Here is a 60948-nt window from a genome sequence, read left to right as displayed (position 1 = left end):
AATAATGTCACCGTGTTCAACTTGTTTGGTGCAAAAGTTTACTCAGCACACTCCAAAATGTCAAATTAGTTTGCCTTTTAGCCAACGCCTTGTTTTGCTCCTCTACTAAATCCCTGAAAGGCGAGAAAAAAAGAACTACATTTTCGCTTAATATTTTTTTAAATGGAAAAAAAATTGCCTCTCAGGGCTTGCGTATACGGCAGTACACCAGGCCAGACATCAAAATTGGATACTTTAAAGAAGGCATTGTGCTTGTGTCAGCTCTATAGTTATAATCTATGACACCCGTGGATCATTATGTTATAATCTGCACATTTTAAATCACAGTATTTATCTAAAAGGACTTATATAAAAGAATAGAAACAAGTTCACAGTTAGCAATCTGTGGTACCCAATAGGAGCTGACATCTCCGTAAACGTCATCACAACAAAGAGCCATGTAGCTGTCTGCACCTCTACCATCACCTCCTATTGAGCAGCCTAGTGAGCGGTGGATTTTTTTATTTGTACCAAAATGGCTACACAACGCTGCTGAATCCTACATCTATCACTAATTTAAAAAATTTAATTGGAAAACGAAGTAAGTACGTCACAGAGTTGATCAGCAAAATAGGGTCTAGAGATTAAAGATTGCTTAAACATACAAAAATCACTCCAAATACAACTTTGAGGGGGTAAATGAGAAGGAAGCAACTATAACCTGGTTAAAAACTTTGAAAAGACCTATTTTGCAGAATAGGTCTGCTTTAATTTGAAACCACAGGTGACGTAATTTCATTCAAACTTATTTTTTATTTATTTTTTTGCAATGGTCTCAAAGTTCTTTCATTGGGAAAACATTCTCTCAAACAGCAATGAATGTAAACTGAGGAGATGTGGTGTCTTTCCCATTGACACGTGAGCAACGTGATCAGTAGAAGTGATTTCTCCATTCAAATGAGATCGTTGGTCAAATGAACATACTGTACCAGCTGTGAGGAACATATAAGTGAATTTACATAACATTATTTGTGCAATGTCCTCCTGACAAAAGCAATTGCAACAATTGTTGAACACCACTCTCTCGGTGTCTTTGTGTTCAGGCTGGTCCAAGCTTCAGCCCTGCCCCCTGCTGGGTGGTTGTGGTTCCATAAAAGAGCAGGGCTAGGTGAGGAGGAGGCGTGGCTTGGAGGAGGTGTAGCTTAAAGGAGGCGTGGCTTGGAGGAGACATGACCAGGGGAGATGCGCCGATTACCCGGAACAACTCCAACTCCCTGCACAGAAGACGTCGAACAGGTCAGATACTTTGAGCATTACATTATAGGAAGGGGGCTAGAATAAAATCTGTACACGCGCTCAAATCATGGTACCTGCCTCCCTTATGAGGTTAAAAATCAGGTCCCCATGATGTAAATCCTTTATTATTAGCTCAACAACATGATTAAAGGTAAGGTATGGGTTAAAATAAATTAAGATTATGATTTAGGTTAAAGAAGACCTACTGTGCTTGTGTCTGCTATTCGTTATAATTTATGACACGTACGGATCACTATGTTATAATTTGGGCATTTTAAATCACCACATTTATCTAAAGCAACTTAATAAAAGAAACAAGTGCGCTAACTTCCGCGTTAGAAAACTGCCGTGCCCAGTGGGAGCTGACTTCACCTTAAATGTTATCACAACAAAGAGATGTGATGTTGTCGGCACCTCAAACGGATAGCTGCATATCATGCTGGTGAGTAGCATATATATATATTTTTTTTATTTGTACCAAAATAGCTATGTGATGCTGCTGAATTGTATGTGTATCATCTATTAAGAACATGAAATTGGATTAAAGTGATTAAAGATTGCTGAAGTATGCATGAATCACCATAAGTACTAGTTTGGGTGCATAAATGGTGAGGGGAAACAGCTATAACATGGTTAAAAGCACTGACAAATGAATTTTGTAGTACAGATCTGCTTTAAGGTGTGTGTATGTGTGTGTGTGTGTGTGAGAGACTCACCGTGTTTGGGGGGAGCAGGCTCAGGCTCTTCTGTAGCAGCTGCTGGGACACTCCACTGGCCTGCTTGTATCCCTGGACAATCATTTTGTTGAGATCATGAAATGCATCCAACAGCCTGAAACAGAATACAGCAGTGACACTCATGTGGCTGGAACTATCAGGCCCACCAAGAAATTGTCACCCCATGATTAATGTAATATAATAATGTACATTCTTATTTAGTTTGGAATGAGAAAATCACCCTATCCTCATCACAGAATAAACACTTGAACGCATTCATGGGCCTTCAGCTATACTGGGGCACAGGCCAGTACGACACAGAGGGCTGATGGGGTCTCATTTACAAACATACAGTAAATGTCTCTCTGATACATGAACTATAATGAGGCTACACTTTTTATATAGCTTGGTTTTACCAATCAACCCTCCGCTGCCTCTCTGCGCTCCGCTCCTGCTCTCAGCTCCAGCGCCCCTTGTCTGTGAGCTGCAGCCTCACAATCGGCTGAAGACAAAGGTCCAGACAACACTGAAGCGTAGCTCACCCGACTCTACTGTGAGAAAATCATTGGTGTCACTTTGGACAGCGGCGCCGGACAGTGGCACCGGATAGTGCCATCGGACAGTGGCTTGCTCTCCTGTATCCATCGTGGCCTTGGGGCCTGGTGGCAACTGGCTGGGACGGGGACATAAGAGTATGAAGTGAACTCTGGCATAGTCTAGTGAGCTCAATATAAGGGGCATATCGATGGTGAGTGATGTTGCATCTGACGCATCTGACTACCTCAATCTCCTGCTCCCTCTCAGGCATTGTCACCCACTGTGCCAACACTTAAAACTACTACTGTGCATAACTATGCAACTAAGAGGGGGAGAGTCAAAAATAAAGTGAGTTATTGTTTGAGATGGGATTCTAAACCATTCCTACCCTTTTTGACATCGCTCTTCATGCTGTTAATTATTAAGTGCATTCATCTGTACAGTGGCTTGCAAAAGTATCCATCCCCTTGGAACTTTTTCACATATTGTCACGTAACAACCACAAATTCAAATACATTTTCTTAACATTTTATGTGAATGAGCAACACAAAATGGCACACAAGTGTGAAGTGGAAGGAAATATTTTACAAGATTTCCAATTTTTTTTTAATAAAAAACTTAAAAGTGCAGCGTGCAAAAGTATTCAGACCCCTTTTTCTTGAATGCAACCAATTGCTTTTAGAAGTTGCCTGATGATTTTGGAAAGATTGAATGTTGACCTAATGACTAAAAAGAGTCCACCTGTGTGTAATCTTGTCTCAGTATAAATGCAGCTGTGCTGTGAAGGCCACAGAAGTTTGCTAAGAGAGTGTTGGGAAGCAAACCACAAAATAAAGTCAAAGGAGCACACCAAACAGGTCAGAGAAGAAGCTGTGGTGAAGTCTGTGTAGACCCTCAGTCATCCAGGTCTGATCCATCGCAAAACAACAAAGTTAAATCTGTCAACTGGACAGATCTTGTAGGAGTAAAGATGTTTCGCTGCTCATGCAAGCCGCTTCTTCAGTTCTGGTCAGAATGCTGGTGGCCACTTCCTTTAAATCTATCTGAAGGGAGGGGCTAACCACACTGAAACTGTAAATAGCTATTGTCTCCAGTTTCAGCTGAAACTACCCTATTCAGCAGGGTCGTTAAGGGCAACAGTAAATTGCGATTGAATGGTGTAGCTTTGTAATCTGTCTTCAAAACCCATGGCTCTCTGTAATGTATACCTGAATACCCCTGATACAGTATGTTTGGTTAGGCACTTACCCCTGCTCTGGAGAGCCTTCTTCGGGTCCCACGCGACCCCTGAGCAGCTGTGTGAGAGTGGGCACTCTGCAGTTCCGGGGATCAGCGGTGGACCAGACTGGAGGTGAGGGAAAGGCAGCCGTAAAGACACACACCTGCACACAGCACCATAAAAGAAGCATTCAGAAGGACTGCAACACTTTCATGTTGGGCATTTGATATTCTGGAGACACATAGATAAAGTGAGAGGTTGAAGAAGATTACTGGGTTGTAACTGGCCCTTGGTGTTGGACCCCTATCCTCCCCAGAGCTGAGGGGCCACCACTGCCCTTCCTTGTCTTCTCTGTGCTCTCTGCTGTTCTGTGGAAACATTGCCCAAGAGCCTGTGTCCACCTGGTCCCAGCTGTTGTCCATCCCACCCAGGCCACTGTCGCTCCACGGGGGACTGGTACATTCTGGGAAAAGACAGAAAAGTATGTAGGATCTGTGGAGTTCATACGAGAATTCAGTCATCATATGGTAATAAACCATATATTTATTCAATTACTGTGAGCACTTGCTTATCTCCATGAAGGTAGGTAAGAAATTGGACACATCTGTACTGTGCCAGTTACACACTGCCAGTTCAGTCCAGGTTATCATGCCCTACATCATCAGAAGTATGATACTCCATACAATAGACGCATATCATACTGGACTGGACTGGACAACATTATAACAATGTGTTGAGGGTTCATGTCTCCGTATGCTGGGTAAATAAACCTCTCCTGTGTTAGATCTCCAGCCTCATGTCTCTTCTCTTCTCTCAGCTACTTCAATTTATTCTACAACAGCAAGCAACACAAAAACATTTTCATCAAGACAGTCTCCTTCAGAAAAGTGACACTGTGTGCCTTTAATTGTTCCTATTTTGCACATAACCGGCACCAAAGGATTACAGTGCATGCACAGTGGAATGCAGATCAGACAGACCAGGGCCTCAGAAAAAACTATTCCTCAAGGACCAGCTCAAAACATGTGACATCATTCCAGCCATGTACAAAACAGTGCAGCTACTTCACCACCAAATACAGAAAAAACAGTTGTGACAAATCAAAAAGCATTGTCTTGAGTTTAATAGGCCTTTTACAAGAAAGACTATATCAACTTATCATTCAGTATATGAAAAATGGAACAATACTTTTTGGGGGTCAGTATTTCTTGTGAATATTGTTTCTCTGTACTGGAGGGAAATGTTTTGTTATCTTTTGTACTTTTCTGAAGATTTGAGCTGTAGAGCGTTGAATAAATGTGTATTTCATTTACTCACTGCAGCTCATGTTCATTAACAATACTGTACATATAGAATAGTGTTGTGGGAGAAATATTTTTGTTTATCATCTATATTTTTTTCCAGCAATATATCATACTTCAAATTTGTTACTGTGACTAGAATTTAGGGATGTGATTTGTTTAATTGATAATCGTGACGGGTAGTTTTAGAAGCAAAAGTAAGTCATTTCATTTCCATCTGTCAATCTCGGAAGACATAGTGACTTTTTGTCAGGCAGTTGATGTTGTGCACATACTATGGGAAAGATGATCTATTAATAGAGTTGTTACAATATTGAAGTTTCAATGATAATAAAAAACAGTCTTTCTTTAGACAATAGAATGTGATTTTCAACATTAATTCATAGTACTTTCTTATATGTGGCCTGATATCTATGTAATTTCTCAGTTGCCCAGGTAGGTTCCATAGTGGTCCTTGGGTGTATACTGGTCTATGTGGTCTTACACATGTTCTGATACTGCTCAAGATCATTCTAAAGATATTGAGGAAAGGTTCATTTCTGTTCTGTGAATGTGACTTTTTTAGTACTATTGTTTGTTTATGGTCTCCATTATTGTCTTTGCCTTTCTGTGTGGAGTTTTGCATGTTTCTCCCTGTGTCTGGATGGGTTTCCTCCGGGTACTCCGGTTTCCCCCATCAACCAAAACATGAACGCCCTTCGAGACAACTGTTGTTGTGATTTTGGGCGTTACAAAAATAAATGAATTGAATTGAATTGTAAATAATTGTGTAATCATGATATTTTTACTCATATATAGACCTATATAATTATAATCTCTGACACGCATGGATAAAACTGCAGTGCCCAATGAGAGCTGACGTCTCCATGAATGTCATCACAACAAAGAGCAGAGCAGCTCATCTGTGCATTATGCTAGTGAGCAGCAGATGTTTTTTTCATTTGTACCAAAATGATTACGCGATGCTACTAAATCCTATGCATATCACCTATTAAGAAAATAAAATGGAGAATGATGTAAGGACAGAGCAGTGGGTGTATGCCAGTGGCATTGAAAACGCGAGTTGACCGGCAATATGGCATCTTGAAAATAAGCGATTTTCAAATGTGTATAATTCACTCCAAATACAACTTTGGTTGAATAAATAGTGACAGGACATAACTTTAAATGGTTAAAAGCTCTGAAAAGTTGATTTTGCAGAATAGGTGTGCTTTACGTGGTATAGTTTACCCAACAAAACTGTTGAAAACTATAATCAAACACTACAATGCCACATTTTGTCATAATCATATTGATTCATACCCTTGAAATCTCAGAGGAAATATTTTTTCTTGGTTTAGAACAGGGGTCGGGAACCTTTTTAGCTGAGAGAGCCAAAAAAAGTCACATATTTTAAAATGTATTTCCGTGAGAGCCATGCAATATTTTTTTAACTCTGAATACAACTAAATGTGTGAATTTTTAAACAAGAGCAACAATTTTAGAGTATAAGAAGTCTCTGAATGTATTGTTAATATTTTTTAAATAACATCTGTGAGAGCCAAGTTTTGGTTTACGTTTGGTAATGCATGCAAATTCAGAGTGTTAATATTTGAATGTTAATAAATGATGTTTTATGTTAATATTTGATTTATATGTATAAGCTACACTTGTTTTATTGCATTTATGTTGATTTTGGAAAATATCTTAGGATTGTCATTGTTGAAGTTTTACGTAAATATGTTCCCGTCACTTTAAGAGCAATAGCGCGCACGAGGGAAAACAGCACGCGCATGTTAGTTGAGGCAGCGCATAAAGACGGAGCCAAATGGTTTTCCTACCGTAGTATTGTTTATTTTTGAGAATTACTTGATTTGATTACTTCTGTATTTATGTATAATTTATTCATTACTTATTGTGTTAACAAATGTCAGCTAAGATTTATCTGAGAGCCAGATGCAGTCATCAAAAGAGCCATGTCTGGCTCGCGAGCCATAGGTTCCCGACCCCTGGTTTAGAAAAATGCTGTTTGCAAACTAGCTCAATTCCAGCACCTGCTCAGTGCAATAAGCTGCAGGGACAGGGCTCTGAACTTTCATGTTAATAAAGAAGTGTACCTAAAAACCATGTGACTTTTGCCTGGGATCCAGAATACACACTTCAGCAATACAAAGATGTGACTCTGGTCACCGGTGAATATCCCTATTTTCCAATGGGCGTGATTGACAGGTGGATTAGCCAATCAAGTCAAAACTAAAGGAAAAACATTTTCACAGGGGGCTGAAAAACATCACAAGTATCTGCAGAATAATGAATGAAGCACTAAACTCTGAGTTAATCTGAGGTGAGAGAAATTAGATTATATTGTAAATGATAGATAACTAATGAGCTTCTTTGTTTTACTGAGTCACCGTAAAAAAAATAATCAGATTGGACGAACACGTTTTGCCGGGCTTGAGACACAACAGAGTTTATCTGATATCAGTGTGCATAAAAAATACGAAAAGTTTTCATTCTGGATTTGCCAGGCAAATATGTCTTTGTAAACACCTTAGACTCACCATGGCTTAAGACTGACGGGGCCTGCATGAATCCTCCAAACTCTTGGTCCTCCAGTGGATGCTCTCTCTGTGAGTCCAGGCTGGGGTGCTGCCTCTGTGAGTCCAGGCCAGAGGGCTCCCACTGTAAGTCAAGGTCGGGGTGCTCCGTGTGTAACTCTGAGTCTAGGCTGGAGCTCTCTGTCTGTGAGTCCAGACTGGGGTGCACCCTCTGTGAGTTCAGGCTGGAATGCTCCCTCTCTGAGTCCAGGCCAGGGTGCTCCCTCTGTGACTCTGGGTGTAGACTTTGGTGCTCCCTCTGTGAGTTCAGGCTGGAGTCCTCTGTCTGAGAGTCCAGACTGGGATACACCCTCTGTGAGTTCAGGCTGGGGTGCTCCCTCTCTGAGTCCAGGCTGGGGTGCTCCCTCTCTGAGTCCAGGCCAGGGTGCTCCCTCTGTGACTCTGAGAGTAGGTTTTGGTGCTCCCTCTGTGAGTCCAGGCTTGAGTGCTCTCTATCTGAGTCCAGGTTGGAGTGCTCTCTCTCTGAATCCAGGCTGGGGTGCTTCCTCTCTGAGTCCAGGCTGAGGTGCTCCCTCCCTGAGTTCCGGCCAGGGGGCTCCCTCTCTGAGTCCAGGCCAGGGAGCTCCTTCTGTGAGTCCAGGCCGGGGTGCTCCCTCTCTGAGTCCTGGCCAGGATATTTCTTCATACTAGGGGGCTCCCTCTCTGACTCCAGGTTGAAGTTCCCCCTGTGTGAGTCTAGGCTAGCATGCTCCCTCTCTGAATTTAGGCTGGGGTGCGCCCTTTGTGACTCCAGGCCGGGGTGCACCCTCTGGGTCTCTGGGCTGTAGTTTGTACTGTCCTCTCTGTGGCTGATCTGGCGCTCCCCTGGACTCTTCTGCGCGACGCTTTGGCTGGTCATAAGAGGATCAGCATCTTCGATATTTGCTGTGCAGTTGCCGCCCTCTGCTGGAGGAGAGGAGAGGACACAGCCAGGGAGGGAAGAGCCACAGAGGCAACACATGAGGTCTGTGTCCCATGTCGCTGCTCCATATAAAATGTGTGGTGCATCAGCTGAGACATGTTCTCTGCTTGTACATGAACAGCTCTGAAGATCGTCCATTAGCACTTTCATTCTAAATCCCATTTCAGGTGTGATTTTGTGACACAAAGGCTCCTGGTGCTGTGAGTCCATTTGGAACACCTCTTTGGTGGACACATCTGTGGGCTGATATCTGGTCTCCTCTCTGGTCTCCACTTTGGGCTGGTTTCTACACTCCTCTGTGGTCTTTTCTCCTTGTTCTTCTCGCTGTTCCTCTTTCAGTTCCTTTCTGGGCTGGTCTCTGGGTGGATTTTTGCTCTCCTCTCTGTGCTCCTCTTTTGTCTTCTGCCTGGTCTCCTCTCTGAGCTGAACTTCTAGCTGATCTAAGGTCTCTTCTTGTGGCTCCTTTCTGTGCTCCTCTTTAGGTTCCTCTCTGGACTGATCCTTGTTCTGATGTCTGGTCCCTTCTCTGGGTTCTTCTCTGATTTCCTCTCTGGGTTCCTCTCTGGCTGCCCTCTCTCTGGACTCTTCCTGTTGATGCTGCCTAAAGTGCACCCTCTCTCGACTTGCTGTATGGGTGGCAGGCTTCCTCCACCTTCGACCTGGAAAAAAAGAGTTTTTATAATCCCACTCCATGTTCTATCTAAAAGTGGGTGATCATTTGGATTAGGGGTGCTCAGACTTTTTCAGTATGTGAGGCACTTTTCAAATGATTGTGTCTGAAAGATCTTCCACCTAATACAAAAATGTTAAACATATATTTATTTGTAAATGTATTATGAATTCTTACATGTACAGTACATTTTGATGTACCTTGCACAACGTCATGAGATAATACTGGACAACACAATTGAACTTCTTACATGTTCATAATTACTTGAATGATGATTACTGCTCTGATGACTTGCACTGAATGGAATCAGTGAGGGATGCATAGTTCGGGCAGTAGCTTCTGACAGCCAGGAGTAAAATTGCATTTTTCGTTTGAAAGCGATAACAGCTAATCATGTTGATTACGGTTTTGTCTTTTTTTTTGTTTCTTTCTTTTTTTTGTCTTTTGTCTTTTTTTTATAGCCATAAAAATCATGTTAAACGAAGTATCAGAATTTACTGAATTTTTTCACACAACTACTTCTATTTTACACATCCATCCGTATTTTTTCTTTTACGCATCGAATAAATGACTGGGAAAATCCCCGCAGCCCCGCGCTCTCATTCGTCACCTTCGACGGACAACAGAGGCAGATTACCGTAATGATGGTAAAATATTGAGATGGCCCCATGTCTCCGCTTTGAGACGCCGTTTGAATTTACATGAGAGCACGACTGGGCACGGAGTTACGCTGCTGGAAAGTCCACAGCCCGCTCTATCTGCGACGATAGGATCCGACGCTATAGGGTTAAACTAACTCGTGTTTTTTTATGCGTGCGCAGTGCCCACGATGTGACCTAGGGTCAGGTGTAATCTGACTGTTGTCCTGTATATTAGTCATGTGACTGGATGGATGACGGGACGTGATCTACCCAAAATGCCTTCACGATCGACTGGTAGATCGCGATCGACGTAATGAACACCCCTGATTTGGATCATGGATAGAACGTTGCCACTTTTTGCCATAAAAAGACCTTACCTGAGCGCTCCCTTGCTCTGTTGGGTCCAGTGTGTGGGGACAGAGTTGGAGTCCCTCCTGTCTTGCTCCGTAGCCAGCCTCGGAGCATGCCCCCAGGGTGCTGGGGGGTTGTGTGGAGGGTGGTCTTGGCTGTGGGGTATAGACAGCTGCCCCTGTCTGTGCGGAGGAATAGGCACTGTGTCTGTGTCCTGCTGCTGCCCTCGCTGGTCTGCAAGGTGGCCACCAGAGCTCCAATACCAACCTGCCTGGCATCAAGCCCCAAGGGGAACCCCCACTCTGCACTCAGGTGCACATCTGCGGGCCGGGGGTGGCTGAGAGGGGCCTGTCCCAGGGGCCCCCCTGGTTGGTGACGGCTCCTGGAGCACAGGGCCCATGCTCGCAGCCCCCTGATGAGAGGCAGACCTGTCAGGCTCAGCTCTGGGCGACTGGAGAAGGGCAGAGGGAGGGAGCACTTGTGTGGCAGAGGCCCGGGCCCTGCAGCACTCAGGCATGGGTAGTTGTTGTTATTGTTCTGCTGGAGTATAGGACTCATTTTAGGCCTCATGGATGATGGGTATAGCTGTTCACACGGAAGACAGGTCACCACTGCAGTGAGCACCTACAAAAACAACAGCTGCGTTAGGCTCAAGTAAAGTCCATCTATTATACAAAATATTTGCCCAAGGGTGTCGAAAGGGCCACATATAGAAACATTTGAAGTGGAGGGTCACAATTCAATATGATGTTATTGAGGTTGTTGTGGCAGAAATACTTATATATGCTCATACTGCCAAGGATAATTTGGGCCAGTTCAGCGAGAAGCCTCAGGGCCAACAAAAATAGTTTGGACACCCCTGCATTTGTGTGTCATTGAAATTATATGTGTGTGATAACCTTCTATGACTATTTATTACACAGTAGTGGCTTGACATAGGCAGAAAGCTATCACATCTCATCTTTCAATGCAGAACTGGGTGACAGTAATATTTCGGGAAGAAAATTATTATTTTTTTTATTATGCAAAAATAATTCAGAAATCATGACACAATCATTTGGCATCTAGGCCGAATCTAAAGTCTATCAAGTCACTACTGATCCATGTTGTTCTTCGTAGTCCTGTTCGGGAAGCCTACCTGCTTATCTGTCTGAATAGTAGCCTAGTAGGCCTACTGTTCTACATGTTTAACTGAATTACTTGCAGCTACAACGGTCTTTGAAGCTTAGTAGGCTATAGCCATTTCCACGTGAACACCACTCAAATGAGGCCAGGATAGTCGGCGATAGATGGGCTTCTCCATCTCCTAAATGCTCCTCTGTGCGGCACGTTTGAAGCCTGGTTGCGAGAAAAGCCTACCTTTGACGCTCAAATCGCCGCTTTCTCAATCCAAGCGGCCAGGTCCTTTTCTTCGGGTGCGCTGTTGTTTTCACGAGAAGGCTCTTGTTGTCATTTTCACAGCATCCACTCACGACTTTGCCTGCTCCACTGGCTCCGCATCACTAGCACACGCCTCTGGAAGCCGTAGCCACACGCAGGGTCCTGGGCCGCTCTACGGCCTATGCGCCTCCGCCACGACGAGCGGTGTCCGTCGTCTCATCTTTCCGCAGTAGGCTCCAGGACTGTGCAGAGAGGAGGTGGGGGGGGGCTGTTCCGCCTCCTTCCTCGCCCATAGCTGAGCGTGAGCTAAAGTGTCATCCACAGTTACGTCATCGCCTCTCTGACGTTTCTCGGTATCGAGCCGGTTGTGTGGATCCTGCCCCCATTCCTTTCACCCGTGCACGGTGCACCGGGCACAGCTGCACTGACGCGTTTATCCCACACCCCTCCCTGACGTCCAGAGGACCATTCTGTACAATAGGCTATTAGGCCTATATCTAGCCGCCTAATAGGGTGTTTCCCTACCCATTTCTCTCAGTGATTCCCATTTTACCAGTGGATTTGTTGGTGACCCATCCATCTGTTACAAAACACAGCCCAGGTCTTTCAAAGAAAAATACTTTTTTTTTTCTTCATGAATGTCTAATACAACAGTATCAAGACGTATCAAGAAGCTCACTGCCTCATGTTAGGACCCTTATGTGGGAATCAGTGGCCGAATAGACTTATTTCAAGGAACCGCTTTCTGCTGGATCATAATCAAAATTCTGTAAAGGTCTATAAAATCCACTTATTCCAACTTCTACTGTTATTGACTAAAAAGGCAGTCTAGCAGGGACATAGAGTTTCTACTTCTTGTCAAGATAAATAACAAATCAGGCAATAATTTATCTTTATTACAGCCTAATATTTACCGCATACATTCATTTAGACGACACAAAACACAGCTTGCCAATACAGTGGAGATTCACATGCTACACCTTATTCCAGCCATTTCAACCCAACCCAATATGTGGAAACATTCTTCAGTCAATAAACAAAACCAATGAACACCTATGTACAAGAATACTTTCAGCAGTACTGAAGTCCGAATGCCATGTCACAGGAAACTAGAGAGTATGCATCATGATAATACCAGCAGCATATATAAGGACCACACGCTGACAGGCTCTCAGTGTGGCACTCAGCACTCTGCATAATAAATATATTTAGATTTGTTCACATATTCTATAAACATTATGTTCAATTGCAAGTCCAGATGAGGGTCCAAGTGGATTCAACCTTGTAACCTCATCAATGGGTTATGGGAGCACACAAATTAATCTGTTTTCAGGTATAAAGCCAAAGTTTTACTCAAGTAAGAGTAACATTATTCCAAATCATATTACTCAAGTAGAAGTACAAGCTAGTGGTTCCAGAAATTAATCAAGTAACAGTGTAAAAGGTATTTGGGAAAATTATTACTCAAGTAATAGTAACTTTAAGAGCAACTGTCGGGACGCAACATCTGATTTATAAACTGATTGTACAGACTAAGACGCTTATTCTTACTTGAGTAGCACTTGAATCATTTCTTGGACTACTTGAGTATTATTATTTTACTACTCTTACTTGAGTACACTATGGCTATTCTACCCACCTCTGATAACAAGTACAGGCATGAAAAACCTGCTAAAAGAAAATAAAAATAATATTACAATTTAAAACAATTAAAAAAAAATTTGATACTGAGACGCCGACACCCTTGCCCTTAGCTCTGAGCTTATCTGTGAAAAACAAAAACACAACAGCTCCTCATGTTGAGTGTGAGGTCAGGCTGGCTCAGCTGCTTCTGAAAGCAGACTGCGTTATGCTAAAAGAGTCATATGAGATGTATGTACAAAAAGTGCACTGTCTGATACCATGGTACACACCTTACACAGGAAAAATAAATAATAAAAACTCCAGCAGAATGAACACAAATAATGTATTAATCAAACTTGACCACAATAAATACATGTAACGCCTACAATCGCCATTTTTAATATTAACTACACAAAACATATGAAAATAAATATTTATAATAAAAAAAAAAAACTATAAACAGCAGCCCGTAAGGAGGCTAACAGCAGTTGCTCAGTGTCCAGCTCCCTCCGCGGGAGTTGAAGGTCCAATGGGGGGCGTGTCTGTGTGGGCTGTGTGTCTCTTCTGGCTCTGCACAGTGACCATGCCTTCATAGGGCAGCCCTGGGTGCTCCTCACGTGTATGTTCCTCACGTGTGTGCTGGGTGGAGATACTTGAGATGTGATGCTCCTCAAACACTTGCTGGGTGGAGATACTTGAGGAATGGTGCTCCTCAAACACTTGCTGGGTGGAGATACCTGAAGTGTGGAGGCAGAAAGAGCCTGAGACATCCAGCTCCCCTCCAACCTCGCCCCTGCGCTGGGCTTGAGGAGAGCCCTCCGGAGTAATCTGCAGGAAGCCTGTGGAAGCACAACAGTCAGAATGACTGAGGGCGAAAGCCAGCCCATGGCATCAGCACTTATATACCTGTGGCATAAGACTACCAGTGTAAGTAAAGCTTATGGTTTGGTTAGATTGATGTGCAACAGTCAGTATTGTTTAATGATAACTTTGATTCATTATTCTTTTAAAAAGCAGAGATGTTCTGAGGCTGTTGGACTGCAGTAAACAGGTTTGGCAAAATATTGGAGACAATAGAAACACAATAGTGAATTTGGCAAGGATTATGAATGTGACAATGAAGGCAGTCCTGAAATCATATGTGACTTGTGTGTGAGAGGAAATGATGGAGTTAAATCCCCAGTAGTAATTCAGGATTCATAGAACCTTAGTTACATTTGTCATTTAGTTGTATTTTATCCATACTGAGGTGGTGCTTCTGGTGCTAGGTGACCTATACTAACCAGACCCCCAAAAACTCCCACTTGGGCAGGAAGCGTGGTGCTGTCTCCTTTAAGTAGAGTGGAATTGGCCTTTGCCCAGTCGAATCTGGCAAGAGTATTTCTTTCATGTTTGTATGCACCATAGTGAAAAGCACTGTCTCATTGAGCCTCAGCCTGTAGAAGATGCCTTCAGAGAGCCCAGTACAACATAAAAGCCTGTCCCTCCACTGGAACAGGGGTGTTAAACACTGTACTGCCTGAGACTGTGTTGTATCCAGGTGTGGGCAATTCAGACGCATTTGCATGGACATAATGAGAGTTGTCCCAACGCCATTACTGAAAGAAGACTATCCAACACCTAAACCTTTGTTGTTGTAGCACCATGGTGGGCACTGGAGATGAGTGTGAAACAGGCAGACTTGATTTTATTTGCTTGTATTAATGTATGACAGTGTTTGTGTTGCCATTCTTCACATTATTGATTGTAATGTTTGTGGTGTGCAGTTTAGTGATGAAAGTAGAAACAACATTTCTTAAATCTCTGAAGGGAACCATATGTGAGACTTAAATTACATAAGCATGACCTATCTGTGCCCCCAGATACACATGGTACACATGTTCAAATGAAATATAACTTTTACTGATTACTATTGTATAGTTCATTACAAAAATATTGGACAAGATGGCCAAGTTGTTTATGTTATAATCTGGTGTTTTGGTTCTAAAGAAGATTATCCAATCAGAAAGCAGAATGAGCCTCACATGAGTCTCTTTGGGTTGCCAGTTTCAAGACTGAAGTCCAGTTGGTTTAGACCTAAAAGGACTCTCTCTGATCTGAACTACCTAAACTCCAGCTCCTGTACCCCATCATAAATGAGTGGTAGTGCATCCTCTGCAGCTCGATGTGGGAATTCTGGAGGTTCAGAGATTTCACATGAGGCATGGCCTGTCCATATACTGAGAATGAGAAAAAACTGTGTCTGTGTGTCTTCTGTGCAGGTTTAGACATAGGCAACCCAGGTGTAGTTTGTGATTTTTTGAAACTGCTGCAAATATGTCGGTGTGAGCTAGTCAAGTTCTAAAGTGTCTTTGCTTACCGGTAGAGTGGGGCTTCAGGGAAAACTTGGGAACCCTGAACCATGGGGAGGAATCCTTGTCTTCGGAATGGAGTTCTGTTCTCTTAGAGTCCACCTCTGACCAGGTCAGAACCCTGGCTGAGCTCTCTGTGGTGAAGTGTGAAGGGGATGCAGAGCCCTCCCTTCGCTCTCTTCTCACACCTGATGACAGTAGTTCTTTTGACAGATGCAGCGTGCCTGGCATAGACTCAAAATCAGCTCCACTGGCTTCTTTGCTCATCAGTGAGGATTGTGCTCCTAGTTTTCCACCAATATCTGAGGCCTCTTGTTTTGGAGATATCTGTCTAGATGGTGATGTTATCTCAACTTTAGGAAGTTTAATTTCAGTACTAATTGCTCCCTTTTCATTCTTAATAAAATGTTTTTCTGCACGGTGAGTTGCATGAATTGATTCCTCTATTGTTGTTACGTGGAATGACTCGGTTTTAGCTGTTGAAAGCAAACCATGGGTCATCTCCATTCCTTTTCCCTTTAACTGCTCCATTTCTGCAGAAAACTGTTGATATGACTTCCTAAAGGTTGGCTGCATTTCCATGGACCCTGGTTCGGCATTAGCTGTTTGTAAAGGCTTAGAACTAGGACTTACAGACTCATCAGGATTTACAAGGACAAAAACAGCTCTCTTCACCTTTGGAACCTTTGGACCTAAATATTCAATCTCTTGTCCATAAAACTCTAACCTTCCCTCTGGGGTAGACAAGGAGGGTAATGGGACACCAGATGTAGGTATTTTAACTGTAGTGTCTTTGAACATTTGAATATCCTCATCCTCTGGTGACATGCCGATATCAAAATCAATGTCTGGGATCCTGGGTGCCTGAACTTTTCCTGAGATAGCACCCTTGGACCTTGTTCCTACTTGGAGTGGTATTCCTGGAGCTGAGATGCTTATAACATCTTTTCCTTCCAAATTGCTGCTGTGCATTGAGATTGCAGGCTCTTTTCTATCTGCTCCTACTTTATCTTTATGTACTTTCATTTTTGGCATTCCTATGTTAAATTTAGTTCCTTTAACTTTTGCTTTAGTTTTGTCAACTTCACAAGTATTCTGACCTTTTTCTGGTGAATCTATACTTAACTTAACTTTGCCACCTAATCCAAAATCAGTTTCAGACTTGGGTGGGGATTGAGAAACCCCAAGTGAGGGGGGAAATTTCATATCAGGCAACCTTCCACTTGTTGATCCTTCTAGATGAGCACCTGCTTGTTCTGTGTTGATGTTAGGCATCTTGATTTCAGGCATTTTGAACTTTGCCCCATCAGTATGTATTTCAGGACCTTCGACCTTCCCTTTGGGCAGAGAAATATCAATATCTGGCATGTTGATATGAGGCATTTCAAATTTCCCTTTCTTTTGTCCTTCTACATGAACTGCAGGTGTCTCTATGTTGATTTCAGGGCCCTTGGCCGTCACTTTGGGAAGAGTTATGTCAACAGACGGCATTTTCAGATCGGGCATCTTTAATTTCCCTTCTTTAGAAAGATCTACGTCAATATCAGGACCATCAAGGTTTCCTTTTGGAAGTGAGATATCAACGGAAGGAAGATTTGGATGAGGGATCTTGAAACTTTCACCTTTTCCTCCAATTTCCAGCTCAGGCCCCTTTATGTTTCCTTTGGGAAGAGATATATCAACATCTGGCATGCTGATTTTTCCAGATTTTGATCGCTCAATGTCAGTTTCTGGGCTTTTAAATTTTCCTTTTGATAAAGAAATGTCAACATTTGGCATTTTTATATTTGGTACTTTGAACTTTCCACCTGCTGATACTTCTAGGTCAGCTTCAGGTCTTTCTGTTGTGATCTCTGGACCTTCAATCTTTCCTTTTGGGGGAGTTATGTCAATTTTAGGCATTTTGATACCAGGCAATTTGAACTTTCCCCCTGCAGGACCCTCTATATCTACATCTGGACCTCCAATCTTTCCTTTTGGAAGTGAAATATCAACAGAAGGCACTCCCCCTTCAATCTCAACCTCTGGGCCAACACCTTTGGCCTTAGGTAAGGATATGTCCACATCTGGCATTTTCAGATGAGGCATCTTGAACTTCTTTCCTTTAGGCCTCTCGATCTCAACTTCGGAACCTTCTATTTTTCCTTTTGGAAGCGAAATATCAGTGGAAGGAAGAGTTGCTTCAATGTCTGCTTCTAGGCCTTTCCCTTTTCCTTTTGGTAAAGATATATCAATGTTGGGCATCTTGATGTCAGGCATTTTGAACTTTGCCCCCTCAGTATCTATTTCAGGAACTTCGACCTTCCCTTTGGGCAGAGAAATGTCAATGTCAGGCATTTTGATGTGAGGCATTTCAAACTTTCCTTTCTTATGTGCTTCTACATGTACTCCGGGGGTCTCTATGTTGACTTCAGGACCCTTGGCCTTTCCTTTGGGCAGCGTTATGTCAACAGAAGGCATTTTGAAATCAGGATTTTTAAATTTCCCCCCTTTAGAAACATCTATATCGACATCAGGACCTTCAAGCTTTCCTTTTGGAAGTGAGATATCAACAGAGGGAAGCTTTGGATGAGGGATCTTGAAACTTCCACTTTTTCCTCCAATTTCCAGCTCAGGTCCTTCTATGTTTCCTTTGGGAAGAGATATATCAACATCTGGCATATTGATTTTTCCAGGTTTTGATCCTTCAACATCAATTTCTGGGCCTTTAAATTTTCCTTTTGGTAAAGAAATGTCAACATTTGGCATTTTCATATTTGGCATTTTGAACTTACCACCTGCTGATCCTTCTAGGTGAGCTTCAGGTCTTTCTGTGGTGATCTCTGGGCCTTCAATCTTTCCTTTTGGCAGAGTTATGTCAACTTTAGGCATTTTGATACCAGGCATTTTGAACTTTCCCCCTGCAGGACCCTCTATATCTACATCTGGACCTCCAATATTTCCTTTAGGGAGTGAAATGTCAACAGACGGTAGTCCCTCTTCAATCTCAACCTCTGGGCCAACACCTTTGGCCTTAGTTAAGGATATGTCCACATCTGGCATTTTCAGATGAGGCATCTTGAACTTCTTTCCTTTAGGCATCTCGATCTCAATTTCTGGACCTTCTATTTTTCCTTTTGGAAGTGAAATATCAATGGAAGGAAGAGTTGCTTCAACGTCTGCTTCTAGACCTTTCCCTTTTCCTTTTGGTAAAGATATATCAATGTTGGGCATCCTGATGTCAGGCATTTTGAACTTTGCCCCCTCAGCATCTATTTCAGGACCTTGGACCTTCCCTTTGGGCAGAGAAATGTCAATGTCAGGCATTTTGATGTGAGGCATTTCAAACTTTCCTTTCTTATGCGCTTCTACATGTACTCCAGGGGTCTCTATGTTGACTTCAGGACGCTTGGCCTTTCCTTTGGGCAGTGTTATGTCAACAGAAGGCATGTTCAAATCAGGGATTTTAAATTTCCCTCCTTTAGAAACATCTATATCAACATCAGGACCTTCAAGCTTTCCTTTTGGAAGTGAGATATCAACAGAAGGAAGATTTGGATGAGGGATCTTGAAACCTCCACCTTTTCCTCCAATTTCCAGCTCAGGCCCCTCTATGTTCCCTTTGGGAAGAGATATATCAACATCTGGCATATTGATTTTTCCAGATTTTGATCCCTCAATATCAATTTCTGGGCCTTTAAATGTTCCTTTTGGTAAAGAAATGTCAACATTTGGCATTTTTATATTTGGCATTTTGAACTTTCCACTTGCTGATACTTCTAGGTCAGCTTCAGGTCTTTCTGTTGTGATCTCTGGACCTTCAATCTTTCCTTTTGGGGGAGTTATGTCAATTTTAGGCATTTTGATACCAGGCATTTTGAACTTTCCCCCTGCAGGACCCTCTATATCTACATCTGGACCTCCAATCTTTCCTTTTGGAAGTGAAATATCAACAGAAGGCACTCCTCCTTCAATCTCAACCTCTTGGCCAACGCCTTTGGCCTTAGGTAAGGATATGTCCACATCTGGCATTTTCAGATGAGGCATCTTGAACTTCTTTCCTTTAGGCCTCTCGATCTCAACTTCAGAACCTTCTATTTTTCCTTTTGGAAGCGAAATATCAGTGGAAGGAAGAGTTGCTTCAATGTCTGCTTCTAGGCCTTTCCCTTTTCCTTTTGGTAAAGATATATCAATGTTGGGCATCTTGATGTCAGGCATTTTGAACTTTGCCCCCTTAGTATCTATTTCAGGAACTTCGACCTTCCCTTTGGGCAGAGAAATGTCAATGTCAGGCATTTTGATGTGAGGCATTTCAAACTTTCCTTTCTTATGTGCTTCTACATGTACTCCGGGGGTCTCTATGTTGACTTCAGGACCCTTGGCCTTTCCTTTGGGCAGTGTTATGTCAACAGAACGCATTTTGAAATCAGGATATTTAAATGTCCCCCCTTTAGAAACATCTATATCGACATCAGGACCTTCAAGCTTTCCTTTTGGAAGTGAGATATCAACAGAGGGAAGCTTTGGATGAGGGATCTTGAAACTTCCACTTTTTCCTACAATTTCAAGCTCAGGTCCTTCTATATTTCCTTTGGGAAGAGATATATCAACATCTGGCATATTGATATTTCCAGGTTTTGATCCTTCAACATCAATTTCTGGGCCTTTAAATTTTCTTTTTGGTAAAGAAATGTCAACATTTGGCATTTTTATATTTGGCATTTTGAACTTACCACCTGCTGATCCTTCTAGGTGAGCTTCAGGTCTTTCTGTGGTGATCTCTGGGCCTTCAATCTTTCCTTTTGGCAGAGTTATGTCAACTTTAGGCATTTTGATACCAGGCATTTTGAACTTTCCCCCTGCAGGACCCTCTATATCTACATCTGGACCTCCAATATTTCCTTTAGGGAGTGAAATGTCAACAGACGGTAGTCCCCCTTTAATCTCGACGTCAGGGCCAACACCTTTGGCCTTAGTTAAGGATATGTCCACATCTGGCATTTTCAGATGAGGCATCTTGAACTTCTTTCCTTTAGGCCCCTCGATCTCAATTTCTGGACCTTCTATTTTTCCTTTTGGAAGTGAAATATCAACAGACGGTAGTCCCGCTTCAATCTCAACCTCTGGGCCAACACCTTTGGCCTTAGGTAAGGATATGTCTACATCTGGCATTTTCAGATGAGGCATCTTGAACTTCTTTCCTTTAGGCCCCTCGATCTCAACTTCTGGACCTTCCAGTTTTCCTTTTGGAAGTGAAATATCAATGGAAGGAAGAGTTGCTTCAACATCTGCTTCTAGACCTTTCCCTTTTCCTTTTGGTAAAGATATATCAATGTTGGGCATCTTGATGTCAGGCATTTTGAACTTTGCCCCCTCAGCATCTATTTCAGGACCTTCGACCTTCCCTTTGGGCAGAGAAATGTCAATGTCAGGCATTTTGATGTGAGGCATTTCAAACTTTCCTTTCTTATGTGCTTCTACATGTACTCCAGGGGTCTCTATGTTGACTTCAGGACCCTTGGCCTTTCCTTTGGGCAGTGTTATGTCAACAGAAGGCTTGTTCAAATCAGGGATTTTAAATTTCCCTCCTTTAGAAACATCTATATCAACATCAGGACCTTCAAGCTTTCCTTTTGGAAGTGAGATATCAACAGAAGGAAGATTTGGATGAGGGATCTTGAAACCTCCACCTTTTCCTCCAATTTCCAGCTCAGGCCCCTCTATGTTCCCTTTGGGAAGAGATATATCAACATCTGGCATATTGATTTTTCCAGATTTTGATCCCTCAATATCAATTTCTGGGCCTTTAAATGTTCCTTTTGGTAAAGAAATGTCAACATTTGGCATTTTTATATTTGGCATTTTGAACTTTCCACCTGCTGATCCTTCTAGGTGAGCTTCAGGTCTTTCTGTGGTAATCTCTGGGCCTTCAATCTTTCCTTTTGGCAGAGTTATGTCAACTTTAGGTATTTTGATACCAGGCATTTTGAACTTTCCCCCTGCAGGACCCTCTGTATCTACATCTGGACCTCCAATCTTTCCTTTTGGAAGTGAAATATCAACAGACGGTAGTCCCCCTTTAATCTCAACCTCTGGTTCAACACCTTTGGCCTTAGGTAAGGATATGTCTACATCTGGCATTTTCAGATGAGGCATCTTGAACTTCTTTCCTTTAGGCCCCTCAATCTCAACTTCTGGACCTTCTATTTTTCCTTTTGGAAGTGAAATATCAATGGAAGGAAGAGTTGCTTCAATGTCTGCTTCTAGACCTTTTCCTTTTGGTACAGATATATCAATGTTGGGCATCCTGATGTCAGGCATTTTGAACTTTGCCCCCTCAGCATCTATTTCAGGACCTTCAACCTTCCCTTTGGGCAGAGAAATATCAATGTCAGGCATTTTGATGTGAGGCATTTCAAACTTTCCTTTCTTATGTGCTTCTACATGTACTCCAGGGGTCTCTATGTTGACTTCAGGACCCTTGGCCTTTCCTTTGGGCAGTGTTATGTCAACAGAAGGTATTTTGAAATCAGGGATTTTAAATTTCCCTCCTTTAGAAACATCTATATCAACATCAGGACCTTCAAGCTTTCCTTTTGGAAGTGAAATATCAACAGAAGGAAGATTTGGATGAGGGATCTTGAAACCTCCACCTTTTCCTCCAATATCCAGCTCAGGCCCCTCTATGTTTCCTTTGGGAAGAGATATATCAACATCTGGCATATTGATTTTTCCAGATTTTGATCCCTCAATATCAATTTCTGGGCCTTTAAATGTTCCTTTTGGTAAAGAAATGTCAACATTTGGCATTTTTATATTTGGCATTTTGAACTTTCCACCTGCTGATCCTTCTAGGTGAGCTTCAGGTCTTTCTGTGGTGATCTCTGGGCCTTCAATCTTTCCTTTTGGCAGAGTTATGTCAACTTTAGGCATTTTGATACCAGGCATTTTGAACTTTCCCCCTGCAGGACCCTCTATATCTACATCTGGACCTCCAATATTTCCTTTAGGGAGTGAAATGTCAACAGACGGTAGTCCCCCTTTAATCTCGACGTCAGGGCCAACACCTTTGGCCTTAGGTAAGGATATGTCTACATCTGGCATTTTCAGATGAGGCATCTTGAACTTCTTTCCTTTAGGCCCCTCAATCTCAACTTCTGGACCTTCTATTTTTCCTTTTGGAAGTGAAATATCAATGGAAGGAAGAGTTGCTTCAATGTCTGCTTCTAGACCTTTTCCTTTTGGTACAGATATATCAATGTTGGGCATCCTGATGTCAGGCATTTTGAACTTTGCCCCCTCAGCATCTATTTCAGGACCTTCAACCTTCCCTTTGGGCAGAGAAATGTCAATGTCAGGCATTTTGATGTGAGGCATTTCAAACTTTCCTTTCTTATGTGCTTCTACATGTACTCCAGGGGTCTCTATATTGACTTCAGGACCCTTGGCCTTTCCTTTGGGCAGTGTTATGTCAACAGAAGGTATTTTGAAATCAGGGATTTTAAATTTCCCTCCTTTAGAAACATCTATATCAACATCAGGACCTTCAAGCTTTCCTTTTGGAAGTGAGATATCAACAGAAGGAAGATTTGGATGAGGGATCTTGAAACCTCCACCTTTTCCTCCAATATCCAGCTCAGGCCCCTCTATGTTTCCTTTGGGAAGAGATATATCAACATCTGGCATATTGATTTTTCCAGATTTTGATCCCTCAATATCAATTTCTGGGCCTTTAAATGTTCCTTTTGGTAAAGAAATGTCAACATTTGGCATTTTTATATTTGGCATTTTGAACTTTCCACCTGCTGATCCTTCTAGGTGAGCTTCAGGTCTTTCTGTGGTGATCTCTGGGCCTTCAATCTTTCCTTTTGGCAGAGTTATGTCAACTTTAGGCATTTTGATACCAGGCATTTTGAACTTTCCCCCTGCAGGACCCTCTATATCTATATCTATATCTGGACCTTCAATCTTTCCTTTTGGAAGTGAAATATCAACAGACGGTAGTCCCCCTTTAATCTCGACGTCAGGGCCAACACCTTTGGCCTTAGGTAAGGATATGTCTACATCTGGCATTTTCAGATGAGGCATCTTGAACTTCTTTCCTTTAGGCCCCTCAATCTCAACTTCTGGACCTTCTATTTTTCCTTTTGGAAGTGAAATATCAATGGAAGGAAGAGTTGCTTCAATGTCTGCTTCTAGACCTTTTCCTTTTGGTACAGATATATCAATGTTGGGCATCCTGATGTCAGGCATTTTGAACTTTGCCCCCTCAGCATCTATTTCAGGACCTTCAACCTTCCCTTTGGGCAGAGAAATGTCAATGTCAGGCATTTTGATGTGAGGCATTTCAAACTTTCCTTTCTTATGTGCTTCTACATGTACTCCAGGGGTCTCTATATTGACTTCAGGACCCTTGGCCTTTCCTTTGGGCAGTGTTATGTCAACAGAAGGTATTTTGAAATCAGGGATTTTAAATTTCCCTCCTTTAGAAACATCTATATCAACATCAGGACCTTCAAGCTTTCCTTTTGGAAGTGAGATATCAACAGAAGGAAGATTTGGATGAGGGATCTTGAAACCTCCACCTTTTCCTCCAATATCCAGCTCAGGCCCCTCTATGTTTCCTTTGGGAAGAGATATATCAACATCTGGCATATTGATTTTTCCAGATTTTGATCCCTCAATATCAATTTCTGGGCCTTTAAATGTTCCTTTTGGTAAAGAAATGTCAACATTTGGCATTTTTATATTTGGCATTTTGAACTTTCCACCTGCTGATCCTTCTAGGTGAGCTTCAGGTCTTTCTGTGGTGATCTCTGGGCCTTCAATCTTTCCTTTTGGCAGAGTTATGTCAACTTTAGGCATTTTGATACCAGGCATTTTGAACTTTTCCCCTGCAGGACCCTCTATATCTATATCTATATCTGGACCTTCAATCTTTCCTTTTGGAAGTGAAATATCAACAGACGGTAGTCCCCCTTTAATCTCGACGTCAGGGCCAACACCTTTGGCCTTAGGTAAGGATATGTCTACATCTGGCATTTTCAGATGAGGCATCTTGAACTTCTTTCCTTTAGACCCCTCAATCTCAACTTCTGGACCTTCTATTTTTCCTTTTGGAAATGAAATATCGATGGAAGGAAGAGTTGCTTCAATGTCTGCTTCTTGACCTTTCCCTTTTGGTAAAGATATACCAATGTTGGGCATCTTAATGTCAGGAATTTTGACCTTTGCCCCCTCAGCATCTATTTCAGGATCTTCGACCTTGACTTTGGGCACAGAAATGTCAATGTCAGGCATTTTGATGTGAGGCATTTCAAACTTTCCTTTCTTATGTGCTTCTACATGTACTCCCGGGGTCTCTATGTTGACTTCAGGACCCTTGGCCTTTCCTTTGGGCAGTGTTATGTCAACAGAAGGCATTTTGAAATCAGGGATTTTAAATTGCCCCCCTTTAGAAACATCTATATCGACCTCAGGACCTTCAAGCTTTCCTTTTGGAAGTGAGATATCAACAGAAGGGAGATTTGGATAAGGGATCTTGAAACCTCCATCTTTTCCTCCAATTTCCAGCTCAGGCTCCTCTATGTTTCCTTTGGGAAGAGATATATCAACATCTGGCATATTGATTTTTCCAGATTTTGATCCCTCAATATCAATTTCTGGGCCTTTAAATGTTCCTTTTGGTAAAGAAATGTCAACATTTGGCATTTTTATATTTGGCATTTTGAACTTTCCACCTGCTGATCCTTCTAGGTGAGCTTCAGGTCTTTCTGTGGTGATCTCTGGGCCTTCAATCTTTCCTTTTGGCAGAGTTATGTCAACTTTAGGCATTTTGATACCAGGCATTTTGAACTTTCCCCCTGCAGGACCCTCTATATCTACATCTGGACCTTCAATCTTTCCTTTTGGAAGTGAAATATCAACAGACGGTAGTCCCCCTTCAATCTCAACGTCTGGGCCAACACCTTTGGCCTTAGGTAAGGATATGTCTACATCTGGCATTTTCAGATGAGGCATCTTGAACTTCTTTCCTTTAGGCCCCTCAATCTTAACTTCTGGACCTTCTATTTTTCCTTTTGGAAGTGAAATATCAATGGAAGGAAGAGTTGCTTCACTGTCTGCTTCTAGACCTTTCCCTTTTGGTAAAGATATACCAATGTTGGGCATCTTAATGTCAGGCATTTTGACCTTTGCCCCCTCAGCATCTATTTCAGGACCTTCTACCTTCCCTTTGGGCAGAGAAATGTCAATGTCAGGCATTTTGATGTGAGGCATTTCAAACTTTCCTTTCTTATGTGCTTCTACATGTACTCCCGGGGTCTCTATGTTGACTTCAGGACCCTTGGCCTTTCCTTTGGGCAGTGTTATGTCAACAGAAGGCATTTTGAAATCAGGGATTTTAAATTTCCCCCCTTTAGAAACATCTATATCGACATCAGGACCTTCTAGCTTTCCTTTTGGAAGTGAGATATCAACAGAAGGGAGATTTGGATAAGGGATCTTGAAACCTCCATCTTTTCCTCCAACTTTCAGCTCAGGCCCCTCTATGTTTCCTTTGGGAAGAGATATATTAACATCTGGCATATTGATTTTTCCAGATTTTGATCCCTCAATATCAATTTCTGGGCCTTTAAATGTTCCTTTTGGTAAAGAAATGTCAACCTTTGGCATTTTTATATTTGGCATTTTGAACTTTCCACCTGCTGATCCTTCTAGGTGAGCTTCAGGTGTTTCTGTGGTGATCTCTGGGCCTTCAATCTTTCCTTTTGGCAGAGTTAAGTCAACTTTAGGCATTTTGATACCAGGCATTTTGAACCTTCCCCCTGCAGGACCCTCTATATCTATATCTGGACCTTCAATCTTTCCTTTTGGAAGTGAAATATCAACAGATGGTAGTCCCCCTTCAATCTCAACCTCTGGGCCAACACCTTTGGCCTTAGGTAAGGGTATGTCCACATCTGGCATTTTCAGATGAGGCATCTTGAACTTCTTTCCTTTAGGCCCCTCGATCTCAACTTCTGGACCTTCTATTTTTCCTTTTGGAAGTGAAATATCAATGGAAGGAAGAGTTGCTTCAATGTCTGCTTCTAGACCTTTTCCTTTTGGTACAGATATATCAATGTTGGGCATCTTGATGTCTGGCATTTTGAACTTTGCCCCCTCAGCATCTATTTCAGAACCTTCGAGCTTCCCTTTGGGCAGAGAAATGTCAATGTCAGGCATTTTTATGTGAGGGATGTCAAACTTTCCTTTCTTATGTGCTTCTACGTGTAGTCCGGGGGTCTCTGTATTGATGTCGGGACCCTTGGCCTTTCCTTTGGGCAGTGTTATGTCAACAGAAGGCATTTTGAAATCAGGGATTTTAAATTTCCCTCCTTTAGAAACATCTATATCAACATCAGGACCTTCAAGCTTTCCTTTTGGAAGTGAGATATCAACAGAAGGAAGATTTGGATGAGGGATCTTGAAACCTCCACCTTTTCCTCCAATATCCAGTTCAGGCCCCTCTATGTTTCCTTTGGGAAGAAAAATGTCAACATCTGGCATATTGATTTTTCCAGATTTTGATCCCTCAATATCAATTTCTGGGCCTTTAAATGTTCCTTTTGGTAAAGAAATGTCAACATTTGGCATTTTTATATTTGGCATTTTGAACTTTCCACCTGCTGATCCTTCTAGGTGAGCTTCAGGTCTTTCTGTGGTGATCTCTGGGCCTTCAATCTTTCCTTTTGGCAGAGTTATGTCAAATTTAGGCATTTTGATACCAGGCATTTTGAACTTTCCCCCTGCAGAACCCTCTATATCTACATCTGGACCTTCAATCTTTCCTTTTGGAAGTGAAATATCAACAGACGGTAGTCCCGCTTCAATCTCAACGTCTGGGCCAACACCTTTGGCCTTAGGTAAGGATATGTCCACATCTGGCATTTTCAGATGAGGCATCTTGAACTTCTTTCCTTTAAGCCTCTCGATCTCAACTTCTGGACCTTTTATTTTTCCTTTTGGAAGTGAAATATCAATGGAAGGAAGAGTTGCTTCAACGTCTTTTTCTATACCTTTCCCTTTTCCTTTTGGTAAAGATATATCAATGTTGGGCATCTTGATGTCAGGCATTTTGAACTTTGCCCCCTCAGCATCTATTTCAGGACCTTCTACCTTCCCTTTGGGCAGAGAAATGTCAATGTCAGGCATTTTGATGTGAGGCATTTCAAACTTTCCTTTCTTATGTGCTTCTACATGTACTCCAGGGGTCTCTATGTTGACTTCAGGACCCTTGGCCTTTCCTTTGGGCAGTGTTATGTCAACAGAAGGCATGTTCAAATCAGGGATTTTAAATTTCTCTCCTTTAGAAACATCTATGTCAACATCAGGACCTTCAAGCTTTCCTTTTGGAAGTGAGATATCAACAGAAGGAAGATTTGGATGAGGGATCTTGAAACCTCCACCTTTTCCTCCAATTTCCAACTCAGGCCCCTCTATGTTTCCTTTGGGAAGAGATATATCAACATCTGGCATATTGATTTTTCCAGATTTTGATCCCTCAATATCAATTTCTGGGCCTTTAAATGTTCCTTTTGGTAAAGAAATGTCAACATTTGGCATTTTTATATTTGGCATTTTGAACTTTCCACCTGCTGATCCTTCTAGGTGAGCTTCAGGTCTTTCTGTGGTGATCTCTGGGCCTTCAATCTTTCCTTTTGGCAGAATTATGTCAACTTTAGGCATATTGATACAAGGCATTTTGAACTTTCCCCCTGCAGGACCCTCTATATCTACATCTGGACCTCCAATCTTTCCTTTTGGAAGTGAAATATCAACAGAAGGCACTCCTCCTTCAATCTCAACTTCTGGGCCAACACCTTTGGCCTTAGGTAAGGATATGTCCACATCTGGCATTTTCAGATGAGGCATCTTGAACTTCTTTCCTTTAGGCCCCTCGATCTCAACTTCTGGACCTTCTATTTTTTCTTTTGGAAGCGAAATATCAATGGAAGGAAGAGTTGCTTCAACGTCTGCTTCTAGACCTTTCCCTTTTCCTTTTGGTAAAGATATATCAATGTTGGGCATCTTGATGTCAGGCATTTTTACCTTTGCCCCCTCAGCATCTATTTCAGGACCTTCAACCTTCCCTTTGGGCAGAGAAATGTCAATGTCAGGCATTTTGATGTGAGGCATTTCAAACTTTCCTTTCTTATGTGCTTCTACATGTACTCCCGGGGTCTCTATGTTGACTTCAGGACCCTTGGCCTTTCCTTTGGGCAGTGTTATGTCAACAGAATGCATTTTCAAATCAGGGATTTTAAATTTCCCTCCTTTATAAACATCTATGTCAACATCAGGACCTTCAAGCTTTCCTTTTGGAAGTGAGATATCAACAGAAGGAAGATTTGGATGAGGGATCTTGAAACCTCCACCTTTTCCTCCAATTTCCAGCTCAGGCCCCTCTATGTTTCCTTTGGGAAGAGATATATCAACATCTGGCATATTGATATTTCCAGATTTTGATCCCTCAATATCAATTTCTGGGCCTTTAAATGTTCCTTTTGGTAAAGAAATGTCAACATTTGGCATTTTTATATTTGGCATTTTGAACTTTCCACCTGCTGATCCTTCTAGGTCAGCTTCAGGTCTTTCTGTGGTAATCTCTGGGCCTTCAATCTTTCCTTTTGGCAGAGTTATGTCAACTTTAGGCATTTTGATACCAGGCATTTTAAATTTTCCCCCAGGATCCTCTATTTCTACATTTGGACCTTTCATTTTTCCTTTTGGAAGACCAACACCAACATCATCAATCTCAATTTCTGGACCAACACCTTTAGCCTTGAGTAAGGATATGTCAACATCTTGCATTTTCAGGTTTGGTCCATCTATATCAACATCTGAGGATTTTTCTCCTTTGGCATTCCCTTGGCTTTTAGGCAATGATATATCGAGGTCAAATTTTGGAATGGACACATCAATTGTTGGTAGTTTGGGAATTCTTAGGCTTCCCTCAGAGAGTTTGATGTCACCTTCTGAAATATCCGCTTCAGGTTTTGGGAGAAGGACTTCAGTGTCTGGAGATGTAACTGTTGATGTCCCCGACACTGAAAACTTTGGTAGCTTTATATGAACATCAGGTCCATGGAAACCACTTTTTCCCTCTAAGTCAGCTTCTAGTTTTGCCCCACTTTCTCCCTCTGTGAGCTGTATTTTAGGTGATGTTGCTTCTAAACTTCCTGTAGAACATGGAGCAGATATGTCAGCTTTATTCTTGGAAAACCCAAATGAAGGCAGTTTTATTTTTTTTTTCTTTCCCTTAATCTTTTTCTTTCCGCCAACTTCCAGCGATCTTGGAGAAATATTGGGCGGATCATAACTACCCCCTGAAGAAGGTCTGCTGCCCTCTGCCTGCAGCAGCTCCACTTCTACATCATCACTTTGCTTTGAATGACCAAAATCTAAGTCAACTTGGGGAGCAGAAATGTCAACTGTAGGTAATTTGAAATGTGGAAATTTTATGCCTGTCCCCAATCTATCTGTTTTTTCTTTGGAAGGGGAAAGGTCAATGTCTGGCATTTGTATTTTCCTTCCCTTCATCTCAGGCCCTTCCACTTCTATAGCTGCTGGTGCTATATTGAGTGTTGGTGATGAAATGTCCACTTTAGATACTTTTCCATCAAAACTAATGTCAACTTCAGTTTCTTCTTTTGATTTTCTCTTTGACATATCAATTTTTGGCAATCCAGCCCCACTTTCAACTTTTGGCCCTTGAAAGTGCATCTTTGCTTCAGGTAATTTGACACCCGGAAGGGATATGTCTGTAGACAGACTCTGTTCTCCAGTGTCTCCCTTCAGTCTTGTTTCTGGTAATACTATTTCAATAGATGAAGCTGTTCCTTTTCCACATTCAATCTCTGGCATTGAAATGTTAACATTGCCTCTCTTTTGAACCATACCTGGAAAGGAGATATCAGTTGATTGGCCCTGAAATTGCACCTCTGTTGTCTCTATTGTACCTTTGACTTTGGTGTTTGTTATGGTCATATTTGGTTGATATATGTTCACAGATGGAGTAGGTAGACTTCCTCTCAGTTTAAGGTTGCTTTCATGTGACATCTCTGAAGGAACATCAACAGAAGACGTTTTTATTTCAGCTTGTCCCCTGGTTACTTCAAATTCATTATATTCTGCTTTCCAAGTCTCTTTTTTGACCTTTGGAATAGTCAGGTCTACTTTAGGTAATGTAATTGTTTCCTCCTCTTGCATTTTTATCTCTGTCTTGAGTGGGTCCAGTGTGGGTAGAATAACATTAAAATCTGGCATTTTGAACTGTCCATCCCCTCCAACATAATGGCCCATGTCTACATCTACAGTGTCTGTTTTCAGTGTAACGTCTGCTTTAGCGTGTTCTACATCTGATAATTCCACTTTCGGCATAGAGATTTTTGGACATTTAAATGTGCCTTCCACTTCATCAGGAACTCTCTGTCCAGTGTCCACATTCAAACTGACATCAGGCGCATGGATGTCCACAGCTGGCACCACCACGTTCCCCTCTCCTGTGCCTTGTGGGGCGGACACTTCCACACCAGGCCTTCCTTCAGGTATGGACACACTGACTGAGGCTGTCCCTGAGCCACCTGCAGCCACCTTTACTTGGGGTGGTGGAGAGATTCTGACATCTCCTTTTATGTCCACATCAGCTTCCATGTCATCTGAATTTCGTGACAGTCGAATCTTTGGTAATTTTAACTTTGGCATTCTGAGCTTAGCACCTTTGCCAACATCAATGTTCTCAGTCCCTGCACTCAATTCTCCATGGATATTTGACCCCAAAGCTACTTTGGGTTTGCTCATTTCTGCTCTACTCTTGTCCCCTGCATGGCCTCTGGCTTCAGGTAGACTGAGGGTGATCTCTGGTGGCTGCACAGTCACCTGTGTGTGTTTGGACTTTGGAAAGTGGATGCCAAATTTATGGGCCTTTCCATGAGCTTTGCCTTTTGCTTCGGACATCTCCACATGCGTTGTTTCCTCTGTTTGGCCTGACTCTGCTCCACACTGCACCCTTGCTTTCATGTGGGGGAACCTGCCAAAGGTACATGTGTTATCAGACTTGTACACTTGTGTGTCCATCATTGCAGTAGCAGCTGCAGCTCACCTGACATACTGTCTGCCCTTTCCTGCAGCTCCTGCTTGTGCCGTGGAACTCTGGGAGTGTTTCATTTTGGGAAGAGAGAACTCTTCACCCTCATCACTCTGGTCCCCACTGGGGGGTCCTTCCTCCTGCTCCGTCTCTTCTGTATGCCTTTCTTTCAACCTCTTCAGGCCAAAGCGACCTCCTCGTTTCTTTTGGGTTTTAAATGGCTTCATCCCCTTCACACTCTGAAACATCACAAGTCATTGACAATATTCAGCCCAAAGCTGTATAGTTGGACTCTGGTCTGCACAAAACAAGATATTGCAGATAATTCTGCAATTATATTAACATTAGTACAACTTTCAATGCTTCTGATTAAAAGTAAAGTCCAAATTGTATTGAAGATTTGTTCTTTAAATAATTATGCAAACTATTACTGATATACGACACAAAATCTAACATTCAAGATTCCTTTATTGTCTTTGTAAGTCTATTAGCAGTCTCCTGTTAGGGTAGTTACCAGTTTAGCCGCTTTGGCACGGGGCCCTTTGACCTCTACAATGGGTAGTCGGGCTCTCACACTGGGGGCCTCTCGGGTGACTGTCCTCTTCAGCTGGAAGCTGACTTTATATGGCTCTGCACACTGGAGGATCTTTAGCGCATCTTCGTACTTGACATTATCAAAGTAGACTTTGGCACTCAACAGCTGATCTCCTACAGAAACAACATGTGGATATCAGCAATCTTCTGCATTAAAACTAATTTCTACAGCTCACTTTAAACAAGACATTGTGTACTTATGAGTCACTTTGTACAATGAATCAGCCTTTCCTACATTAGCAATCATGTGTGGCAATGTTAGGTCACCTCACTTGTAGCTTGGTGCAGATTTAGCTGGATTTTAATCATATGGGTAGTGTCCTTGGTAGGTCTAGTGTAGGAGGACTTTCATTGCATGAGTAGTTTCTTTGGTAGGCCTAGTCTAACTGGACTTGATTCAGTGAGTTTCCTTGGTAGACCAAGTCCAGTTAGGACTTGTGTGTGCAGAGTGGACAGTACCTTGCTGCAGACTGAGGTGTTTTGCAGCTGGAGAGTCTTTGAGAACATCTCTCACAAAGATCCCACGATGTCCTCCTCCGGTCACACTGTAGCCACTTGCTCCTGCCTCCGCCTCTGTCTCCATCACGATCTCCACCTCTTCAGACATGTCTTCCTCCTTCTACAACACAAGCAGTCACATGTTAGAGAACATTCTATTGCCAGTATATCTGCAGTGATAAGCTGACAGTAGAAGGCTCCTCTGATAGTTTAATTCCTCCTATCTTCTGTTTGAAACAGACCATAGAGCACATGTAACCACAGCTCAATGGCAGAAAATATCTCACAAATATTTTTTGTTATTTAGAATAAATGATACAACTTTTTTAAAGAGGAGGTATTAACTGCTAAAACATCACATATTTAGATTGCATGTTACTGTTCATTGTTTTGAAAAATGCTAAATTTGGCAAAAACAACATATTAACATGTTTTATAAGTTGCATTTTTGAGAGTGACATCACAGCACAATCAGCGTCCATCCCACTAATGAAACTATTGCACATTGCACCAGGTTTGTGAAGGTGTTGTGTATTGTTTTCTATCATGTTTTTGTACATTTATGGAGAATTGTCATGTGAGAGAATGGATGACGTAGGCTTGTGGGCAGATCATTGGACAGAATCTTACAGCTAACTAAAAGGAGTGTTTGAATAGGTCCTGGGAGAGATCGTTAAATTACTCAAACATGCATGGATGCCATCTAAAACCTCTTCAGGCATGTTTTTGACGAGGGAACATTATAACACGGTAGAAAGCTCCAAAAAGTCAATTCTGCATAATACTTTTTTACTCAGATTTACAAAGTTTAGTGCATCACTGTTGATTCTTCAGAAAGTTTTAAGTTCTAAGTTCTCAGTCCCGTATTTTTTTTTTTTTTCTCAAATGTATAAAGCGTTGTCTGATTGGTTTATCCACCTGTCAGTCATGCCTATCTGAGAGACAGGATACAGTACCAGACCCAAACGTCTTTGTATGTGGTCATGTGTCTGTACTTTCTTGTGACATTTGCAAGAAGTAGAGATGTTTAGTAAATTATATGAATATGAGCTGTGACAGTGGCACCTTTGTCAGTTCATACTTTTGTGTCCTACGTAGTGTTGTCAATACAAACATTTCCAACTTGATTGTGATACTAAGGAATAAACTCAGTACCAATTCCGATACAGGGATGATGATTTTTAGACAATCAAATGTGATTTTCAACATTAAATGTTAGTACTTTCTTTTATATTCCCATGTAGGCTTATATCTGTGGAATTCCTCAGTGGCCCAGATAGGTTCCATAGTGGTCCATGGGCGTATACTAGTCTATGTGGTCTTATACTTGTCTTATACTTGTTCTGCCCAAGATCTTTCTAAAGCTATTCAGGAAAAGTTCATTTCTGTCCTGTTGATGTGGCTTTTTTAGTATCGATACTTGATCAAATGGGTTTCGATACTAGTTTTAGAATTGATTAGTATCTGATTTTTGATACTTTTGACAACCCTAGTCCCAGGGCAAGACACAACTTGTGAATGTGTGTTTGTTAGTGGTTGGAGTGTGAGCCACATCTCTGTCCATCAGTTGTGACTGTGATGTAAAGTCCTTTTCAGTATATGGTGCATGTTCCCAGTGAAGACTGCTGCATGCTCACCGTGTGCTGGTCGGCTGGCTCTGGCTCCATGTCTCTCAGGCTTCTCTTCTGACTCAGCACCTGCTTTAGTTCAGCATGGAGCCTCTCCCTCTGCACCTGCAACAGAGCCGCCATTAGACCCTCTCTGTCTGTTTGTCCTGATCCTAATCCTAACACTGACCCTAACCATGCTTTGGAAATTACATTTATTTTCTGGAGACTGATCCTCACCATCATGGCAGGCTGATCAAGGCACTGTCACATTTGGTCACATTTTTATACCTTCAAGGAACCACTTACCCATTCATACACCAGTGTACGCACACACTGGGAGTTGGCATGTCAGTGGATCTAACTGCTCTACTAATCATGTTTATGTCGAGAATGGCAGATCATTATGCCAACTGAACTACCGTTGTCCATTATATTTACAGTAACTGATTTTTACTGTCTTAAAAATGTGAAAACAACTAGTTCATTTTAAGCAGTTTGCATTCCAAGCATCCTAATTATTCACCGCAATGATTTTATAAGTGCTTTTCACAACTCTCAGACACCAGAGCGGAGTTTTGCCATGACTGTAAAGCTAACAACAGCTACCATGATAATATACGCTTTTGGACTATAAACACTGTAATTAGATGTAGACAGTACACAGAGCTGCTTATGCAATATGTCTACTGGGGCAGGACAGCTTTGCTCAAATACAAAGAATTGGAAAGAAAAGTTGTACACCCATATCTGAACTTTAAACCATATTGCTGATTTAACAATAAAGGATTTACATCATAGGGACCTAGTTTTTGTCCCCATAAGGAAGAGAGGTTCCTATGATGTGAGTGTGGATACAAATTTCAGTCCCTCCAATGTGATGAATACCTGCCAACATACACAGTGGGAATGTATTTAGTGTGAGTGTGCGCACCGCTCTCTCCGGGCTGTCCTGTTCCTCCGGGGGACTGCTGTAGGGGCTGTGGGGTGGGGGAGCTCTCCGGTCCCTCACCTGTGGGCATGTGCACAGTCAGACAAGGAGCACTGTCTAACCCCCACTGGCATAGGCAGAGACACAGACTGGGGCAGGAACATAGACGGGCAGAGACAGAAGACATAGATAGAACACAGACAGGGACACAAACATGGACTTAAACATGGACATAGACAAAAATAGGGGCACAGACAGGGGACAGAGGCATAGACATGGATACAGACAGGGACACAGACAGGGAAATAGACAGGCCTCAGCAGTGGACACAGACTGGGATACAGTCAGGGACATAGACAGTGGACATAGACAGGGACATAGACAAAGACATAGACAAGGAAATAGACAGAACAAAGACAGAGGACACAGATGGGGACATAGACAGGACAAAGACAGGACACAGAGGGCACACAGGCAGTGGGCACAGACTGGGATACAGACAGGGGACACGGACAGGGACAAATACAGGACACAGAGGGGACACAGGCAGTGGACAGGGATACAGGCCGGGGCATAGACATGGACATAGACAGGGTTGTATACAGGAGACACAGACAGGGGCACAGACAGCGGACATAGACAGGGATGCACACTGGATACACATAGGGACAGACAGGGGATCCAGACGGGACTTACGGCTGAGTCTCTGCTGGGGACACACACATGGCTGTCCTCTCTGTCAGAGTCTGGAAGAGAAGAGCGTAGGATCAGCTGGACGTCTCCACACAAACTGACAAACTCTTGGTCTGTTGTCATTTTATGATTATTGAATCCATAGAAAGTAAAGTAAAAGTATTATAGTACCTGTTTCAAAATGTATTTAAATTGAAATAAGTATATTGTGCAGATTTTGAGATCTAATAAAGCTTCAAATGTAGTGATTTTGAACAGAAACAACTGATAATTTTTTTTCTAGCTGTTGTTATTTGTATAATTTTGTTTGCTGAAATTATGAACATGTTAAAAATAAACCCTCTGACTTTTCAGCACGTCTCATACAAAAAATACTTTTACTTTTCAGTCTTGTTCAAAAATATAGTGGAGTAAAATGTACAGACACCTGCTCTCAAATGTAGAGAAGTAAAAAGTATACACTCTAAAATTTACTTTAATTTGTACTTCCACCATTAGCTAATAGTCAGTGTAACCCACAACAAGAAACAAAACATGAACCGCATTTGTGTAATATATATGTGTAATATACTTCTTGTGGTGCGCCGAGTAGGAGCTCAGAGGGAGCAGGTCTGAGTCGTGTCTGATATCTCTGCCATGCATCTATTATAACATTTGGATAGGGGATTACTATGATTTGTTGTAAACAAGCAAAAAACAAAACAAAAAATCCCATAGAGTGCAAAGTAAATGCAAACTGCTGGTGTTCAGCTTACAGGGGCTTTCTCAAAGATCGGATTTTGTGGCAGTATTTTCACATCAAACATTTTTTCACTGTTTAAAAATCCTTCAGCTGTCATAAAAATCACAAAAAAACACAGATGAGATTCTAGGAAAACCAGTTTACTGTAAAGCTACGTAGAGTTCTGTAAATCAACACTAGACAAGAAGAAAATGTATGGATTTTAATGTTTCTAAATATTCTCTATGAATGAACAAGCCTCCATCTGGCACATTTCAACTTTAACTGGTTGAATTAAAAAAATCTCAACATAAGAAAAAAAATGATTGTGGGACTAGCAGACTAATAAAAATAACCTCTCGCTAGTTTCAGACCTAATCAACAATTCAAGGTTTTGGGTGGTACAATGGCATAGTATTGAAGACAGCTGCCCCCTGCATAGTAGGTTCAGGGTTCATCTGACTTTGGACCACTCCTGGAGTCTCTTCCATGTCCATGCAGGTTTCCTTTAGGCGTTCCCATTTCCCTTTCTGCCCCAAACACCAGCCTTCTGAAGTGGGGCTTTCCTGTTTAGATGTTGAGTTATGGTGGACATGTGAACTAGAAATTCCAAGAGATATCTTTTTAAAAATAGCTCTTCAAAAGGGCATGTGTCTCCCTCTCAGTGCCCCACCAATCAAAGCTGAGGAACTACTACAAGACAAAACAGAACAGTTCATTTTAAACTGGTCCAAAGTTATTCCTCATTTACCTTATGCATTCTGAGCATCCTAATTATTCATCACAATCCTAATTATTCATCATGAGTTTATAAGCGCTTTCCAGTGCTGAGGTTTTGTTGTCTCGTTAAAGTTAACAACAGCTGACATGCTAACACACTTCCTGATCATCAGACAATAAAATGCTCTCTCTGACACAGCAGACTTATTTTCAAGCTGCTTAAAAAGGAGGTATTATCCAAAATCATGTTTTTGAGCTTTTGAGCTCGGAAGAGATTTTAGATGTCATTCATTCTTGTTTGAGTAACACAGCAGTCTCTCTTGTGCCCTATTCAAACCCTCCTTACAGTTAGCTGTAAGATTCTGTGCAATGCTCCACCCACAGGCCTATGTCACTTACGCTCCCACACGACAATTCTCCATAAATATCCAAAAATATGATACAAAACTATACACAACAACTTGAACGCTTGCTGATGTAATAGTGCTCTGAAGGGTGAGTGACTTAGGTGGAGAGCAAGTAGAAGAACGACTCTGTTCTCAGAGCATCAGAATCGCAAGTGAAACTTATAAAATATGTTAATACGTTGTTTTGGTGAATATGGCATTTTTAAAACAATAAAAGAGAACATGGTGATCTAAATATGTTAAGTGTTAACAGTTAATACTCCATAGAAGTAAATACACCCTCTTTAATTGGGACTTATCAATACATATAGCCCATTCCCAACCAAAAGTTACCCAGATTACATAAGCTTTGGATGGAGGCATCTGTGTGTGAGAGTGTGAGAGCAGGTATTTATGACATTGTGAGGATTAAAATTAGTACACACACTCACGTTATGGGGACCTGTCTTCCTTATGGGGACAAAAACCAGGTCCCCATGACATAAAGCCTTTATTATTAGATCAGCATTATTAGATTGGTTTAAAGTTCAGATATGGGTAAAACAGGATAAAGGTCCAGTATTTGTTTTTTCCCCCCATGTATTTGAGCAAAATGTGTCTTGTCGCAGTACAGACGTATTATAGAAGCAGCTTTTGAGATCAAATTATGTCAGCTGCTTTCTGTCTGCATCTAATTATAAAGTGTTTTATTGTCAGAAAGTGTGTGTTAGCATGCTATTATGTGTTAGCAATATGGCGCTCTGGTATCTGAGAGTTGTGAAAAGTGGTTGTAAATGAATCATGGTAAATAATTAGGATGCTCTGAATGCATGAGCTAAATGAGGAATAACTTTGGACCAGTGCAAATCGTTTAAATGATCTAGTTCTGTTTTTCACATTTTGAAGAGAGTGAAAATCACGCTAGGGTCTAGTTTAAGATTTGGAAAGTAGCGACTATGGTTAAGGTTTGGATCAGTCTCCAGGTAAAGAATAAGTCAATCTAATGTCCCCGAGAAGCATGGAAACAGCAAACAGTGTGTGTAACTGTGGGGAGGTCAGGTGTCCAGGAGGCATGCTCCCCCTCCCACACACAAACACACACACACACACACAACTAACCCCTTTCCTCAGTTATAGCACGCCTCACATTCTTTCCATGGTCTCAGCTCTCTGCTCCGTCTGTACCATCTGTGTCCCCCACTACACCATACCAGTGCCCCACCCACAATATTTGTCTTTTGAACCACCAGGACTCCATTCTGGACTAAACCAGGTCTGAAAAACAGTGCTGTGGCATTAAATGTCCCTGGGCAGACTGGAGTAGGCACATACTACATTTTCATATGGTCTTCACTTTATAAGGGCCTCTGTTTATACTGGGCCCTGGGTAAGGACCCCGTACTGCCCCCTCAACCCAACGCCCCTGCTGAAAATGATGCATATTTGAACTAATTCTAAATAAAGGGGCATTGGTGAATAACCTGACCACCACACCACACTGATATGTGTTGCACTTTCATGAGTAGAACTCAGTTCAGTCTTGGATGGATCTCTCTACACGGCCGTGCACAGAACCTCTGCAATGCTGAGGTCCATATACTCATAGTTTACTTTTGCTCTTTCTGTTTGGAATCACATGAACCTCTCAATGTAAAATCACCAACTCCAAGAGATAGTTCTGCTGTATACTATTAGGAAACTGTATGGCCCGTTTGTCAAATTGTGGTGCGGTGCCCCCTGGTGGTATTTGTGGACAGAGAAGATGTCTCTGTTTTTCTCTCCACTGGATGTAACAAGTTTTGAAGTTTTTCAAGTTTTTTTGAGTATTCATTAGAATGTCGTGATAGGTTCCAATCAGTTTCAGTGAGCCCCTCAGATAGACAGACAGCAGCAGGTGTCCCATCCCACGGGGGTGTGCTCTTATTATAGGACCTCACAACTGCAGGTCCCTGCATGTCCACTACCCTGCTCCTATCTACTCCTGTTTTCTTCTGTCTGCTCCTGTCTACTCCTGCTCCTCATCGCTCCTCTCCTTCTCTCTACTCCTGTCTACTCCTGCTCCTCACCGCTCCTCTCCTTCTCTCTACTCCTGTCTGCCCTGCTCCTCTCTACTCTCTGGTGTTGTCTGCTCCTCTCCTGGACAGTGAAAAAAGAATGAAGATAAACATCAGGTTCTAATGGAGATGTGTGTGACAAATGTACTCTTTTAACACGTGGAGAGCAAACATGTTTGTATCAATAAATGAGACTCTCTTTACTTTCTCCCTCAGGGCCACACGGATAAGATCCACCTCCACCACCCCTCAGGCTCCAGGCCACACCCAGAATCCAGCATGTTCACAGGCAGCAACACCTAACAGAGACTGTACAGAAAGCCAGATATATCAATATTCATCAGGCTTGAGATACTTTTACAGTAACTTAACCTCTAGTAATTTCTAACAAAACCAATAAATATAAATGGACTTACTTAAATGTCCCACATCACAAAAAAATACCTGAAGTTGTGTTTTGTTTCATTTACGTTATTAGTCTAACTACATCTCAGCCTAAATGTGCAGGGTTTGTGTCTTAAATGTGTGAATGAAACTCCAGGTATGTTTGTGATGAGGAAACAACATTACAACAAATCAGAAAAAATGTAATATGGGCCCTTTAAAGATATATACTGTGTATATTGTAAAATCAGCACATTGAGACAAAATAAAACCAAAGCAGCGCTCTGAATGGTTGCGCTTGGCAGTTCACCTCACCTCACTTCAGCGTCTGAAAATGACTGTGTGCCAAAGGTTTTGCGAGAGCTACGTTAAAGTTAGTTAAATACCCACTTTCTCAGGTATGAGTAACTTATATAGTATGTTACACACAATCCCTACAGAAATTATGCATGGTGCATACAAAAGATAGCTCCCAGATATAAACAGGTAATACAATCCAGAGCAATGGAGCTGATGTTTACCATAGACTTCCTTCCTCTACCCCTCCTTGGACTCATCGAGCCCCTCACCAATCCTCAGACTCACCCAGCCTCTCACCCCCTTCACCCACAGACTGACCCATTCCCTCACCCATTTTTATCCCCAGACTCACCCAGTCCCTCACCCCTCTTCACTCCCAGACTCACCCAGCCCCTCATTCCTCTTCACTCCCAGACTCACCCAGCCCCTCACCCCTCTTCACTCCCAGACTCACCCAGTCCCTCACCCCTCTTCACTCCCAGACTCACCCAGCCCCTCACCCCTCTTCAGAAGTGCTTTCCTCAGACGGCCTCAGTCCTTTCTTCCTGGACTAAATCAAGCTTGCACCGGGAAACCACTTGAACCATCCATCACACAGGCCTCGACACACAGGCTACTGACACAGCTTCTGCCCTTTGCTCTCAGTGGAACAAATAACACAACACAATGGTACTCTCATCCGTTTGAGATATTCTGGATAAAAATACTAACTGTATAACTATACTTCAAGTGCTTGATGGATGTACTACATGTATTTTAAGAAACTATTTAAAGTAACTTTTATTTTTTGGACACTCGAAGCATGTTATAGTGCATTATTCATTAACTCCACACTACTACTAATAGGTAAGTAAGTCTGTGCCATCGGCCTCTCTGACCATCACCATCTTTCGCACAAATCTCTCGCACACACCACTTACTGGGCAATGTGGGTGAAGTGTTTTGCCTAAAGACACTACTACAGTTTGCACTAGAACCAGTGCTGCTCCACTGTGGCACATCCCGCTCTCGACATAAACATCATTGGTTGAGCGGTCAAATTCACTGATCCATAGGTTGGCGGTGCGATTCTAACTCACACAGATGAATGCTGTCGTTGTGTCCTTGGGCAAGACACTTAACCCACCTTGCCCTCAGTGTCTGCGTACGCTGGTGTGTGAATGTGTGTGTGAATGGGTGAGTGGTTCCTTGTTGTAAAGCGCTTTGAGTGCCTTAAAAGTAGAAAAGCGCTATAGAAAAATGTGACCATTTACCATTTACGTGGTATTCCCAGCACCCTCAGATCCTAATACTAACCAGGCCTGCCAGTGCTTAGCATCTGAGATCTGGTGATGATTGGGTAAGAACAAACAGCTATGGCCATATTGCTTTGCCAGTTGTATTTAAAAATGATATTAAATGCATCCACTTAGCATTTATTTCATTTAAATACCTTAAAAACATGCAATCTTATTATATGAAGTGGCTCACTTCTCCACAGAACTGACCTTGGCCTGCGCTGCTTGTCTCCAGGGAGACACATAAGTTAAGTAAGTCTAATGCCATACTGTGAAGTGAACATTCCCTTCAAAGCAATGACATCTCTATGGAAACAAGCAAGTGTTGGACCCGCAACAGAAAAGTTATGCAGTGCACCTGTCTTACAGTCTCTCCCTGGTCTATTCCATCCCCTGCCTGTGGGGGCGTAGGAGAGCCTCAAAATGCCAGACTTTTGGCCTGGTCAACTCTGCTCCAGCCTGGGCCAACATTAGCAGCTCATGGAGGCGCTGGAATGGAGGTCAGCAGATCCTGTGACCGGAGAGCAGCAGCTGTCCCAGTGTAAGGAGAGCCCGGCCACACCCTGCCCCAGCACTGTACTATCACAGCACTATCACAACTACATCAACACCCTCACGGTCAGGTCTACTGCACTATCACAACTACATAAACAACTTTCAACGTCTAACCTTCTGTGCTTGTTTTCATATGTACTATACTCAGAGGTGGATAGTACATATTTTTACTCTTACATGAGTAACATATTTTACAATGACACAGTACTCTTATTTGTGTAAAGGTTTAGGTTACCCTTCTCAGTACAAGTAAGTTTGCAAGTGACAAAAGCTTTATGTTGACGATATTAGAAGGAGTATTCTGCTAAATTGACTTTTTGGAGCTTCCTACCATGTTATAACGAATAATAAACATGCTTGAAGAAGTTTTAGATGTCATCCATGCATGTTTGAGTAATTTAGCAATCTCTTCCCAGCCCTATTCGAACCCTCCTTACGGTTAGCTGTAAGATTCTGTCCAATGCTCAGCCCACAAGTCTACGTCACCTGCACTTCTACATCGGGCGGGGCATGTATCTCTATGTATCTGTGCCAAACTGAACTCATAAGACTAGACCTGCAGGTGGAGTTCATGCCAAAACAAATATTTAAGCAGAAAAAAATACTAGGAAACAATGCATTTATATAAAGGCAGATTGAACTTGCAAATCACGAGTACATAAAAATACCACATTTTGCGCTAACTCCCTCACTCACTTCTCCTTTTTGCTCTTTTCCCAAATAAATCTTTAACATCTAAATAAAATAATAAATCATTTACTGCAATCTTTGGTCAACTAAGACAGCCTCAATCAATTAATCAGCTAAACAACTAAAGATCTACAGCCCTAGCATACTGATTGTACTGTGATAGCGCTCGGGGGATGAGGGGAGTGACAGCATGGAGAGCAAAGGGATGGGGCATCCAGAGCATCAAAAATATCAAGTAATACCCCATAGAAGTAAAACCCTCTTTAAATATGTGTGTTTCTTACACCGCTCCCTCAGATGTGATTTTGTTAGATTTGAGCTATTCTTTAACATCCACCCTGTTAGCTTTTGAGTAGTAGTTTCCTCAAATACTCGTTATTCTTTTTTTTTCTTTGAACTTCTACTCAAGTGGTAATATTTTGAAGTTATGATATTCCAGTACAATTTTAGCTCCTTTACCCAGCTGTGATTGTATTTGACCACAGTTTTCCTGCTGAAGCTCAACCATATTTCCTCCTTGTCCCTATCAACCAATCACAGCCCGCGGAATGTGCCTCTCAACCAATCACATCTGGAGTTATTCATATGTGTCTGTGAATCTCTATTTTTTTCTCTGGCATTTCAGCTACGAGCCTCCTTTGCTCCCTTTCCACTGCAGCAACAGAACCACCATCCTCCTCATCCTCTCCTTCTCCTCCTCTTCACCTCCGCCAGTGTCTAAGTCCCAAAGAAGGTATTACAACATGCCATCTTCTCCCTTTACTACATCGTTGTCATAGATTAAGCGCCAAAGTTTCTTCTTTCAGTAAACTATTCACTGGTGTCAGGTTCGGTTCTTCCTACTTGTATTTCAGGCATTTCAAACTACCTCTGGGCACTAAAGATCAATCAATCTGCGCCATGCAACCACCTCCTCAGATTTGTACTAAGTGGATGAAGTGTCTTGCCTTGGAACCCAACAACAGGACAAATTGGCTGGATTAGAATGAATCTGGAAAATATGTGGTTTGTGAGTGAAAACTTTACCACTGAGTAGGGCTGTGTTTGGGTGTCAATTTGGGTGGTTTTAATGCAGGGGTCCACAACCAATCCTCAATGAAAGCCATTTTTATTTGTTTTTAATGGGACAAAAATAATATTGAATAAAAACTGAGGAAAACGGATTTTATCTGAATTTTTCTATAAAAAGTAGCTTTTTAAAGAATATTTTGGCAATGAGAGCTCTTTAAAAAATAGATTTAACATATTTATCGTTATAGTTGCACGATTTAACAATTTTCAAAAAGCTTGATCCTTGATTTTTAATGCAACAGTGACAAAAATACATGCATAAAATAAAATAATTTGATGTTTTTTATTTTTAGTAAGAAAATCTAATTGAAAATTGAGAGTTCAAAATACCTAAAGAAAATTGTGATTATTGTTTCCTGGCTAATTAATTTATCAATAAAATTCATATGCCAGGAAATTATCATTTTTACATAATATTTTGTCAATGAGAGTTCTTTAAAAGTTTTGATTTAACATATTTACTGTTATAGTTTCAGGATTCAACAATTTTCAAAAAGCTTGAAACAAAATTTTAAACACAACAGTGACAAAAAGTAATATTATTTTGATCTAGTTTTTAGTAAAACAAATCAAATCGAAAAAATAAGGAAAATGTCAATGAGAACTCTTCAAAGGTTTTGATAATAACATTTACTTTCAAAAATTTATAAAAAGGTTCATACTCAATTTTTAACACAACAGTGACCAGAAATTTGCTTATTTACACTTATTTGATCCTTTTTGATTAAATAAAACTGAGATTGTTCAAAATGAGGTAAAACTTTCTGCTAACTTTTTCGGCATATGGACTGGCTCTACCACTAAGCCACCTCCGCCCAGTCTAAAAGTGCGATGCTAGCGTGCGCTCCAGGCTCAGAATGTGTCCGGGGATCCAGCTCTGGTTACAAAACATGGCTACACTTGGACCCATAGTGACATGCCACGCTGCAAATAGTTCCTGTGAATAGTGTGAATACCTCAGTGTCCCCTAACACAAGACCAGCTGACAGCCCGGAGACGCAGCAGCCACAAACAGGACGCTATTGTGCACCATGCAGGAGCTATGGCAAACTCAGCCGCACAAACCAGCCCCAAAACACATGGATAATCTGTTTGAAAGTGAATAAATTGTCTTTTCAAATAGGGTTGTCAAAAGTATAAAAAAAATCTGGTAAAAATCGATACCAAAACTTGTATCGAAAGCAGATACTCATTTGAGCAAGTATCAGTAGTAAAAAAAGTCACATCAACAGGATAGAAATGTACCTCTCCTGAATAGCTTTAAAATGATCTTGAGCTGTACCAGAATAAGTATAAGCCCACATAGAGTAGTATACGCCCAAATGACCCAGGTAAAAAGGTATACGGGAAAAGTACTACTCAAGTAAGAGTAACCGTTGGGACGTAACATCTAATTAATAATTTTTGAATGCAATATGAAGGACAAAACATGAAATAATGCTCAGAATCTATTATTTTCAAAGGATAGACACAAAAATTTACAAACCCCCCAAACTTTTGTCACTTGTAGACTTACTCACAGTGGGAAGTGGAACCACAACTTTTACTCAAGAAAGAGTGCTGTTACTTGGTATTACTCAGGTCGGAGTAAAAGTATGCTGCTAGAAAACTACTTTGAAAAGTACAATGTCTTTAAAAACAAACTGTAACTGAGTACTATCACCCTCTCCTCAGATACGTACCTTCAAAAGTAGTACTGCAGTTGAAAAGTGTATATTGTCCTCCTCACATGCCCCTCTCTGGGTGGTGCAGTCGCAGTGGCCCCACTGAGCTCTGTCCTGTACAGCCGACCTGCTCCGTCTGACCGCTCCCAGACCACATCAAGGCACTAGCACGCACACGCATACCACCTTCTGATTGGACATGGGGCAGAAAAATCTCCTCCATATTAGGGCGTGCAGGGCGGGTTGGAGGGAAGGATGACCCAAAGAGGGGCAGATATCTTGGACTGAGCACCTTTGACCTCTACCAAGGCAAGAAAGCTCAGGAAATCCAGTTAGATCCTTCAGAACAGATATGAACGTGCAGCTCAAAACCAGGAAGCATCTGGAGCCACCTTCAGTCTGTGATAGGCCCTGTGATAGGAATCCAGAAGGAACGGCATCTGGAGTCATCTTGTGCTTGATGAAGTAGAAATCCCAGAATTTAGCCGGAAAATGAATTTTTATGAGATGTGAGTAAATTTTCAGTATCATTAAAACTCAAGCACAATGCAGCAGTCCAAGAAATTACTCAAGTGAAAAAGTGTTGTAGTCTGGGCATAACATCTGATTTATAATTTGAAGTGAATCCAGAACAAAACATTAAACTACTCATATCTGGGTTTCAAAGGATAGAGACAAAAATTAGAAATCTGATGGAGCAGTGCAAGAAACACAAATGTTCAAATAATTTCATATTGTCAACATAAAGCCTTTGTCACTTGTTGCCTTACTCACAGTGGGAAGAGGAACCACAACCTTTACTTAAGAAAGAGTACAGTTACACTGCACAACATATTACTCAAGTAAGAGGAAAGTATGGAGCCTGAAAACTACATGTATCCACAAAGAGCAGAGCAGAGACTGGCTCCCTCTGGTGGTAAAGGTGCAGCGCTTACCTCCACCCAAGCAGCCTTTAAGCATAATGTTTCTTCATCTCAAACACATGGAGTTGTGTTTGGTTTCACATATTTCAGTAAGATGTGTGACGCTCAAATCCCACTCCATGACAATATCAGGTGGTACAGAATATCTCCTTTATGTTTTTAAAGTGCATACACACATTTGTTTAGCTTCATCAGCTTTCAGAACTATTCATGGGGATAACCGACTTTGACACCAGCAGCAGCCATGGCTTTATCTGCATTTCAGTGTGTCAGCAGGTGGAGTCGTTGTACCCTCTGCTGGTGTCTGGGATACACAAAATTTATGGCTCAATTTTAATTACCAAACATGTACATTATTTAGGAACAGCCTACATGTAATGTCCAAATGTGGACACCTATTATGCAAAATACACTCTTACCTTTTAACGTGTTTTAAATGTTGTTTATACCGTGTGTTGTTTTTGTTTTGTTTTTTGTTTTTTTTGCTTAATTGCATGAGTCAGTGGGCTAACTCTGTTGACTCTGCCTCCTTCTCCAGGAAGTTCTGCAGTCCAAATGCCTTCACCAGACTGGCCATTCCTCTGCTCAAATTAACTTTGTCCATCACCATAGGACGTGTAGCATTAACAGCCTTTGTTTTTAGCCCTTACAGACAACGTTAGGATTTCATTGTGTCATTAGATGCAAGCCTGTCGCCATCTGGTGGAGGTCTTTGCAACTACATGCCATTGTTGAGAGAGGGCATGGGATATTCACAAAATTAAAATTAAAATTAAAATTAAAATTAAAGGACCGCTACTGTATCAGAAAACAGTTTGAAGTGTTGACATCTATCTATCATCTGAATCTATTAAAGAGTAGCTAATAATCAACCAACTTCAAAGGACGTTTTAAAGGGACTGTGTCCCAGAAGAGTTGAACAGGTGGACTACAGAAGAATGAGGACCTAACGCACAGTTGTTGGAGTCCCGGGGAAACTACTGACCTGTATCCGAAGATGGTGTCCAGGAGACCCGGAATAAGGCCCGCAGGCACTCACACATGCTGGGTCCGGTGCGCCGTGCTCGGGTGTGGAGCAGTGGAGCAGCGGGGGTAGAGCGCGCAGTCTCCGGGCGCGTCTGACACAGTCCCGGGGAGGTGCGGGGCCCACACACGGGACAGAATAGAGGGGTTAGAGCGAGTGGACAGTCAGCACTTTACTGCAGCGCCTAAAGCCAGGCCATTGTTGTGCCTTGTTCCCGGGCTTAGAGCGGAGCCAGCCAGCACAAAACACGCTCCGGATGGAACAGGCTCGCGGATACACAGTGTGGGTCACAGCTCTGTCAGAGAATGCATGCAGCTGAAGTAGCCATTTGAAATACATTTGTAAAATCATTTTGAATTACTACCATTAGGATCAGAAGGCGAGTTGCCTAACTTTGTGCATGCCCTTATTTGTATTTATTCAGTGTGTTTTTTTGTTGCACTCTATCACCGCAGTAAGTTCCTAGTTTGTGAGCTGTGTTCACTGACAATGGCAATAAAAGTCTTCTGATTCTGAATCTGACTTGGGTTTTAAGCACAAGACCAAGAGTGAGTTTATTAGGCCGGCCATAAGCCGATGACCCCGTTTGTGATCAAGGTTTTGTCATCTGTTTGGAGGTGCTACTAATTTACTTTAGCAGGCAGACCCCTCACAAGAAGATAAGTCTATATACTGCACATTTAAGCTGAATTAAGCCAATATCAAATGCTCATTTTTATATAGTATTGCCTACTGTGCTATAGACACAGTCACACAATATATCACATGCCTATAGTGTCTGTATCAATACACACATTATACAGATATGTATTTGTATTGACTTGACAAAGTTTCATTTGTATTTCCCCCAAATTGCTCTGAAGGTTGAATGTGATGCTTTGCCCTCCCAAATACCTTTTTTTTTTTTTTTTTAATACGGAGGAGACAACAAGCTGAGCACCTCATGCACTCGGAGTGAACATTAAACAGTTACAGGACTCACAAACCTTACTATGGCTCTGACCTCTTACTTCACCTGGGTTAAATGTGGTCCTGGGGCGGCCTCTACTGGACACTTTACGTAAATGCTGGTCATTCAAAACTCACTTCAAGAGGGAGAAGGGTGGTCAGGACCTGACACTCAGCGCCAGATCGTCCACGTATCCATTGTGGTACAACTCTGCTTGGCTCAGTTTCATGTTTTTGCTCTGTATGACTCATTCTAAGTTGGATATTTTGAATCAAATGTCAGTATATACAGAAACATCATTAAAACACAAATTACCTCGTGGTCATCATGGACAAATTGTATTTTGGTCTTTAAAACACTCTGCTTCTTGTCACACAATTCAAATGTGAAGAACAAATACAAGAATACCAGGCAAATATGAATAGATTTTCAAATGAACACTATTAAATTGCTGCATCCTCTTCATTAGAATCAAAAACCTGTGGAACTTTGGTAATAGTTAAACGCACTCTAAAGATGAGAGAAGACAAGAGAAGATATTCCTTTACACACAAGCAATGGCAATGGAAGAGTAGAAGCCAATGGGCATTTCAGATCAGACAGGTCTTCTATTGAAACTACAGAGGTCAATGGCCAGCTCACTGACAAAACTTTATGAAATAATGTGTAAGACGCTAAACAAAAACGAAATGCATTCATTAGTTGAAAGAAAGTTATCTATAATTTAAGCCTATGAGGTCCTTTATGCCAAATTGACTCTTGTGTCATTACCTCTTCAAAAATACACCTGGAGTTCTTTTTTGCTTCATCCACACATGTGTAGCCCTTTATTATTGGCCTGTGTATGTCTCCAAACTGAAAATGCTCTGTTCCACCTTGTGATGTCATGAAGCAATAGTTTATAATTAACAGCAACATTTTACTTTTTGTTCAGTAGAGATTGGTAATTCCAGGGCTGATATTATCCAAATGATTCTAGTGAAGGTGTATGGAGTTTAAAAACACAGTGGAGTGCTTCTTGTAGGATTTGTGTGTTTAACATGTGTAAATGAAAGAAAGCTCTAAAGAGGCCATAAAGTGTCCATGTCAAAGTTTGGTTTAATTGTATTTTTATTTGTAAATTTATTTGGAGGTGGAAATCATGTCATTAAAGCTACTTGTAGTCAGGTTGACCAATCTGAGCCTGTTGCATTCTCACACTTCACCACTAGATGCTATCTACGTTACTGCTGTCTGATAGTGTACCAGCCTTGGCCTAATAAAAAGGAGACCAGGTGAGGGGATGGAGGAAAAGGTTTCACATCTGCCATCTACTGGTGAAACAAAATCAAATAAACTTACAGATGGTAGCTTTGAAGGAATTACAACAACAACAACAACAACAACAACAACAACAACAACAACAACAACAACAACAACAACAACAACAACAACAACAAAACTTTACAATAAAAGGTGTGGAATGGTACTGTTTTGTAATGTCTGTGTAATCCCTCAGTCGTCCAGGTCTAATCCCTAATAAAAGTCAAAGTTAAAAAAGTTGAAGGAGTGAAAGCTCCTGCAACTTTTTATCCAGTTGACAGATTTAACTTTGAATTTTACTATGTTATAATGTTGTTCCATTATCAAAAACATGCCTGATAAGGTTTTAGATCCATGCATCTTTAAGTAATTTAGCGATCTCTCCCACGCCCAATTCAAACCCTCCTCAATGCTGTCCAATAAGTGTATTATTTGTGATGGATTCAAAATATATATTCAAGTTATATTATGTTATCTCACTGTTCATTTTAAAGATACTGTAGGTACTGTAATGTTCACTCTTATTATAATCATTATATTCATTTCAACTATGTAAACTATGTAATCTGCACTAATGTTTGTTCTTGAGTCTTGCAGAAAATGTCTTTTGAAAGTGCAGGATCCCACGGGAAGAAGGTCACTGTGAAACCCTAAAACAGAAACATCATGGGATGTTTTGTGCGAAGAGAAAGAGTGACCTTGTGGAAATGCAAAAACAGAATATATTTCTCTGTGAATTTCGTCATATGTTTTTACACTGCTTGCAAAGTATACGTCCCCCCCCCCCTTCAGATGTGTATGTAACTAGGGTTCCCTAACTTTAATAAAAGAGGTGAAAGACGGTCTGGGCCCCAGAGAGGGTGGTGGTTTGTAACTGGGGTTTTTTGCCTCTCCGCTCTTTCTCCTCAATATTGAGACAAAATAATCTCTCTTGTCTTCTCTTCTCTTTTGAACTGTAATATAGGTTGTGAACCTATCAATTTGTCTACAGATTCTGTTCTTCCTCTGACTCGCTTCTGTTCAAGCGTTGAGAACTCATCTTTATTTGTCCCATATCAATCTCCCCATAGTTGTCCGTTTCCTAAAATATCAAAAACATGTCAGAGATGTGTGTGCAAGTTGCAAGAACCTGTATCACTTATGTAAACATAATGAGTGATGCTTTTTGGAAATGATGTATGATTTGCTAACAATTTTATTTCATTGAAGGAAAGAATTAATTACGGCAAACTTTCTTCAAAATCTACCTGTTAGAATTATGGTTGTTAAAAGTATCAAAAATCTGGTACTAATCTATACTAAAACTAGTACTGAAACTAGATTGAGCAGGTATCAGTACTAAAAATGTCACATTCACACATTCACCGGACAGAAATTAACCTTTCTTCAATAGCTTTCGAATGATTTCAGACGCCTTCTTTCCTCAAGGTCATTCCCACTATCATTAGCAACAGGTTTGATTGAAAGCTAACTGCTGAATGAGCAATTTGACTGGAGCTGAACACTGTGGGTGATGTCACACTCACTTAGCCCACGTCTTTATGCAATCTGTAGTTATAACCCATTCTGGTGTGCAGCCTGTATGACACTGTGAAAGTGTTAAAAAATAATAATATTAACAATATTAGAGTTGAGTTCTGGTCCTAGTTTTCGTTCGTTTCGACTGATATGGTGTGTGCACAAAAAAATAAGTAAAAATAAAAAATATGAAGTAAATTTTAAAAAGTCTCTGTGTTTAAATATTTGAATCTGTTGAGGCAGTCCAAACCCTCCTGCTATTACCATGCACCTCAACAAAACAACTCTTACTATGTTTATTTATAGTTCAAGTTTACCATTGAAAAATAAACAAAACTAAAACAAAAAACAAAACTAAGCCATCACCAAACCATTTGAAATAGTTTGCAGGAGTCCAAAGTTATTCCTCACTTACCTTATCCCATTTATTAGTTGTGATGTGTTTTATAAGCTTCTCACAACTGTCAGACTTACTGTGACAGTAAAACTAACAAGTGGCATGCTAACCGCACACTTCCTGATTCTCGGACACGCTTTATCATTCGATGCAGACAGCATGCAGCTGACTTATTTTGACCTCAAGAGCTGCTTATACAATATATCTGCACTGGGACAAGACAAAACCCACCGCTAAAAACACCCAAGAATGGCTAAGAGGAAAACATTGGATTATTCTAAAGAGCCCTGACCTCAATCCTATTGAGCATCTTTGGAAGAAGCTAAAACATGCTGTCTGGAAAAGGCACCCTTCAAACCTGAAACTAGAGCAGTTTGCTCATGAGGAGTGGGCCACCAAAATACCTGCTGAGAGGTGCAGAAGTCTCATTGACAGTTACAGGAATCGTTTGATTTTTGTATTTATTATTACTTTTGCCAGATTCAAGTTATTTCTGTGACCACTGTAAGTTTTTCTTTCATTAACCGAAGGGTACTAACAATTTTGTCCACATGAACTTGGAGTTTAAAAGTGACTTGTCTCTTCCAGAATTACACCAGATGCACCGGAACCTGAAGTCTTCAACTCAAATGCAAATATCAAACATGACTATGCTAATCAGGTTATTTTTATCAGGGCTATGGGGTGGAGGGGAAGCTTGGTACAAAATGCTGTTAAATGTTTTCATAGAGATGTTTTTGCTTTGTTTTGTATGGAATGTTCCACATTATGGCTTATCTATCCCCGTAGAGACAAGGAGACAACAACACAAGACCAGTTACAGTTCATATCAATGTAGAGAGGTGAGACCGTTTACAGTAAAAATGTGTGTTTTTGAAGGTCATATTTATTAATATTCTAATTTTCCTAAGTTTTTCATATGCACTGTATAACAATCCCACAGTGCACTACTGTTTCCTGATGTCTAATGACCCTGAAGTACACTACTTAAGATTGTTACTTAGTGCTAAGTCACTTTTATTTGCATTATAAAGGTACTATTGTTTGCATTATTGTTAAGATCCCATTCTGCCCTGTGTTTTTCTGCTGTGACTGAGCCTGGAGCTGGGCGGAGATTCTGCTTCCACCTACTACACATCTGCAACCCATGAACAATCAGCGTGCAACTGTGGAGCACAAAGGGACCGAGGATCCAACACTCATTGCCAGATTGTCCTTGTATCCCCCGTGGTACAGTTCCGCTTGGCTCAGTCTAGTTTTTGTGCGTTATGATCTCTATACTCAGCTGGTTATTTTCGTTTTTCGCCAGATCTCGCTCCTTGGAAGTACTCTGCACCTCCACCTTCGACCCAGCTCACCTCGACTGGTACGAACACCCAGCCTCTGACCCCGCTACCTACGACCTGCTCCAAGACTTCAGCATACTACACCGCTCTCAACTATTTGCTCCGTCAACCTTCATTTACATTTCCATGTTTGTAAATAAACTTTGTTCAACTTTTTACCCAGAGTCTGAGTCTTTGATCCCCCCAGACATTACAACTATTACAATTATTCATCTTTTTAGACAACTTTGTATTCAGAATTTCATTTTATATGTATAAAAAAGCAGCTAAAATCATTCTGTCCTGATTTCTGCACAAATTATGGTCACCTTAAAGGGACACTGTGTCACACTTCTGGTGTTCATGGAGATGTTATTTCTTTTCCTGAATGATCAAGTATGGCACATTTCTACCTCTATGATGACAAACAGGTGGCGCAACCAGGCCAATTTACAGGAGAGCTCTGTGAAGAGGTGACCCCGTTCACAGTCAGAATGCATTTATAATTGAATACATTTAAGATATATACTGGTTTAATCGCCCAGAGAGCAACTTTAGCGGTTTAATAAGGAACAGAGCGAAACTGAGACAAGTGCAGACCCATGTGCATTTATTTTCTGACACCAAAAGTATGTACAACCACAGGAAACTTAAAAAAAATAAAAATCTGCATTTCAGTAACTCCTGTATACACAGCACCCTCACCTTAGTAGACTGAGGTTTGCTCCTTTTGTAGAGCACCTCCCTAATTGGTTGAGCCCATTCTGTAGTACAGGTAAGTTTATATACATCCAATAATATTGTTAAAAGATAGCTCTAACAAAACACTGTAAATATTTATTCAATCAAATTGGTTAGTAAAAATAGAGTTCTACATTAAATGCATCTGTTTTAACCGTGAACACAAATTAGATACACAAAAAACTAAAATATTTGACACCCCTTCTTATTAGCACACAGTTGTCTGCCCAGGAACTTTCCCATGGTGCTCCAGCTTCAGGGGCCGTGTCCCAATTCGCCAAACTGGCCTTAGGATCACGATTGAAAGTGTGCGTTGAAAGGCAGTTACGTAATTTCCGGTGTGACAAGGGCTGTCCCATTTCAACCCACCCTACTGAATGCGCCCACAAACCTCTCCTCCCCTTTTCACCGTTTCCATGGAGATCGGACGTGGCCGAAGCATGCATCCGTGCACACTTCACACACTTCTATATCCCATCATGCACCGCAACTACGCAAAAAAGAGAAGAAAATGGAGTCCGCTGCGCAATACACATTCAAATGTTCGTACTGGTTTACCTCATCTACAAAAGTGTGACATGAAACTGTTAAATCTGAATAAAGATAAGTACAGGCCGTGTGTTTGATAATTAAAAAGGAGGGGAGTTACATGGAATAAAGGAATGTGCAGTTATTGCTAGACAATAAGAAGACATTATTATCATGAGAAATTATTATTGCAATGAGAATAATGTAAGAATGTTCGTTTCTATTGTAAGCGTCAAACACCAAGAGACTGAAACATAAAGTCAGAAGGTTTAATGAGTTCCACACAGGTAATGTGAACAATGAAGCAACGGACTCTCCAGAAAGGACAGAAGAGAGTCCTGAGACGTGCACAAAATCTTCATGTGTTCCGGTACATTCCATACATCTGCGCCCTTCGTGGGCACGTGTCATTTACCTTCGTGTTAATAAATCAAGATAGTAGTTTGATGTAGCGCTGCACTGCTAGAAAATACTTTACAATAATAATATGAAAAGAACTGGCACGGCATAGAAGGGAAACAGTGCCCTCTACTGTTATTAAAGTGGTGTAGCAACTGGCCAAAATACCGAATGTTAAAATGCAATATCCCACTATATGTACAACTAATCAGTGTTCTCTGGTTTATAGACTATGAATGTAAAAATTATATTGTTACCTCTGTCTCTGTTATTACATTTTCACAAGGTATATTTTGTTAAAGTTATGAAGTAGCTACAATTGAGAAAAAAATCACCTTGAAACTTGTATTTGCCTATTGATATTCAATCTAAACAAAAAGAAATGGCTGTGACGATGACATCTTGACTGTTCTTCTATTAAATAATAAATCATTAAAAATAACGTACATAATGCACGTATCGTACGTTCAAAGACAGCGGTGGAAGTGCGGTCCCTGGTTTAGGCCTGTCCCACTTCAGCAAGATGGCGGCTACACTGAGGAGGACACACTCTCAACCGGAAGCTTGAAACCACACTTTGAGGAGTACCTCGAAGGGTCCCTTCAAAAGGTGCATTTGGCGAATTGAGACACGGCCAGGGACTCACCCGTCCGAAACACCTGAGATGGCAGACGACATAGGTAAGTTGAGATTCCAAAAAAATCCATTTTAAGTAATTAGCTGATACTGCACTTTAATCAATAAAACATTTTAAATTTCTTTGTGTATTTTCCTTTTTCTGTCAGCTTCAAGGATAGGCCCATGTAATGGATGAGCTGCATTACAACTGGTAACCTTAATGCTATACTGCTTAACATTCCAAGCAAAACAATAACATCTCTGTGGAGGCAAACAGGAGTGGACCAACTCATCTGAAAAGTTACATAGTACAGCAACACTAGCCTTCAACTATAGTAACTAGTAGGGATGCACTGATCCAGCTTTTTCAGTTCCACCGATATCGATACTTTGACTTTCTGTATCTGTCGATAGCCGACCAATACTAGAATAGGGTCAGAAAATGTCAATAATTTCTTTTAAACACAGTTAACTTATTACACAAGAGATCCAAGACTGTTATGCAACTGTTATTTCTCCCTCACATCAATATGTGCAATATGTGCTTGTCTACATGGAGATTAATAAGTTGAATGCCATACTGTGGAACTTTCTAAAGAAATAACATCTCGGTGGTGAGAAACAGGTGCCAGATGGTCCACGAGAAAAGTTACAACTTGTCCCTTTAAACTCCATTTGATCTAAGGTAAGTTATCGAGAATGTAATCACACAGTATGTGAAATACTTAAAAAGGGGAACACAGAAGTAGAAGCAGCAACAGTGCAGTTTACAGAAAATGCAATACAACAGTAACAGTAAAAGCAATAGTGTAAGTAATAATAATGCATTAGTGATATATGGTTGTCAATCTGACCACCATAAATCACTCACAAACCAAAGTGGGGTTGCATGGTTTTGTACGTTGACTTAAAACATAGCGTCTAATTTTACTACTGATTTGAACGAAAACCCTAACTTTATTTTAAACTGTATCTTAACTTGAAATCAATTGAATAGTCCTGATTTTTGTCCTCACAAGGCAGATCTAAATGATATGAGTGTGTGTACAGATTTTAGTCCCCACAGTGTGATAAATACCACATAGTTTTACATTCATATACTGGGCACTCATCCTAACCTAACCATAGTCACTACTTGCCAAACCTTAACCTAATCTCTAACCTAATTGAACCAACATCGAGACTTTAAAACATGTTGCTGATAAAATAATAAATAATTTATGTCACTGGCTGCTACTGTTCAATTAGGCAGACATAGTAAAGTCACACGGACGAGTGAGGGGTTACACAGACATAAGGCAGGTTCCCATTTTTAGCCCCCACAATATGATGAATAACCACGCACCATTCTATTTGCATTAGACTTGGGCTGTTTATGTGAGTCTATCCTGAATCTTATAAAACACATATTATGCATTCAGTGTATTGTTATTGGCCTTTAAACATGCTCTTGAGTCCCTTTGGCACCTCAAGTTTTATAATCTGTACTACTGATAGGTTCACAACCTATATTACAATTCAAAAGAGAAGAGAAGACAAGAGAGATTATTTTGTCTCAATATTGAGGAGAAAGAGCGGAGAGGCAAAAAACCCCAGTTACAAACCACCACCCTCTCTGGGGCCCAGACCGTCTTTCACCTCTTTTATTAAAGTTAGGGAACCCTAGTTACATACACATACTCTGAAAGGGGGGGGGGGGGGGGGGGGGGGGGGGCAAGCAGTGTAAAAACATATGACGAAATTCACAGAGAAATATATTTTGTTTTTGCATTTCCAGAAGGTCACAAAACATCCTCCCATGATGTTTCTGTTTAGGTTTCACAGTGACCTTCTTCCCGTGGGATCCTGCACTTTCAAAAGACATTTTCTGCAAGACTCAAGAACAAACATTAGTGCAGATTACATAGTTTACATAGTTGAAATGAATATAATGATTATAATAAGAGTGAACATTACAGTACCTACAGTACCTTTAAAATGAACAGTGAGATAACATAATATAACTTGAATATATATTTTGAATCCATCAACTACAATGGTCATTAAAAAACACTCAGTATCTAAGTTTCATTACTTTTGACAAACCTAATACTTCATAATAATACAAAAACTCTAGACTCCAAAAAAACTTTTTCTTTTGCTTCTGATGCTAGTGAGAAGTGTGAGACGAGGACTTCCCCTGATGTAAGACCCTCTCTGAAAAACCTCGAACTTTTCATTCTCAGAGAGACTGCGAAGAACACAAGACACATACATTTGTTAATATCATTTTGTGCATTTTTGGTCCCTCCAAGTTTTATAATCAATGAACCTTTAAAGTGGGATGAAACACCTAAACTCCACCCACAAACACATTTCAAACAGTGCTAGGGGTATAAGGAAAAGGTGTGATTGGTCTAACACAGTGGTTCTTAACTATGTTGGAGGTACTGAACCCCACCAGTTTCAGATGCACATTCACTGAACCCTTCTTTATTGAAAAATATATATATATATTTTTTTCAAATTCAAGCAATATGTATGTGTTGTGGAATTTCTAATAGTTAAAAAGTCTTAAAGATATAAAAATAAACAGAGAAGTTGTCTTGAATCAAAGGTCTGATTTATTGAATCAATTGTGCACAATTGTCAAAGAGCTGTGTCCCTAACGGTGTCGTCTCACCCTCAGCTGACAAATGTAAACAATACAGAGTATTTATACCACCAAAACAATCTTGCCAGTTTGGTCTAATCGAAGTGGCTTTGACGCCAGACACAAAAGAACATAACAACATAACAGATAGTATTATGAAGGTTAGGTCAGAATGATAGGTCAAAATGATCCATAATAATACAGATAAAGATTCATGCTAAAGAATGCCATAACAATTCCCCCCTTTTGATTATAATAAATCCCGTTTATTTTAATCAACTCAACTTAAATCTTTATTTCAAAATCACACATGGAGAAATATGAAAACATGTACCCAAAATCATCCCTGAATAAAACCTTTCAAAGAAAGAACACCTGATCAAAATAAAATCACAGGAATAACATAACTGCTGTATTCATACTGATTAAGGAACACATAGAAGGGAAAATAAAATACAACCTGATTGGTAGTATCGATTTAAATTACATGCATCATTAAAGTTTTCTGTTTTTTTTTTTTTCTCTTTTCTCATTTTATATTTTTTTTTGTCTAATCAAAGTGCTCAGCAGCCCACTCCATGCCCAAGCCGTTGCTGGACGCGTCCGCGCCGTCAGCCGCCACCCAGAACATGAAATGGAACTCACTGAGGTTGAAGTCTGCTCATCTGGAGCATAAGTTCTGTAATGAACGAGTCATCGTCAGAATCAGAAACATAATCGGGATCAGGTGGATACACAACAGCCTCAATGTCGTATTGATTTTGGACAAAATGGGAACTCACTATTTGACGCATAGCTTTTAACAGACAGGGGACCACACAGGAGCACAAGATCAAGATCATGCCTACAATTATGGCCAGATTGATGAGAACATGCTGCCAGGAAGAAGTCACCCATTGGAGGAAGGAGAAGGAGTCAGAGGTGACAGTCTCCCCTTCCATCACATCCCGGAGTCTAGTCAAATTGGCAATGCCCCTTTGAATAGCTCCCCCGTCTTCATCATTAGCAGGAATATAGGTACAACAACTTGAGCCGATAATTGCACACACACCACCCATACTAGCAGTCAGGTGGTCGAGGACTATACGATTTTGGAGAGCAACAGCTCGCAGACCATGTAATTCCGCTCGCTGAGCCTCGAGAATGGAGATTGTGGTATTAACAAATGAGGAGAACCTGTAACTGAGAGTCTCCATTCTAAGCATTAATTTTCCTACACCCATTTGGGGAAACAAGGAGAGAAGTACTTTCTCCCCTTTGGTCCAGAGTTTGTGATCATCGGGGACATCAGTACCCCACAAAGGATCATGGGGTGCCATCTCAGGTACCCTCAGGGCGCGTTTAGTTCTAGGTGCCACCTGAGGGAGAGCTGATACAATATAGGAATGGTCAGCGGGAATTGATGCAGCACAACGGCCAATCCACCCTGGTGGAAGGCAGTCGTACATACGGTAACCACACAAAAACATATAACCTTCTGAAGGGACAGTGCCTAATATGTCAGGAATAACATAATAGGGTGCACAAAAGCTTCCAGGAGCTGCCTGGGAGACGTTGAATTTGGAGGAGCCGGGCAGATAAGTGCAAGGACTGTATACCACAGAACAGTAAATCAGAGGCAGTTTGCCTACGTGAACCGGTTTGCGGGTGACATTAGCAGTAATGAGTTGCTCCTCAGACCGAATTTGGGTATAACACACAAATTTAGAACCCGGCCGAATGTGAACTGGACCGAAAATGGGCTCGTGACCGGGGTTAAGAGCTGACCGGATGGAGGGCACAGAACGACCCACAACTGGGTACTGGAGTTCAGGGGGTTCAACCCGTAACATAGACCAAATAGCTCTGCCTAGTGTTTTTGGAGAAAGCCGTGACACCAGAGTTTCTGGCATAATCAGAGAGATATTTGGCACCGGCAGAGGTAACACATGAGGATTAGTGGCTGCTAAAGGGAGGTAAGTACAGACATAGCACTCAGACCGATTGTGACTGTCTGCCACATACTTTGCATATTGGTACCAGTAATTTAGAGAGTATGGGGTAGAATGATTGTACGACTTCATCAGAGCTTCTAACCAGGCGGTATCATCCTCAGGCAGATTGCGTTTATTGCGAATAGATACAGAGTGGAAGCCTGGAGCATACATGAGCCATAGGATGAACGCTGTCAACACCACAGAAAACACAAATGCATACCCAAGTACTGTGAGGGGGCTTGCAGCAGTCCATTTAAAACGTTTCAAACGTTTAACCCTCAAGACTCCCCCGAGAGAGGGAGGATCAGCAGCAGGCTCAGGAGCCATATTAAAAGCAAAACAATACCCGTGGATGTACGATGGGAGATGGATGTGTCAGTTCCGATTACCACGAGGCCTCAGCACACGGTCAGTAGGTTCAGGAATGCGGAGTTGTGTCCGTGAACCAGGAGGTCTCCCTCGTGGCTTGCGTCCGCTGGGACCCGCCAAAGGGTCTGGTCCGGTCTCAGTGATGGGGGCAGCGTTTGAGTCTACCCCTTGTTGCTCGGGAGCGGTGGTGCAGCCCTCGCCAGGGTCACACGATGGTTCCTCGAGTGGAGAAGGGACAACCCGACAATGTGAAGCGTGAATCCAGGTGCCCCGCTCTGCAACTTTCACTGCCGTGTCGGTGATGAGGAGAACCACGTAAGGTCCCACCCAGCGTTGCGAGTGCCAGTGTTTGCGTCTGGTTTCCTTGACCAGAACAGAATCTCCCACTCGGATATTGTGCAGTACAGCCTCAGCTGCCGTTGGCAGGGCAGC

At 41.5% G+C, this 60948-nt stretch overlaps 2 protein-coding genes across 8 annotated transcripts; both read right to left on the bottom strand.

Moving 5' to 3' along the window:
- Window positions 1-840: 840 nt before the first annotated feature.
- si:ch211-14c7.2 (trichohyalin) lies at window positions 841-11921 on the bottom strand. The gene is made up of 7 exons (XM_055226206.1): window positions 11568-11921; window positions 10235-10832; window positions 7589-9205; window positions 4020-4210; window positions 3777-3910; window positions 1992-2106; window positions 841-1253 (listed from the first exon to the last, which is right to left on the bottom strand). The coding sequence occupies exons 2-7, from the start codon at window positions 10776-10778 to the stop codon at window positions 1182-1184; spliced, it is 2673 nt and encodes an 890-aa protein (XP_055082181.1). The 5' UTR covers window positions 10779-10832; window positions 11568-11921; the 3' UTR covers window positions 841-1181.
- A 545-nt stretch (window positions 11922-12466) lies between these two features.
- On the bottom strand, window positions 12467-45943 carry LOC117379820 (neuroblast differentiation-associated protein AHNAK-like). 7 transcript variants are annotated; one of them, XM_055225801.1, is made up of 10 exons: window positions 45834-45943; window positions 35997-36046; window positions 35304-35381; window positions 34400-34489; window positions 32724-32883; window positions 32185-32378; window positions 31686-31909; window positions 15571-31613; window positions 13917-14050; window positions 12467-13874 (listed from the first exon to the last, which is right to left on the bottom strand). In XM_055225801.1, exons 4-10 carry the CDS (start codon window positions 34427-34429, stop codon window positions 13704-13706), a joined length of 16956 nt encoding a protein of 5651 aa, XP_055081776.1. In that variant the 5' UTR covers window positions 34430-34489; window positions 35304-35381; window positions 35997-36046; window positions 45834-45943; the 3' UTR covers window positions 12467-13703. The 7 variants fall into 7 exon arrangements, with proteins under 7 accessions (XP_055081776.1, XP_055081779.1, XP_055081781.1 ...); XM_055225804.1 differs by having other exon boundaries at window positions 12467-14050; window positions 15571-18492; window positions 19360-31613; XM_055225806.1 differs by having other exon boundaries at window positions 12467-14050; window positions 15571-22059; window positions 23038-31613.
- Between the last annotated feature and the right edge of the window lie 15005 nt (window positions 45944-60948).

Source organism: Periophthalmus magnuspinnatus, chromosome 13 (genome assembly GCF_009829125.3).
Source record: "Periophthalmus magnuspinnatus isolate fPerMag1 chromosome 13, fPerMag1.2.pri, whole genome shotgun sequence".
NCBI lineage: Eukaryota > Metazoa > Chordata > Actinopteri > Gobiiformes > Gobiidae > Periophthalmus > Periophthalmus magnuspinnatus.
Note: the sequence above shows the minus strand (reverse complement) of the source record. Positions and strands in the feature narration are given on the sequence as shown.

Excerpts from the sequence above, each read along its gene's own strand:
- si:ch211-14c7.2 (XM_055226206.1), bottom strand. The coding sequence starts at position 10,778 with ATGAGGCCTAAAATGAGTCCTATACTCCAGCAGAACAATAACAACAAC. Across the intron at positions 3,911-4,019 it reads CAAGGGCCAGTTACAACCCA|GTGTGTGTCTTTACGGCTGC; the intron begins GTAATCTTCTTC and ends TGCTGTGTGCAG. Across the intron at positions 1,254-1,991 it reads GCCTGCTCCCCCCAAACACG|GGAGTTGGAGTTGTTCCGGG; the intron begins GTGAGTCTCTCA and ends TCTTCTGTGCAG.
- LOC117379820 (XM_055225800.1), bottom strand. The coding sequence starts at position 34,429 with ATGGAGCCAGAGCCAGCCGACCAGCACACG. Across the intron at positions 32,884-34,399 it reads AGCCAGCCGACCAGCACACG|AAGGAGGAAGACATGTCTGA; the intron begins GTGAGCATGCAG and ends CTTGTGTTGTAG. Across the intron at positions 32,379-32,723 it reads ACACCTCAGTCTGCAGCAAG|GAGATCAGCTGTTGAGTGCC; the intron begins GTACTGTCCACT and ends TTGTTTCTGTAG.